The sequence below is a fragment of the Chenopodium quinoa genome, unplaced genomic scaffold (assembly GCF_001683475.1).
Source record: "Chenopodium quinoa cultivar QQ74 unplaced genomic scaffold, ASM168347v1, whole genome shotgun sequence".
NCBI classification, from domain to species: Eukaryota; Viridiplantae; Streptophyta; class Magnoliopsida; order Caryophyllales; family Amaranthaceae; genus Chenopodium; species Chenopodium quinoa.
The window spans coordinates 845,427-915,207 of NW_018744290.1; the positions used below are offsets into that span (position 1 = coordinate 845,427).

General features: G+C 39.1%; 6 protein-coding genes across 10 annotated transcripts; 4 read left to right on the plus strand and 2 right to left on the minus strand.

The window, feature by feature from the left end:
* The first annotated feature begins 11,420 nt into the window (after positions 1-11,420).
* LOC110695107 lies at positions 11,421-12,027 on the plus strand. The gene is made up of 2 exons (XM_021872322.1): positions 11,421-11,605; positions 11,687-12,027. The coding sequence occupies exons 1-2, from the start codon at positions 11,507-11,509 to the stop codon at positions 11,801-11,803; spliced, it is 216 nt and encodes a 71-aa protein (XP_021728014.1). The 5' UTR covers positions 11,421-11,506; the 3' UTR covers positions 11,804-12,027.
* A 214-nt stretch (positions 12,028-12,241) lies between these two features.
* Positions 12,242-22,751, minus strand: LOC110695106 (gamma aminobutyrate transaminase 3, chloroplastic-like). Of its 2 annotated transcripts, XM_021872321.1 has the most exons (20): positions 22,597-22,737; positions 20,920-20,964; positions 20,298-20,407; positions 19,778-19,862; positions 19,537-19,609; positions 19,033-19,130; positions 17,378-17,470; positions 16,589-16,662; positions 16,472-16,510; positions 16,300-16,388; positions 16,134-16,210; positions 15,944-16,018; positions 14,647-14,694; positions 14,442-14,525; positions 14,280-14,367; positions 14,086-14,164; positions 13,150-13,240; positions 12,968-13,046; positions 12,622-12,737; positions 12,242-12,464 (listed from the first exon to the last, which is right to left on the minus strand). In XM_021872321.1, the coding sequence occupies exons 2-20, from the start codon at positions 20,932-20,934 to the stop codon at positions 12,390-12,392; spliced, it is 1,488 nt and encodes a 495-aa protein (XP_021728013.1). In that variant the 5' UTR covers positions 20,935-20,964; positions 22,597-22,737; the 3' UTR covers positions 12,242-12,389. The 2 variants fall into 2 exon arrangements, with proteins under 2 accessions (XP_021728013.1, XP_021728012.1); XM_021872320.1 differs by lacking the exon at positions 20,920-20,964 and having other exon boundaries at positions 22,597-22,751.
* Positions 22,752-23,960: 1,209 nt separating this feature from the next.
* Positions 23,961-31,267, minus strand: LOC110695108 (probable protein S-acyltransferase 19). Its single transcript, XM_021872323.1, has 9 exons — positions 30,905-31,267; positions 29,975-30,088; positions 28,374-28,778; positions 27,663-27,731; positions 27,465-27,536; positions 27,256-27,384; positions 27,057-27,137; positions 26,753-26,959; positions 23,961-25,601 (listed from the first exon to the last, which is right to left on the minus strand). Exons 1-9 carry the CDS (start codon positions 30,947-30,949, stop codon positions 24,534-24,536), a joined length of 2,190 nt encoding a protein of 729 aa, XP_021728015.1. The 5' UTR covers positions 30,950-31,267; the 3' UTR covers positions 23,961-24,533.
* A 1,248-nt stretch (positions 31,268-32,515) lies between these two features.
* Positions 32,516-38,859, plus strand: LOC110695109 (protein FAR-RED ELONGATED HYPOCOTYL 3-like). 3 transcript variants are annotated; one of them, XR_002506026.1, is made up of 9 exons: positions 32,516-32,989; positions 34,660-36,858; positions 36,966-37,022; positions 37,190-37,261; positions 37,344-37,412; positions 37,508-37,573; positions 37,875-37,925; positions 38,013-38,426; positions 38,508-38,859. XR_002506026.1 is itself a non-coding variant. In XM_021872324.1 (8 exons), the coding sequence occupies exons 2-8, from the start codon at positions 34,690-34,692 to the stop codon at positions 38,067-38,069; spliced, it is 2,541 nt and encodes an 846-aa protein (XP_021728016.1). In that variant the 5' UTR covers positions 32,516-32,989; positions 34,660-34,689; the 3' UTR covers positions 38,070-38,859. The 3 variants fall into 3 exon arrangements, 1 of the variants encoding a protein (XP_021728016.1); XR_002506027.1 differs by lacking the exon at positions 32,516-32,989 and adding an exon at positions 33,025-34,549; XM_021872324.1 differs by having other exon boundaries at positions 38,013-38,859.
* A 760-nt stretch (positions 38,860-39,619) lies between these two features.
* LOC110695111 (protein SUPPRESSOR OF FRI 4-like) lies at positions 39,620-47,619 on the plus strand. Of its 2 annotated transcripts, XM_021872326.1 has the most exons (7): positions 39,620-40,100; positions 41,710-41,810; positions 43,662-43,785; positions 45,329-45,744; positions 46,017-46,168; positions 46,277-46,330; positions 47,050-47,619. In XM_021872326.1, the coding sequence occupies exons 1-7, from the start codon at positions 39,907-39,909 to the stop codon at positions 47,119-47,121; spliced, it is 1,113 nt and encodes a 370-aa protein (XP_021728018.1). In that variant the 5' UTR covers positions 39,620-39,906; the 3' UTR covers positions 47,122-47,619. The 2 variants fall into 2 exon arrangements, with proteins under 2 accessions (XP_021728018.1, XP_021728017.1); XM_021872325.1 differs by having other exon boundaries at positions 46,277-47,619.
* Positions 47,620-49,075: 1,456 nt separating this feature from the next.
* Positions 49,076-54,432, plus strand: LOC110695112 (choline-phosphate cytidylyltransferase 2-like). The gene is made up of 8 exons (XM_021872327.1): positions 49,076-49,410; positions 50,188-50,301; positions 50,604-50,699; positions 50,880-50,922; positions 51,031-51,186; positions 51,318-51,386; positions 53,562-53,672; positions 53,764-54,432. The coding sequence occupies exons 1-8, from the start codon at positions 49,274-49,276 to the stop codon at positions 54,064-54,066; spliced, it is 1,029 nt and encodes a 342-aa protein (XP_021728019.1). The 5' UTR covers positions 49,076-49,273; the 3' UTR covers positions 54,067-54,432.
* Positions 54,433-69,781: the final 15,349 nt, after the last annotated feature.

The window sequence follows — 69,781 nt, forward strand, 5'->3', positions numbered from 1 at the left end:
GCTTGGCTACTGCTAGAGCAGAAGAAGAGTGACCGATTGTCAGAGTCGGCCTCTACTTCAAACTTTCAAGACAGTCTGAGAAATACCTCAATGAGGCATACTCAGACGTATCATGAGAGTCAGTCAGGCGGCACCTCCCGTCAGTCCGGCTTTCATAGCGACCAGGCGGTACCAAACTTACCGTTTGTACCGCAACAACAGTATTTTTTACAGCCACCTCCGTTTGGTGGACCTGCAGCAAAAAATGTCCAATCTATGGACTGGCAGCTACGGTTGCTTAGACTTGGTGAACAGCCGTCGGCTTTCTCCAAGGAAATTACTGAAGCCGCTCAGCCGGCCAAAGTGAAAAATGTATTAGTAGGCGCCTATGACGGCACTACTAACCCAGAAGACCATCTTATGGCCTTCACCAACCTGATGTACCTTCAAGGGTTGGATGATCCCACTTGGTGCAAGTGTTTCCCAGCGACTCTCAAAGGAATCGCACAACAATGGTTTGGCAACCTGCCGACTGGTTGTGTAAATAGCTTCAGGACGCTTGCTTACTTATTCACCTCCAACTTCGCCATGAACATCCCTGCAAAGAAGACGACCCTTGATTTAGGAACAATTCAGCAGGGCGAGAAGGAGGGGCTTCGTTCTTACATCAGGCGTTTTAACCTGATGAGAATACAAATTCAAGGGTTACCGGATGAAGTAGCCTATACTGACTTTTTCAGAGGTCTCAAGGACGGGTCGACCTTCAAATTTGATTTGGTCCGAAAGAGGGTGGCGACTCTTCAAGAGGCCTTGATTGAAGCGGAAGCCTATATACAGGCGACTGATCTTTGTACGGTAAAACAGTCGGACGGGAAAAGGTCCGACAAAAGAGAAAGACGACAGAAACAGTCGTCAAACAAAGATGAGAAGAGAAAAGAGGTCTGGGCGGCTGATTCCTCTAAACAGCCGGCCCAGAAAAAGAAAAAAGAATTCAAACCATACTCCCCAAAGTATGCCTTTAACAAGGATAACCAGTTTATCCTAAAAGAAATCAAGGGACGGATCTCAATTGAGAAGCCGGTCCCCATGAAGGGTTCTGCAAACAACCGGAACCAAGAAAAATTATGTGCTTATCATGAAGATGTTGGTCATCACACCAATGACTGCATCAGTCTCATGCGGTATCTGGACCGCCTTGCTGAGCAAGGTGATCTTGACACTTATGTCAAGAAATCTACGGGGAACACTTCCTCAAAAAAGCAATCGGCCAAAAAGAATCAACAGGCCGACAGCTCCGATACAGATGATGTAGTCGTCTACACCATTGCAGGCGGCTTCTCAGGAGGCGGCCCCACTATTAGGGGCAACAAAGACAATATCAGGCGGTTAGATGTAAATTCCGTTCACCAAGAACGACCGTCCAAATATTCATTTCCTGAGATTGTCATCACTGAAGAAGATCTAGGAGGGGTAAGAGGGTCGCATGACGACCCTATCGTTATTGAATGTAAAGTGGCCAACCAGAGAGTTGGCCGAATCCTCATAGATACCGGAAGCTCCTCAGATCTCATCAGTAGCAAATGTCTGTCGAAACTAAAATATCATATTGATTGCATACATTCGGCATCCCACCCTTTAGTAGGGTTTGGAGGAGGAGTCGTCCACCCACTGGGACGAGTGGACTTACCCATCCGCCTGGGCGAAAAAGGGGAAGGACGACACATGGTAGTCCGGTTCCTGGTAGTAGAAGAACTCTCGGCCTACAACATGATTCTGGGACGACCAACCCTGAATAATTCCAAGGCTGTTATAATCCCATCTCTTATGTTGCTCAAGTTTGAGAGGGATAATGGAACAGTCGGGTCCCTAAGGGGAGATCAGAAGATGGCTCGAGAGTGCTATCTCTCGGATGTCAAGCCCACTGTTATGGCCACTGGGTCATGTGGTGGAAAAACAGACCTTGACAATGTCAAGGAGAGTGCGCCTGTTCAAGAAGCAGGCGGCAAGAAGAGAAAGGCATCCCAGACGGGGGCCGCAAGAAAAGACAAAAAATAGCAATCATTGGCAGAGGAGCGGTCGGATGAATTCCGCCCTCAGCCGGCTGGTGAGCATACGGACCTGATCCTAGACGACTCACGTCCTGACCGAACAGTCAAAGTTGGGACGACTGCTCTGAGAGTCCTGGGTGACGACTTTCACAAACTATTGAAAGAATACAAGGACATCTTTGCATTCGAAGTACATGAAATGCCAGGCATTAGTCCTGATCTGGCGGTACATAAACTGGTCGTGGACCCGAAAAAGAAGCCGGTAAGGCAGAAGAAGCGGAACCATGGCGAAGAAAGAAGTCAGGCGGCAGCCGCCGAAGTTAAAAAATTACTTGACGCAGGGTTCATTCGGCAATGTTACTTCCCAGACTGGGTTGCAAATGTGGTGCTTGTTAAAAAGCCGAATGGCACCTGGTGAATGTGTGTAGACTACACAGACTTAAACAAGGCGTGCCCCAAAGACAGTTACCCTCTGCCTAAAATTGATAACCTGGTCGACTCAACAGCCGGCCATGCTTTGATGAGCTTTATGGACGCATACTCTGGTTTCCATCAAATTCCTTTATGGAAGAAAGATCAGGAGAAGACGGCCTTCGTCACTGATCAGGGATTATACTGTTACACGGTCATGCCGTTTGGTCTTAAGAATGCCCCGGCTACCTTCCAGCGAATGATAAACACTGTGTTCTTTGATCAGATTGGGAGAAACGTCGAGGCATACATTAATGATATGATTGTCAAGACTAAACTTCAGAAAGATCATCTGTCGGACCTCCGAGAAACTTTCGCCACACTCAGGCGGCACCATGTCATGCTCAATCCCAAGAAATGTGTCTTTGGAGTTGAGTCTGGGAAATTTCTCGGATTCCTTATCAATCAGAGAGGAATAGAGGCGAACCCTGAGAAGGTGCAGGCGGTCATTGACATGCAGTCGCCTCGTACCATCCGAGAGGTTCAGAAGTTAACAGGTTGTCTGGCGGCCTTGGGAAGATTTCTAAGCCGATCAGGCGACAAATGCTTATACTTTTTCCAGGCAATTAAGAAAAAGGCACGGTTTGAATGGGGGCCGGATGCTGAGGCCGCCTTCCAGAAATTGAAAGTTCACTTGCATTCCTTGCCGAGGCTGGTCAGCCCTTTGCCCAAAGAAGTACTCTACATGTACCTGGCCGTCTCTGATCATGCGTTAAGCGCTGTTCTCCTTGCTGAAAGAGACGGCTGTCAGCTCCCGGTCTACTTTGTCAGTCACGTACTGAAAAATGCCGAGTTGAGGTATCCCTTAGTGGAGAAATTTGGTCTTGCACTCTCCATGGCTGTTAAAAAATTGAAGCCCTACTTTTTGGCACATGCAGTCGTCGTGTATACAGACCAACCTATCAAGCGGCCACTGACCATCATGGAGTCGTCAGGCCGAATGATCAAATGGGCCATAGAAATTCAGAGCCTCGAAGTTACTTTCGAGCCTAGAAAAGCAGTGAAGGGGCAAGCCTTTGCTGACTTTATTGTTGAGATGACTCGTCCTCCTGACTCTCAAGTTCCAGACCAAGTCTGGAAGGTATATGTGGACGGAAGCTCTACTTCAAATGGTTGTGGAGCAGGCGTCATATGTCAGTCGCCAGAGGGCGACAGGTACGAGTATGCTCTACGCTTCAGTTTTCAGGCCTCAAACATTGAGGCAGAATATGAAGCTTTTCTAGCCGGAATCCGCATGTGCAAGGCGGCAGGGGCAAGAAAAATAGACGCCTGTTCCGATTCACAATTGATAGTGAGTCAGTACAATGGCGAATATGAAGCAACCCATCCGGCCATGATCAAGTATTTACAGGCGGTCCGACAAGCAGTCGGCTCCCTTGAGGATTTTCATCTGATCCAAGTGCCGAGATCAGAAAACAACCAGGCGGATGCACTGTCAAAATTAGCATCATCCGCCTCCTCTGATACTCCTCGAACTGTTTTTTGGGAAGTAATGGTTAGGAGAAGCATTGAGGAAGAACCTATTGCAATCCTAGACAGAAGCTCAACCTGGATGGATCCAATCAGGGCATATCTGACAAATGGTACCCTGCCGGATGATCATCAACAGGCGGCAGCACTGAAAAAACGAGCAACCAGTTTTGAAATAATAAAGGGAGAACTTCACAAAAAGGGGTACCTTCAACCCTTCTTAAAGTGTGTTACTCCAGAGAAGGGACGAGAGATACTAGACGATCTTCACTCTGGTTACTGTGCTTCTCATATAGGCGGTAGGACGCTTGCTCAACGGGCAAGGCGGCAGGGCTACTTTTGGCCTACCTTAGAAGCAGATGCGATGGTGATGGTGAAAAAGTGTGACAAGTGCCAAAGGTTTGGCAAATTAATTCACCGTCCGGCTACTGACCTCACTACCATTCATAGCCCACTACCGTTTGCTAAGTGGGGCATGGACATTCTGGGTCCATATACGCCTGCTACAGGCGGAAGGAGGTACATACTTGTTGCCGTCGACTACTTCACTAAATGGGTAGAGGCGGAGGTTGTAAAGGGAATCAAGACGAAGGATGTAATTTCATTCATTTGGAAAAATGTCATCACTCGGTTCGGGGTTCCCATGTCTATGGTTTTTGATAATGGTCCCCAATTTGAGACGCCTGTTCTCAAAAGCTGGTTGGGTGACCAAGGAATTGCACACTACTTTGCATCTGTCGGCCGTCCACAAGCAAACGGCCAGGTAGAAGCCTTTAATAAAATCATCTCAGACGGTCTCAAGAAAAAGATTGAACGAGCAGGCGGCCTATGGGCGAATGAATTACCACATGTTCTCTGGGCCATTAGGACGACTGAAAAAGGGGCGACTGGAGAAACTCCATTCCTCCTAACTTATGGTGCGGAAGCTGTTCTTCCAATAGAACACTACGAGCCGACTCTTCGAGTAATGCTATATGACGAAGAGGCAAACTGGGAAGCCATGCGCATGGCATTAGACTCACTTCCTGAAAGGAGGGGCAATGCTGTCTTGCGCCATGAAATTTACCGCCTGAGAATGGCTAGATCATACAACAAAAGAGTACACAGGCGTCCACTCAAAGTGGGGGACTTTATACTTAGAAAAATGGAAGCAGTTGGTAGGGCTAATGAGTCTGGCAAACTAACTCCCAACTGGGAAGGACCCTACCGAATCTGTGAAGAGGTCAGGGACGGTACCTACCGGCTGGAAACACCAGACGGACAACCGTTGCCTCGAACTTGGAATGTAGATAATCTTAAGAAATATTTCTTTTGAATGATGTAAATAATCAAGGGCTACTTAATAAAAGTTTGCACTTAATATTCAATTTTGTACTAAGAGGGGCACGCCTACTAACAAATAGTCGGCTACTCTCTATGTTTAATTTTTATTCTTACTTAAGAGGGGCATGCCGTCTGTACCTTTACAGTCGGCTACTCTCCATTGAGAATTTTACTCTCTTCAGAGGGGCATGCCGCCTGTACCTTTACAGTCGGCTACTCTCCATTGAATATTTTACTCTTTCAGAGGGGCATGCCGCCTGTACCTTTACAGTCGGCTACTCTCCATCGAGTATTTTACTCACCATAAGGGCATGTCGTCTGGACATATAGTCGGCTACTCTCCATAGAAGAGGGCCGACTGGTTCCAAACACACAGCCACCCCCCTTATACTTAGCTAAAAAAGATTAGGGTCTGGCCGACCCTGTGCCTAACAGGCGGCTACCCTCCTTTTACTTAGCACCTACGTTCACCAAGAACTAACCAAGGCCACAGGTCGAATGATCAGACCAGGCGCCAAGCCAACTGATCAAATCTTCAAAACTAATACGACCTGTCCCAACATCATAGCAGGCATCCGGCGGCATCCCTCCGGATGAAATTCGTCGCAGAGAGCAGCTCCCTTTTGGGTGGAACATTGCTCTATAAACTAATTACACGGCACCTATACGACTGCCCCCAAGGGCAACCACGTAGCCGTTTTTGAGACAAGGATAACTCTATCACTAACCAAACCAGTGGTAGCAGTTGACATCTGAGTCAGATGACCGCCTGTATTACTTGGGATAAATGCAGGGGGTACCTCTTGAGTTAATAGCCAACAAACATTGGCGAATCAAGGGGTCTAGCCGGCCTCCGCCGCCTGGTACCTCTACTTCTCAAGCAAGAGTGACAGAGACTGAGTAACACCAACGTTAACTCATAGTCACTCCCTCAAACTTGGTATGGAACCTAAAAGGTTTGAGTAGACCGCCTGTTTTTTGGCAAACAGGGGCACTCAAACCCCTATTCCTACTAGGTAACCACTCGGGTTAATAGCCAACAAACATTGGCGAATCAAGGGGATCAGCCGGCCTCCGCCGCCTGGTACCTCTACTACTCAATCTAGAGTGTGACGGAGACTAAGTAACTCCTATGTTAACTTATGGTCACCCCCTCAAACTTAGTATGGAGCCTAAAAGGTATGAGTCGTCCGCCTGTTTTTAGAAAACAGAGGCTCTCAACCACTACTCCTGCTAGGTTAACAACTTATGAGTTAAAAGCCAACAAACATTGGCGAATAAAGGGGAACAACCGGTACCCACCGCTTGATACCTCTACTACTTAGTTCCTTGGCAACTAGGCAACAATCATGTTTACTTGGTCAGACCACTTTCCTACTTGGTTAATTTTACAAATGACAGGACCGCCTGCCTAAAGGGGATCCAGTCTTTAAAATGGTTCGAATACCGATTGGATAAATGGCCGAATGATCGTCTATCCTGGAAACCGACAACCAGTCGTCCAGGGGCATAGGCGGCGTGACTAACTATCCGTACCTGTCTGCAACTATCGGCCATGTAAAACAGTCGGTATAGTGAACAATTGGATATCAGAATATTCAATACTTAGAAAAATTTGAAGCAAAACAAAAAATTCATTAAAAAGAAGCCGGTCATTAAAGACCGGCAAAATATTCAGAGCCCCGGCCCCCTGGCCGGGTAAATACAAAACAAACGGCACGCAGGCCGTGGAAAGAATACATAAAGCTTAAGAAGGGGGCAGATCTTCAATATTAGCAGCTGCCGCCTGGTCAGCACTCTTCTTGCTGGACTCGGCTTCAGCTGCATTCTTCTTTGATGCATTACCCCCAAGCGGCACAAGCGCCACTACCGGCTCCTCCTCCTCCAACGCTTCCTCCAACGCCTCTTCCTCAGCAGCCGCCAGGATCTCTTGATTATATGTATCAGATCACTGGCGGTACGTTTTTTCCCATGAGGCAAAGTCGGCATTGGGGAAGAGGCGGCCCCAAGTCATGCGCTGGATTTGAGCAGAGTCTTCCATCATCTCCCGGACTAGCTCTTTCTTTTCTTGCTCGGCCTTTTCCGAGAGCTCCTGAGTAAGACTCTTCTCCTGGGTCACCAGGCGTTCCTTTACGTTGGCCAAGGATTTCTCCAAGGCTTCGTATGAGTACATCTTTAGGCGAAGAGGTTTCACTCGGCCTTGAGATTGGTGATGGTCGCCTCCAGCTCGCCATTCCTCTTCTGGGCCGCCTCTAACTGAGCCCGAATACCGGCGGTAGCCTGCGCCTGATAATAAAGAATATCAATGGTCAGAACTTCATTTTGGGCAATTTGAAACATTGCCTTATCACAGTCAGAGGCGGCCATAGCTTTTGCAGCCTTTACCTCTTTGTTCTTCCGGTCAAGCGGCTTGCGAAGGCCGTTCACTCGGAGCAGGGCCTAAGTAAAAAGGAACAGGCGTCAGTTTCCAAACAAAAAAGAAAACAGGCGTCCTGGAATTCAAATACTCAAAAATATGCCAAGTATACCTCAGCAAGGATCCCTGCAATCCCGTCTAGGTCAAGGGTGCCGACACCCCTGACCGCCTCCCTTTCAGCTGGAGGAACGGCCTTGATCATAGACTTGGCCACCTCGACCAAGTCAGGCTCCTGAGGGCCGGCTGCATCAAGCATAAACAAACGGATTAGACCTAGTAAAAAAGGGAGCAAGTCTAAAATTTACAAGGACAACTTCATACTTCTAGGCGGCCCAACTGGAGTTTTAGAAGAAGTGGTCGGCTGTTTCTCAGTCGCCGCATGTTTCCTGGCAGAACCATGAGAGCTCGCAACAGTCGTCCTCCGGGCCTTGGGGTCCGGCTGTTGGGAAGAAGAAGCTCTTGGAGCGCCCGTCTAAAAAAGAAGAAAAAAGTCAGTATATGCATAAACACAACTCCAAAAAAAAAGGGTGAAAGGTTCGAAGCCCACCAAGGGTGCCCCCTTCTTGGGGGAGTCGGTTGAAGCTTGTTGCATGATGGAGGCCCGCAACATGGCCGCCGCAGTCTTGGAGGCGGTAATTTTGCTCATGGCGTCCGCTGCAAAAACAATTAGCAAAGTTAATACAAGTCATAACAAGAAATGCATGAAACAACATAGTATTCGACAGGCCGGCTACCTCTTGAGCACCGACTGCTGAGGCCACAGGCGGCCAAAAAGTACTCGTCGTAGAGCCATTTGAAGCTCGGGACGCAGTGCAGGGGTACTTGCTCTCGTACCCCTGAAGTAGAGTTCACCTTCGACTCTACTTTGAAGAGTCCTTTATCTAGGATCTCTTTCTTAGCCTTGGGGGGAACAGGCGGCATGCTGCGGCCGCCTGCAAGAAGGGGCGGATTCCTGTTCCACCTGTTGAGGCGCTTGTTCAGCTCTGTGTCTGAACTCTCAACGATGAGGAAGGTGCTCCGCCAGTCCTTCCATTTGTTTGCTTTACCTCTCGTCATGAGGTAGCCCCTGTGGCTCGTCAATTGATACCAGCCGGTACCGCCTGCCTTAGGGGTCCGGCTGAGATAGTTCATGTGGGCGAAAGCCTCGAAGCTCGGCTCCACCCCGTGCAGTTCGCACCCGGCCACATAGCCGAGTACGTTGACCCAGGAGTTCGGGGCTAACTGCCATAACCCCAACTCATACCCATCCAAGATCCGCTGAACAGCCGGATGTAGTGGGAAGCGCAGCCCAGCCTTGATGGCCGCCTCGTAGCAACCAAAGCAGGCGCTATCATAACTGGTACCAGCCGGCCAGACGACTGTGTCTTCTGGATCCGGCACGAACACTAAAAAGCCGGGGCCCATTGTGTGGTTTGCGATAAAGCTCTCCACTTTCTCTTGCATGGCTGTGATCCGGCCCCGAGGTACCGTGCAGTAGTAGGGGGTATTTTGCTCTCGGTAAGAGGCGGATGGCTCCGCCCAATTGTCCCCCTTCTCAACTGCGTGAGAAAGCCTCGCCTCTTGCAGGCGACTGTTTTTCTCTTCTGTGTCCAGAGAAGCATGGCCAGAAGAGCTAGACTCGGAATCGTCCTCTGACGAGTCCGAAGAGGACGACTCCTCCCCTCTCCCGGAGGGGCCCGCCTCCTCTCCTTTAAAAGGAGCAGGAGAGTATGAAGAATTGTCAACTGAGAAATGGGAAGGGGTCACTTTGATTCCTCCCTCAGAACAGCCGGCTTTCAAGCCGCTTTGTTTCACTTCCACATCTGGCGCCTGGTCAGATGTTTCACTAATCGGCACCCTGCGGGAGGAGCCGTCTGAATTTGAGATCCTGGCAGTCTTTTTTGATCTGGCCATCATGCTCTGCATAGACACAGATACAGTCGGACTTTGTATAAAGGGCAAAGATGGGTCCGGAAAAGGGCAGGCGGCACTCCTAGTCCTAGATTCAGCCGTCCCCGATGACCGACTGATCACTAACCTAGGTCGTGTCGTGTGCTTCCGTGGTGCCATTTCAAAAAAAAGAATAAAATAAAGAGAAAATTAAGAGTAAGAGAACCGACGGTTACCTGAACGGGTGACGTTGATGGAGTTCTGAAAATCCTGTGCAGGCGGCTTGTCAGAACAGGCGGTAGGCAGAAAAGGTCCAAATTGTCAGAGCAAGTTCAGGGGTCTGAATGTTCTCTCACAAAGTTCTCAAGTGTGAAAATGACTGAAGTCAACACTCCCTTATATAGGCGAAGTGAGAAGGCGAAGGGTCACTTTCAGAATTCAAAATTTGGGCGGGAAAATCTCTCGGCCTTTCGCCGACTGACACCTGTAGCAGGCCGTCGCCTGTTACAGTGCGACACCTGTCATAGGTAACACGTGACCAGTCACGTGCCACCTGTGAGGGGCAAATGATTAGGGGATTTTGCTCCCACCAATCGGAATGCGCCACGTGGGCCAATCAGGTCCTGCCAAGTGTCCCCCAGTTGGAACTGTCAGGGCTTGCCACGTGGCACACGCTTATTCGTCCACCTTGGACCTATTATGTCATGACACGTGGCATACTCCATGCCTAATGGAGAAACCGGCCACCCAGGCCCAACTTCCGAGGGAAGCCCAATCAGCCCTAGGTTAACCTAAACCTAGGATTAGCACGTTTCCCAAGGTTATAAATACCTCCCTTAATCCTCATTAAGAGAGATTACATGAATTACACAGAGATAACAGCCTGATCACGCTAACAAAGCAGATTACCTACATTAAACACTCTCACCTAGAGAGACCCAATCACTTTAATTTCCGCATTAATTACTCCTTAATCAAGTACTAACTTGACCGTTGGAGGCGGAGCTCCCACCACCAGGAGTCTCCGTTGTTTTGCAGGTACAGGCGTCCGGTTCCAGTCTCGGAATTGTAACTCTCCCGCAGGACATCAGAAAACCCCGAAACACCATTGACTTTAAAAATACCTTTTTATAAAATTATATGCCCCAATGATTTTAAAATATAAAATAAAGTATTTCCAAAATTATTAAATAAATAAATTGGACCTTTAATTTAAAACTAAAACTCTTTAATTTAGTAAATCATCATAAATAATTCATTTCAACTTATTTAAATATTTTAAGAAATACCAATTTAAATTAAAATACGTATAAAAATACAGGGTATTACAGTGAGATACAGAGAGTGCAGCTGAGTGATCATTTGGGTAAGACGGTGTCCTATAGACGTTTTGGGAAGCGTAAGGGTTTTGAGATTCTTTCTGCTTTGAAGGTTAAAAAGTTGGTAAGGGGTGTCCATTGTACTTTTGCTGTGTCCAAGACTTGAGTATGGGTGAGGATAGGCGGATTGAGGATGTTCCTATTGTGAATGAGTTTTTAGATGTCTTTCCGGAGGAAATGTCGGGAATGCCACCCAAAAGGGAAGTTGAGTTTACTATTGACTTAGTTCCGGGAGCTGCACCTATTTCTAAAGCATCTTATAGAATGGCACCAGCTAAGATGAGTGAGCTGAAGGTCCAATTGCAGGAGTTACAAGATAAAGGGTGCATTAGGCCTAGTATGTCTAAAATTTTGGCTTGCTCCGCCCTATTACTCCTACCCTACAAGCCATCGTGCATTGGCAAGTGAGAAATGACAAATAATGGCGCACTAATAAAAACGAAAAAGTCATCACATTATTATATCTTTCAGCTAAAACTAATAAGAGCCACACAAAGAGGGTGAGACTTGAGACTTTGAGAGAGTCCAAAGTGGGAGAGAGAGAAAAAAAGATGGAAGGAATAGGAATGCAAATGGTGGTGCCAGTAGCAGCCATAGTAGCAGTTGCTGCAGTCACCTTTTATGCTGTTAGCTTTGCTGAACTTCGAGAGGTATTAATTTTATCCATCTCTTCAGAGTTTTTTTAGCTAATCACATGAAAAATGTAAAAAATGAGGCAATCTGTTAAACAGAAATCATTCAGAGAATACGAAGACAAGGAAGAGGATAATGGAATGGGATTTCAGTCCTCTATGAGCTCCCGAGAGCGACGTGCCCAAAGAAAAGCGAGCAAGAAATCCAACAATTGAGCTTCATCAACGCTGCTGCTCCTTTACTTAGAGTGGAATTCCCAGAAGCATGTACGATACTCTCTGTTTTAGGCTTTAGCTTTCGCAATCTGATTTACAATATATGCAAATTGTCAACCAGTACGATACCATATTGGTATCAAAACATGATATTTTACAGAGATATGGAGCACAATTTTCGTCGCAGACAACTATCTGCAAATCTGCAATCATCAACACTTATACCTTGCGTACAACCAGCTTGACTGAACTGAGTGATCTGTTATGTTGTCGAGAGGTGTCATGTATTACCGATCTAATATGATTTTACGAAAAAGACGCTTTATAGTAATAAACTAGTCAAATCTTTCATTTCTCCATTAGGGATACTTGTGACTTATACTCTATAAGTTAAAACTTTGAAGCCGGGATTTATAAAACAGTGCACTGGCACAATAATGGTCTGGAAATAATGCATTTATTAATTAAGGCATAGTACGGAGTAATATTCTTACAATGACTATTATGTCATCACAAGGAACCCTTAATTTACATAAGAAAATATGGAAGAACTTCATTTTCGCCATTATCAACCCAGCAAGGATCCTTACTTCTTCTGGGCCTTCAGCTCCTTCACTCTCTCCTCAGTGTCCTTCAGTGCTTTCCCATATTTGGTAATTAACTGATGTGGATCATACAAAGAAAATAATGTCGGTATATATTAAAAATTGCATTCATGAAGTCAAGGAATATACTTCCTAGATAATCAGGCACTGAAATGTCATGCATTGAATTTTTTTTGTTACAAAATTTAAAGTCTCAGTAGAATAGATGTTCACCTCATCAATTTCTCCCTCGGAGATAACTAGTGGAGGGCATATCATAATGTTATCACCGGCCACACGAACTAACATTCCATGCTTCTGGCACTGTGCCCCAAAATATGCACCGATTCCTGACATTTAAAATAATCAGGACTATGAGATGAATAAACAGATCAGATTAAGCATCTGACAAGGCAGATACAATAGTCATCATGCAAGAGAGTTTAAGACCACCGTGCATGAGGTAGTAAGATAAAACTCAAGGAAAGAGGTCATTTCAAGTATAATCAGGGATAGCTGGGGAAAGTAACTAGGAAATTAAAAGAAATGTACAATAAATAATATATAAAAAAAAACTTGCCCCATTCAGGAGGAAATGGATCATTTGGTGACTTGTTGTCCGTGAATTCAGTTCCAAGAATTAAGCCAGTTCCTCTTATCTGTAGGAAAAAATTACATAGTAATGTTAAATGCTGCTAGCAAGCAGCAACAACAAACACAAGCCAGATAAAGACCCAAGAAAAAAATAACACTAAAAGATACCTCCCCAATGATAGGACTGTCAGCATAAGTTCTAATTCCATCTTGAAATTTTGGTGCAAGTTTCCTTACACGCTCAACAATATTTCTTTCCCTGAAAAAAAGATGACATCAGCTGCTACCAATCGTTGACAGACATAACAATCCACAAGTACACAGTAATCATTTCAAGCACCAATAGCTCCAGAATCCAGACTCCAACACGGTGCCAAGCACATACATGTGGTTAAGTGGTTTACTGGTACTTCATGACTGAGAAACTAGAATTAAGGACAACCCAGACCTTCAGTCATCATTCTAAACCTACCTAATGCAAGAGAGTGTAGCGTAGCATGTAGTGCTAAGCTGATAGTGTGAGCAAGTCTAGCATGCTCCACTAATTAAATAGCTCTCTTGGGTACGTCACAAACATTTAGCAGTATGTTCAGCCAAACTGCAAGGTCGGTCTGCAACCAGGTGAGATAGTCACAGGACCAAATACCAACCTGCTTTGCTAGATGTAGTTCCAGTTCTCCAAAGTTTTTTTTCCTATTAGAAAGGCGCATATCAGACTCAGAGAGAATAGAAAATGCAGGGTACACAAGCCATGACCCATTCAAATGACCTTCCACATGAGACTCATACACTTACCCTTACATGGGATTGAAATATAAATTGCTCTACTCTTATTGAGCCAAATGAAATTGAAAGATGTTAACGCTCATCCCTTAGAAGTTTTGGCACAAATCCTACCCTCAATAAGTTGCTACAAGGGGTAAGAAAGATTGTATATTCAGATGTAACGCAGCCTCCAAGCCTCACCTTTCCAAGAGAAAAATAAGAGAGGGGGGTGGGGGGGGGGGGGGGGGGGGTGGGCGTGGGGAGGGGATAAAAAGGAGCAAATTAAGATAATGGACGATTGAAGATTTGTGGGGGAGCGAGGATCCAGGAAGATCATACTTGTACAACTTCAGTGCTTCGAGTGCAACAGCGCAAGAGACCGGGTGCCCAGAATACGTGAATCCATGAGAAAAGGAACCTACAATTTAATTATCAAAACCCTTAATCACTTCTGACAGAGTATTAAAATAAAATGTTTTCATAGAATTGTAATACTACTACTTCGTACGAAGTACATTGCAATAGAAACATACCAAGTTTGCTGCTTTGAGTGTTTATAACTTCTGAGATTTCAGGACTTACTAGAATGGCTCCAATGGGCATGTAAGCTGAAGACAAAGCCTGTAAAAGCAACGGAAATAAACAACCAAGTGCCTAAAGCACAAAGAGACCAAGAGTTTGAACAACATGCCTACCTTAGCCATGGAGACAAGGTCTGGTTTGAGGTTGTATTTATCAGAACCAAACATTTCACCAAGTCTTCCAAATGCACAGATAACCTACAAGATAAAAATAGAGAAGGAGAGGACTTTTGCTTGAATAAGAGAATGAAGTTCAGAAGTGAACAGCACAATAGTAATCTCCTCGACATGTCTAATCAAAAGGGAGGGTTAAATGTACCTCATCTGCAATAAAGAGGATGTCATATTTCTTCAATATCGGTTGAACCTGTGCCAAGTATGATAAAGTCAAAATCTTAAAAACAACATAAAAAATGCATAGCATCGACACCAAGGGTGCATGAGATATAGAAGACCACTTTCTATTACAGAAAGATAAAAAATAAATAAATTAAATTAAAATAAAATAAAATTCTAGTATCCCTAACCATATGTTGTCAATAAATTCTCACTCGCAATGTTTTGCAGATTTAGCTACGGTGCATCACAATCTTGGCATATAAGGGGAACCCATTGTAGTTGAAACATAGCTGGGAACAGTTTGCAGATCCTATAGTCTTTTCTGCCTCCATGTGTAACTTAAATCTATTCAAGGCTTCAAGCGCAACATCTCAAGCTATAATGTTCATACGCATTGTTGATAATTATATTGTGCTATGATTTCATTCAGAAAATCTATTCCTTGAATTTCCTAGGTAAATTTCATGAAACTGTGTGTAATACAATACATACCAAACCCAGGGTCCAAGATTTACCCCTAATTTCCCTAATATCCACCTGCCAATGAAACACTCTAGATTGAACATAAACTTGGGACGTGAAACTTTCACTCACAAAATATAGACTATAATCAAAACTTCCACTAAAGACTCATTTACCATAAATCATTGTTCTTTCCCACCACATATAACCCCTAAGTCCCTAACCCAACATGGCTAAGCTGATGAAGGTAGAGTAATGGGCTGTCGCAGTCAAAAACTTCCTTAACCTCTTTTTGCTGGCTTCACAGCATGCATACGGAGTACAGCAAGAATGTTTGCTCTTCAATTGATGTCAATTACAAGATTACATCCCTTGAGGCCTTTTCTAATGCAATCACTTCATTCACTCCATACAACCCTCTCTTCAAATTTTTAGATGGGGAAAGAAGACCTTCAGCAAAGGCTGATGAGAATTGAAGAACCCAGGTGCAAAGCAGAGGGGGTAGAGAACTGAGAAGAGAGGAGTATGGAGAGGAAAGGTATCAACAGGGGAGAACAGAAAGAGGTGAAGCCGTGGAGGGGGGTAAAGGAGATAAAAAGGGGGAAAAGAGGTGATGGGATCCAAAGGGTTGAGTTGCTGGTGGCTCATCATGACTCAAAATACAGGACAGAGAAGATTGACTTGTAAAATCTCTTTGTTTGTGCACTCTTATTACAGCTTTTACTACCAATACATATAACTTACAATTTACTCATTTAGGAACTTTTTCTTATTTTTTGAAAGGTTAAGGAGCCGATATATGAACTGCAGAATACCTTGTCATAGTATGTTGCCGGGGGAGGAATTACACCTCCTGCTCCCATAACAGGCTCAGCAATAAATGCAGCAATCTGAAGTGGAAAAGCCACAATATATCAAATTTAAATTAATTTACTCTGTTTCAGCTTAAAGATCTTAACAAAGTTTTCTTTGACTTCAAGGAAGTATTAATCGTAGCAGTTATACCGTCTCTGGTCCCTCTTTGAGGATAAGATTTTCTAGATTATTGGCCAACCTGGTAGCAAACTCCTCCTCTGTTTCACCTGTTACAAAAAGTGCATCATGCATAAGTTTAAGAAGAAATATAAAAGAAAGTGAAGATCAATCACAAAACCAAGAAGTCGACCACAACCTGGAAGATGATAGCGCCAATAATGAGGACAATCAGTGTGCAAAACAAATGGAGCTGGCAAATCAAATTGTTGATGCAAGGCAGGAAGTCTGTTCAAAAAAGCATATGGGTAGGTACCGCTGCATTTGACAACACAATTAAACAACTACGTAATATGCAACCGAGATCTTACCCTGATAAGCTAGCAGCTATTAGGGTGGAGCCATGGTATCTGTCAAAAGCAAGGAAACAGTAAGATTGAATTCTTTCAAAATGGAAATAAACTAAACATGGATTAGATGAAAATTACGATTTCGATCGAGCAATAAATTTTTTCTTATCTGGTCTTCCGAGTGCATTGTTGTAATACCAAACCAGCTTAACCTGCAAGCCAAAAAATTTCCTAAATCCCATGTTCAAGTGAAGCCTCATTAACTAAGCATAATCCGCATCTCAAAGAAATAACATTGTTTCAATGTGAGCAAAAAGAAAAGTAGCAGATAGATGTTGCATAGTGTCCTTTCCTTATATTGTCTAAATCGCCTCCTTTCCCTGGTGTCATCCCCATTACTTTCATAATCAGACTTACTGTATTTCCAAGTCGATCATAAAAGAGTAACTCAACCAACCTGACATAGAAGTTACCATGTGCAATTGGATGCTACTCTGTCATGCACATGTCCTGAGTGCAACCCTCTAACAAAGTGAATAAAGGTATGACACAGTTTGCCTGGGAAAACACAAATATAAGGATGCCTTGGCAGTAAGGTGCTTGGTTGATGATTAGTCAGATGTTATACTTTTGGGTATAGTGTTTCAGTATGGAGGTGCACTAAGACAAATCAATGAGGTCTGCTGTATCAACCATGTTTGACAGCTTTTAACACATTCAAGTTTTGCACAGATATGGACAGACTTAGCCACTTGGGTACAACCGTACAACCCAGTTCTCAGTTAGAGCATCCTTAATATTATCACTTGCTTCCATTTTTCTTTGGCTCCATGCGCCCAATATTATATAACTCTTCTCCTTCTAGGTCTTATAAGACATGACATAAACTTCATAATATCAATAGAGACACTCTCACATATAACTTACCTGAGTATCATTGGCTTCTGATCCACTATTTACAAAAAAAGCTTTGGCCATTTTTCTTGCTGTAAACATTTCTACAAGCTCCTCAGCAAGATCCTGCGAATTGATCAAAGAACTACTATAAGCACCTCCTTAATTGCACATTCCTTCTGTACCTTTAGTATACAACAATCAGGGCCAAAGATAAGCAGAGTGGATGCAGGATTTCAAGAACATGCAACTACTAGGACTTCTGCCAAACTTACAAGACACTCAACACAGATAACCTAATGTTTATGAAAAAGGCCTTGGAATCTAAAAAGTATTGAAAGAATTTAAACTAGAACTCTATATATAGAATGCAACAAATAAATAAACAAAAAAATACAACTACAGCAACAACGACCAAAAACAAGTCAATTATTAGGTATGGATTTGTTATAAATGGGAGTTTCTTACATATAGAAAATAAGACAATTGTACTTTATCTGGCAAAAATGGAAAATAAAGATAATAGAAGCTTCAAGAGGCTTATGCTGTCACTAATCTCCAAAGTGTAAAAAATAAGCTAAAGAAAATACTCAATAATATTCATCCTCCTCTCACTAATCTCCTTTTTTTATGGCATTTCTCAGTCCAATTAACCAACTTACTTACTCTTAAGGCTTAATCTGACAACTAAATATGCACAGTCTACACTACTGCTCCCCAATAGGTCAGATTCATTACAGGACTATGGATCTAATCTCCATCTTTCCACTCAATCAAAAGAATTAAGACTTTGGAAAATAAAAGGCCAATAAGTGGTACCAGTTACAAAAAAAGAAAAAGATTATTCGTTATCAATAGGAGTAATTAGAGGCTGGTATCCAATTTAATTTGCAAACAGATAAAATTTTTGTACTTTTCTCAAAAACAAAAATAGCTTCTTTCTTAGGGTTAAATTGAGGTGCAAGCTTGACCATTGAGGAGCTGGGTTTGAAAAGCACCATGTTTTTTCATTACTTCTAGCATAAATTGTAAGATTTGAGATTTAAAAATTAACAGAATATAATCTTCTAAGGTTCCACAAGTTTCTCAGTTTGACATTTGCAGTCAAGCTTAGCTGGAGACTGGGAAACTATATGTTGAATCAAGCTTGAACCTAATGACTCCCAACTATTGGGTTGATTAATTCCCAATCTAATACATGAAAGAACTGCAAAAACCACTATGGGTCTCTCACCCCTTCTGTACACGAACAAATGCCAGATATTATCAAGAATGACGTCCTAGGTCATTCATCAAAATCATCCTCCTTGTAAGCTTCCAGGAGTATAAAATACATGCATCTATTACACTTCGATTTCCTTCAGTATCAATAAATTTTACACTATTATCAAGCCCTAAATCCACCCACCAGCCCTAAAATCTACACAATTTACATTATTTTGGTAGCCAAACAAACATTTACCAACATACATATCTGGGCATCTGGCCTCCAAATCCAACCTCCTCAATCTCAATCCGTGATAATAACAATATAACATTCAGTAAACTTGTACTTATACATCAAATATTAACTTATACAATATGCTAGAGCATTAACTCAATATGTATATCAAAGGATGCTGAGTAATTACTTAAAAGATAACTCAATGAATGTTCTGAATTTAACAAGCTCTGTATGTAGCACTTACTAAAGACACTTTGGTAGTTCGATTCCAAAATGAGTGGTAGAATGGCAACTTATTCAACTGTGATGTTGCAGCAGAAACAAGTCGAGATTCATTTCCTCCTGCATGTTTCAGTCCAGGCACCGCACATGGTCATAGCTTGCAAATTGCGACACAAGCAAAGAATAGAGAAAAGCAGATATATGAACATCTGAATCAAGACATTGAAAGACAAAATTTTCAAAGCTCTGACTGCTTTTTACCATAACTAGTGAAAGGGCTCTTCCACTAGCAGAATCATAATGCAAAGGTTCTTCAAACAGATAGCCAGATAGGGAGTATGCTTGTTTAATACTCTTTAAAAAGTATAAGTTATACAAAAACCAGTTTATTGTTAACTAATTTACAGAAAACCCTAAATGCATATAATTGATTCAAAGATCACAAAATAAGACAAGGAAAAGAACACAGAAATATAAGTCTTAGGAAACAGCAATGAATCTAAGTTGTCTTCATCAAGATCAGTACCTAAGGCTGTGCACCACAGACCAGCAAGAGAATCAAGATATTTGTTGCCTTCAATATCGTACACGTAGCAACCCTGGGAGAAAATAATTGCATGAGCAGGGTACAAAATATATATATATATATATATATATATATATATATATATATATATATATATATATATATATATATAAGATAGCTTTTGATCCTTATTAATTCTCTAGATTATAATATGGTAAATAAATTTATGAAGAAGATATACCTCAGACTTATCTATCACCAATGGATGTGTATCAGTCGATTGACACCCAGCAGTGAAAGGTGCCAGCATATCATGTCCTTTGAAACTAAAATTACAAAAAAAAATATATATATATGAAAACATAAAATTAAATTTAAAAAAAAAAAAAAAAAAAAAAAAAAATTGAATGAATGTCTATTGATGTAGGTTCTAAATTTGACTTGCATTATTTTGATACAAGTCCAGGGTATTCTGTATGAGATGTGAAAATGTGGAAGAAGTACATTTTCAAAGGGACCAATGAAGCCAAAGAAAGATATGATGAAATTTTTTGAAGCAAAGCCTCTTATATATGAAGTTTTAGAGGGTAATTGTGTATAGTAGCAGCAACAGATCCATGAAACTGGCCCACAAGGCCACTAGTAGGAAAAGGCTTAGCTTGGCTGTATTTGTTATATTTGGTTAAATAATCACTCTAACAAAAGAGGCACCATCCTACACTCTATTTGATAAAAATCAGCATAAGTTATACAGTACAAACCTTTTTTTGCTTTCTGTAGTTGAGTCCAGTGATGCATCACTACTGGTATATCTGGCCAGATATAAGGCTCGAGTACCATTATTGACAGCATGCTTCACATTTGAATTCGACTGAAGATACACCATTGCGGAAAACAATAGTCCAGAATATTTCAGATGCATAAAATGAGCAACAGAGTTAATCCACTCAAAGTATAGACTATAATCCCTCCGTCCCACAATATAGTGCTTGTTTCTCATTTTTCATGGGAACTAAGGAGAATGGAGGGAGTAGTGAGATTCCTTAAAAGTGAGTACACATTTTATTTTATTTTTTTAACAAAAAATAAATCAGATATTACTGTGTTTAGAGGCATGTGCTGCTTGTGTTAGCCAGTCAGATTAAAGTAAAGACACTTCGTTAGGATTGCATCCCTTACATTTATTCTCCTTTAGGTTCAATGTTCATGGATTGAAGACAAAAAAGACAGACTTGAACCTTTCATCCCCTCCAACAAATCAAAACAACCATAGCCTCCCCTAAAAAAATAATAATAGTAATAATAATAAAATGAATCACAATAAAACTAAAATAGTTGAACATATCGTAAGGATAAAAAATTTATGCATCATTGCTTGCATACATGGCTTTGGTTCATGGCTTCCACCGCTTAGACTTGCCGGTGCCTCTGCCATTTTTTATGTAAACAATGTAAAGTTGAAAACCTAAACCTTAAAAATCCAAAAAGTTGCACCAGCGTATATTGAACAGAGACGGGGCAAGAAAGAGAAAGTAGATGATAGAGACAGAAATTTATAAGGAGAAAAAAAATTGTATAGTGAGATAAACAGGGTAATTTTCAACAAAATTATGAAGGGTATTGTTCGTATATCATATAAATTGAAGATCAAACAGTTATTTAAAAAAAAAAACAGAAATCTGAATAATATGAAGAAACAGAAGTCTGAATGTCACAGACAGAAAGTGAACTTAGGCACTAAAAGTGAATGCTTCAAGAAATTTTAAGGGGCTTTGATTCACAAGGGTAGTTCATACGCAGGCCTACAAATTTTTTGATGGAAAATGCAATATCTTAGAGGAATTAATAAGAGGGAAAGAAGCGAATTAGGATTCTAAGTAAGAAATATGGGTATGAATATATATAGAGAGAGATAGATAATATAGATTATACAAAGATCTACTAATTAGCAAACATTTTCTCTAGCATTATTGCATGTGCTATAAAATCAAAAAATAGTCCATCAAGTGGACCAAAAAGATAACCAAATCTTCCCCCAAAACGATGTAAGCAATAAGGTTGATACGTCTCCATTAAAAGTCACAAGCTGAACCAGATCATAACCTTTAGACTTATAGCAAACCAAACGAGTTTATATGCTAACAAAGATCCAATTTCAGCGAAATAAGACCAACAATAGACTATTTTCTTCATTAAATCGTTCATTGGTTAAACATCAATATTTCAGAATAGTCATAACTCATAAGCTGATCCTGATCATAACCATCAGACTTATAGCAAACAAAACGAGTTCATTAGGTAACGAAATTCCAATTTTCAGCGAAATAAGATCAGTAGTAAACTACTTTCCGCATTAAATCGTTCATTGGTTAAACAATCAATATTCAGCTCCACATGCTGCACAAAGCAACTCATGCATTGTATATACCTGCTCTGAATAATTCATTATCCACCTATTCAATCAATAACTCAGAATCTCCCAAATTCATCCAACTAGTATGTCCAAATTATAAAAAAAAATTAAAAAAAAAATTAAAAAAAAAAAAAAAAAAAATTGGATTTTCCGGGCATAAACAAAACGTGGGCGGTGAGTTCATCTAATAATTTAATTATATTGGTGATACATTGTTTAATTCTGACACAAAAGAACCTGTTTCGTCAATTTGAATCAATAATGGTCTTATTATTAAAGATCATTTGTGATTAGCTTTATTTTCTCACAAGGTCACAAATTTCCTTGCCCAAACAAGAAATTTCACAAAATTCAAAACCTAAATATAATTGACATCAAAATTCTACCTCAACAAAAATAATTCACAATATCAAAACAGACATGATCTTCTAACATTCATTATCAACAAGGAAAAAAACTGGAAAAATTATGTAGATAGGAACAGTCAATAAAAAATAAATAAAAAACAAGCAGTTGCAAACAAATTCAAAAAAAAAAAAAACATGAAATGAAAACCCAAAATTACGATCATAATAATATCAGAAATTATTGAAAACAGAGAATAATCGACTAACAAATTTATGAATAGGAAAATGAATTTTGAATACCTTGATTGCTTTGAACGTTGATTGAATCAAATGTCTCATTTTCACGGATTTATCTTAAAAGAGAGAAAATTTTTCAAAATATCCAAAAAAAGAGAGAAATGTTGAAGAGTTCAAGTTAGAGTATGGTGTACTTAGAGAATCCAAATTTATTGGGAATGTGCTAATTATATAAATTTAATATTTTATACTATGATTAGGAAATAGTACTATTATATTAGCTCGAAAAACAGTCAATATATCGAATATTAATAGTCAATTTTTAAAGTAAATGAGCTTTCTCAACAAAAAAAATAAAAAAGGGTAAATATGGAATCAATTGATATTGATTATTTAAGAATTGATATGTTACCATATGAAGGAAGCTTGTGTCATCAAACTTGATTCTCCTATTAATGGGTTTTATACCTAGAATCCAATGAGAATCTATCCACTAAAATGGATCATGGGATTTGATTGTCCTAGAATCAAGCATGGATTATCTATTCATGTACACAATACTTGGTACTCCCCTCATTTTTTTTAGTGTCATCTTGATTTTTGTGCCTAATTTATACCTTAGAAACGACTTTGACAAATGTTATGATAAAATAAGGTCATGTACTCATGTGGCCATGTGGGTATGTGTTGAAATCGTGTCAATGTATAGTTTTCGAATATCAACTTTTTTATAATATATATTTACTAATTTAGTCAAAGTTTTGAATTAATGTACGTGCCCAAAAAAATAGACACTTAATAAAACAAGGAGAGTATTATTATACTCTGTATTATGGTGGCTAGATTTATGTGCCGAATGTACATATTTATACGTAATGACGATATGAGATGTATAATTCTTGAATAAAAAAATAAAGTATAGTTTGATCTAGTGAAAAGCTTTGCATCTCACAATCATAAGGTTGTGGGATCAAATTCTACTAGATTCACTTTGGGATGGATAGAACCTAATCCTGCTCGAGTTGACCTAAATTATCAAAGTAAAAGTGTCTCGCCAAGGCGTCAATACGGACTTATTTGTCCAAACAGTGAGCCACTGAGAATATTGTTGTGCAACTTTATAAACAATGCAAAAAAATTAGCTAAATTGAAATTTATTTTATCAAAAAAGAAAATATTATCATCATCACAATTCACAAATCACAACCAATAACAAACCCCGACAAAGATAATCAGCCCTATATTAAGATTATAGGGCACAAATCCTCTTGTCCCATTGTGTGTGTGCGCGTGGGGGAGGGGAAATAATCTTAGGGCCATTTTATTTTTTATTTATTTATTTTTTAATTTCAGCAAAACCTTCACGTATTTCTGTTAAATTTTTATCCATAATCTTAGCAAAGGAATTGGATCAGACAGAAATTGCTGTTACTTAAGCTATCTCTTAAAACTAAAAACTTCTAAATTTGCAAGGAGATGCAGTTGCACTTCATTGCAAAGACAAAGCTCATTCATTGATAATACAAAATTTCATATATTAACACCTTTGAAGTTTTGAATGAATTTGAAGGAAATCATCTACACTTATCAACACAAGATTGGCGGTATTCAGGGAGCTTCCACCACCTAGAAACATAATCGAATATGATACTACCAACCATAACGAACGAGAGGATGGAGCAAGTAGATAAAGAGAGCCTAAGAGATAAAAGTGATCCTTGACCGTGTGAGAAGGGAACCCAGTATTGAAGCTGTCAAGAGAAGCCCACACCTGAGATCATTTAGAATTAGCAATGTCAATGTTGGAATAGATCGAGTTTGTAACTTGGCAGCAGGAAAAGAATGTTTGCGAGTAGTGCAGCTCCACTTTCCAGATTTGAGCATGGTGTGGCCGCATAAAAGCTTCATTAGAATCTCAATTCTGATCTCAAATGCTTTAGCTGGGTCAAAAAATTAGGCCACCTGAAAATACAGCCATCTATGAATATCAAGTCGAACAATTATCTCACACCAGAAGAAGACTCAGGATTCTGTGCAAATCCCCCTGGAACAAAAACAGGAAGCTGGTTTGATGCAGTATCCCTTTTAAATCTTGATTCCCGGGATGTATTTGGGAACAACCGCTCCTGACCCCGCCTGAATATTGAATTATTATCAGTTTTAGCAGCATCTTTTCCAGGAATACTTGGCCCACCAAAGAAAATGCTTTCCCCAGTGTACATCAACTTATCTGATTGCTGGAGTTGAGCTCTTGAGGAAGATGACTCTTCTGGTTGAGCTGCTGGCATTGGCATTGGTCTTCTACTGTAACTGTTAAAATCTACATTAGCTTTTGATGTTGCAATTTGTTGCAAGGATTTGTTTCTAGCATCTGTTGTGGCAGCGACTGATACATATCTCCCAGCTTCTTGGTCCCAAATTACAGATGTCCTTTTGACATCTCTAAGAAGAGCGGTTGATGCTGAGAGCAATAAAGGATCTGTACTACTTTCTTTCTGAAACTTTTTGTCGTCGGGTAGTGATGGAAAACTAGATACTGGATCAACGCCATGGAGGGTTCCCTTAGAAGTAGAAGGCTGAGCTGTGTTCAAACCAGGAATAGAGCCAGCTGCATTGAAATGGTTCAATCCATGAGCTCGTGGAAGAGGACTTAGCGTTACTGATTCATGTACATGACTAGGACTGCTGAAGCTACTCATGCTGTGGGTCCCAGTTTCATATTCATCTCTGCTTCCTTGACTAGGAGCAACAGAATTTCTCATAGAAGAGATTCTAAAGTCGCCTTTAAAATCTTTGTTTGCACCCATATCTGTACTCACACTACTTTGGATGCTTATGTTTTCGCTGGAACTGTAGTCAATAGCTTGCCGATGACGGTCAACTGGTCGCATCACAGATGATGAAGCCCTGGCTTTTGCTGCAGCTTTCATGACTTCATTAGGATCCAACTTGGCAAGCCTTAATGCACTGCGCTTGACTGGCTTTCTAGGTGCCTTGCTTCGTCCTGTTGCATCTGGATCAGTGGTCGATGGGACCATTCCAGGCTGCAAATGAGGGACAACTTCTTCCTGTTACACCACAATTTTATGAGCAAAGTAGAGAGAGACACCACTTTGAATGATCATATATTGACAAATATTGCAGAAAGATGAAACAAAGCACTAGCTTTGGGAAGTTTTATGCATTGGATAATGTGACGTTTGAACAAGTAAAAGTGTAAACTTGATAAGGTAATAACTAGTAATACATGTGGATGTTTATACAACTTTATAAATATCCTAATCTCTCTTTCAAGGTTCCTTTCAAGTAGAAACACCTGGCACGGTGGCACCTATTCAGTAGTTACCAAGTATTGTGTGAGGAATGGGAGCAGGCCAATGGGGTCCGGACCATACAACAATCCTCCCCCAACCCCCTTCCAAGAAAGCTAAGAAACACCACACCACGACCATCACTACCAACAACAATGTCAGATCCTTAATCCCAATAGGATGGGGTCGGCGGCATGAACCAAAGATTCCATCTCCAGTAGGCGTCGACAAATATCCTCCTCCATCTACACATTATCGAGTGCCATAGGCTCAAACCATCACCAACAACAACCAGCAAATTAGGATTCTCCTACTGGCAAGGTCAAAGTTGAGAAAATCTAGGAAACATACTTGCCACAATGCTTCAATATCAGACTATATATTCTTGAGGAAAGATGAGTAAGAAAAAAGCCATGCAAGGTCATAATTTAGTCTGAAGAAAGCAATTTTCCTATTCATAAGAATCATAACTCTATCTGCTCTGGCTGCTGAACAACCATGTATTTATATCATTTCCTTACAATCTAATACAGTTATAGATGACAATTTCAGCTCACAAAAAGTAAACAAGCATTAACTAACAAAATACAATACACATTATTCAGACAATCAGCATAACCAACCAGCTGAGATTCTCATAATACTGAATTTAAATTAAATTGACCCCTAATCATCCTTAAACATGCGATTAAAGATGATGTAATTGATACGCTATCAACACAGTGTTCTTGCAGAATAAAATATAACGTGGCAACTAATTTAAATTTCCAAAGTATTTAAGTTTCGTACACGGTGCCTTGCAGGAGAGTAACACAGGATATACCAAGAAGACATGGTACCTAAACAGGCTATCAATTTAAATAATTGTCATGTGAAGCAAGATCGCCAAACTATATTATAGACAATACCTGATAATCCACAAATACTCTGGGAGGTGTACACGACCAAGCCCCTTTGTACTGGAGGCCTAGAGAACTGCCACCGCTGAAACCAGTTGTTGCAGACCCACTTGGTGAATACAACTCATTTGGTAATTCATCATTGTCAGACGCTGCTCCTGGTGGTGCCTCACTCATAGCCCTCATAGCCACAACATACTCATATGTAGTAAGACCCTAAAGCCACAAGTGCCGCAGCACCAAAATAAGTAACATGTTAAAATCATTCCCATTCTAACCAGCATCACAAGGAAAGAACGTACTTAGGCCCTACCTTTCTCATCAGTATAATGTGGAAAAAGAACAGTTCGCCCAAAGGTATACAAGCTATAATGGAAACTACCGAGAAGAAAGCCTGCATGTAAAATAAATATTTTGATGAGGTTAAAGGAACACAAACCAATCCACATTATATATACAAAGTAAAATATTACATGTTGGTCTACAATGTACCCCCTTTTGGTTCAACATACCACCACTGTTGGAAAGGGGACAGGAGTGAAACCATTCCCAAGTCTGTCAATAATTTCAGCCTCCATACCTCTCCTATTTACAAAGTAACGTACAAACACAGCAATTCCAATTCCTGCTTCAATAACAAGCTGAACTAGCAAACAGCATAGTCAATAAAACAAATTGAAAAATAAAGCACCTTAAAGGAAACATATGCCTTAAAACATACCCAAATAAGACTTGAGGCCATCAGAGAGATGAATGTCATGTAATTCTTCCTTCCCACGCAATTATTGAGCCACTGACATGAATGAGTGATATGCAAAATTGAGCAACCAAGATATAAGTTGAATGTAAATTTTTCGGCTAGAAAAAAGAGGCTAGTGAATGTAAACATTTGACAGTATCAATGACCCAAGAAATATACCCGGCAGTGATGATCAAACCCATCCACACATTTATCACAGCTTCTACAATGCTTGCTGAACTTGCGTACCTGAATGGAGGCCCTAGTTAATAAGGAAAGGCCAAGAGTACACAGTATGGATTGTTCATCAACTCACTACATCAGGAGTTTAAAAATTCACAGTACAACAAACATAGGACATCATAATATACATGCAAGTGTGCAACTACAACCCATAGGACTGGAGTGTTTAATGCCCTTCAAAGCACTTTATTGAGATTTCATTTTCACATGAATCAGATCATTGAATATGCCCGTTATCTAGCTTCCTTTCCAAAAGTTATATAACATATAAAAAAATAGGACCAAAGATTCCTGATCGCAATATCATTTCTGGAAGCAAAGCAACACACTCAAACAACAAGACAGAATTCTAAGTGTTAGATATCATATGATTATATAAGATATTAAACTTAGGATTCTAATTAATGATTACACAAAAGGAATTCAAAACCTGATTACAAACTGGATTTCTTCAATTCCAATAGAATTCAGAAATGCATGAGTTGTGCAGACTATAAAGCACAAAAGTGCTTTAAATTTGTTAGAGACAGGAAAAAAAAAGATAAATAAATAATTGTACAATGGGCCAATACAACTTGTATAAATGCCAAAGTAGTAGCTATATAGACAAATAGAACCAACAAAGCCATGATTTCATAGACATAATACCTCAGCATTGCATAGTGTACAAAATAAAGCATCTTCTCCGTTGCCTTGCTGCTCCTCAACATCCTCCTCTTTACGACAATCTTCATGGACAAACAATAAACAGAAGATTCCTCCAATGCCACCACAAGAAGATCTTTTCTTTCCTTGCTGTACAGGATCACTAGACTTAGGAACTTCCTTTGCTGAACCAATCTTACTCAAGTTGCTTGCCATTGTCGAGCTCCTGGACACTGAATACGGTGAGGAGTGGCCATCTGTACCATTTTCATCAAATCTATTATGTACATCTTTGTTTGGTTCTCCATTGAGATAATTGTTGGGTTGATTATCAAATTTATACATAATTCCTGGGTCCGCAGGATTTATTGCAGTGCACCTCACGTAAAGAATGAAAACAATGAGTGCCTACACATTGACAGATTTAGAAGCATAAGGTGAGCAAAAGGACAGACGTATCATACACATGGCCATACAGAATAGAAGAAACGTAATCAAACAGTAAATTAAGTAAGCTCAAATTACAGATTTATAACAATTAGCGTGCCTTGAATAATAATAAAAATATAAGTAATATCATTCTAAGATCTAAGGAATTAGTTAAAATGTCTCCTGAATCCTAACTTGCGTATGGTCTCATTACAAATTGAAATGTAGGGATTCCTTAAGGAATGGTGGTGTAAGTGCTACTCTTATGCCCAAAAATCATCTGTCAGATATTAAGCCTCGATATCGCACAGTCTGGCTTAATTATCAAGCAATCTAGGCCCATATACCACAAACATATATTTTCTTATTTTACAGAAATGGAAACTGGAAAAGGGAACAAAAACTAAAAATAGGAAAGAGAAAAAATTAGTTCTAACACAAGACTAAAGACCATTGACCAATGGCTAAAAGAAGAAGCCCAAAGGTAATTCTGTAGCTATCACCCCAGGGTTTCTGAACTTCATTTCCCATATCACCATATGAAACAGCACATGTTTATCCCCTAATAGTGAGGTAAGATGGTAACTAGGATGACCTAATGAGTTGTGCCATAGGAAGATACAGATCCCCAACTACATAGCAACAACTTTTCTACCTTAGGAGTCCTGGAACATGGGTTTTAGATTCTAGCATCCTGGTTGGGGAACAAAAGATCTATACTTAATAGTAACTTCAGCACATTACTGCATGCCCTGATCCAGGAGACTCGCCATTAGAGTAGAGTAGGGTCAAACCCATTAAAAGACCTGATGCTTCTACCTCCGAACATCATGGCTTTTCTTATCCAGTAAAGTCAACAACATCAGAGGTTAATATTGTAACTAAATATGGCCAAGGTATCTCCTCTTACCAACAATATACATCCCTTGGAAATATTCTATCAACCTCACTGCAGTGCTCCAAACCAATGACCAGTTCCACCAACATATATTATAGAAAATTTAAATAGTTTCTATAAAACAAGCATCATAAGTTTTAAGTTCCTATGTATTGTTTTCTGACAAAAGCATCAAGAGTTTAAAGATGTACGTAAAGAAGTTGCAGAGCACTATGAGAGGAAAAATGGAAAATTAACATGATAATATAGGACTGCAGAAAAGCTAGAATAAACATACCACTGGAGAATAAATAGCAATCAAAGCATACTCCCATATTCGGCCTCCAAGGAAAGGTGCAAGGAAAGCATAGAATTCAACAACTAGCAAGCAGAATACAGTAATTGCAACAACCTGTACAAAAAAAAGAAAAACCAAATCACTATACAATAGATTATAAAGCACATATACAAGCAGTCTATAAAACATCTTGCATAAAATTCAACTTAGAAAATTCAATGGATAACAAATGCATCTTAATAAACTTTGCCAAGATCAATCCGTCATTCTAATCAATCATATTATCCTGTCTAGAACTAAAGTTCCGTCCCACCTAAGCGTTCGTAGCAACAACGAATACTTTAACTAGTATTAGGCGGGTCATCGCAAATAGCTCAACCATTAGATTAATGATTAGTCACAACCTCTCTATTATTCCTTTTGCGCATTCAATCACTCAAACAACTACTTCTATTTAGTAAGTCATATCCATATTTCCACTTATTTCAAGCTAGCATTCAACAGTCCTCAAGCAGCTAAACAGTCCATATTCACATTTTTCTCGAGATCACCATGTCTACTTGTTTGAGTTAGCACTAGCAGTAGTGCCAGTATTACGCTCGGAGCATCAAAAACAATGATTATCCATGAATTCACAGCTCCACACTACTTAAACATGATCAACGCATCAACAATTTTGTTTAAACAAAAAATAAACAAAATAAGTAACATTCACTACTCTCAGAATTTCAGTATTAAATTATTTGCTAAACAAAGGAAATGCAGACATAATTAAGCACAAAATTCGAGCGAATTCAAGCAGCAACTTCAAAATCAGACAAAATTACATCGAAATTACACAAATAGCTAAAAAATTTAAAATTAAACAAAAATTACAACAACAAAAAAACAGAAGAAAAAAAAAATGGACAAAATTAGAAAAAGACAAACCTGATAAGTATGAGCTGGTAACTGAAATCCATGCTTTCTGACCATAATTGTCAGCTAAAAAACAACTGAATTAGCAGGAAAAACTGAGAAGAAGAAAAATCATAACCCTAGGAGAGAGAAAATGGAGAAGGAAAGCAAAGCTGGCAATAGTAGCCTGGAAAAAGCAATAGTGACAAAAGGATTAGTGGGAAAGTAAACAAGTAAAGTATCAAAAAAAAAAAAGTGATGGGAGTAATAATTTAGAATCGACAGAAAGGCAAATTCAACCAAAATTAATGGTTTTCTCTTGGGTGGAAGGAACTTGTGTTGTAGTTGCATGTGGAAGATGTATATTGGAGGTTGACTCTTTATGGAGATGATGGTAATTTGGTTTGTTTTTGAAGGGTCACCCATGGACCCATGGTCGGTTGACCATTTAATTTTTGGTCCACTAGGAGTCGATGTTGAATTGTTGATTGACTCGTTTCGTTTGGTTGGATGTAAAATGTGTTTTTTTTAAAGATTTATAAAAAAATGTCGTGTTAGGTCATTTACCTTAAAAAAAAATAAAAAAAATAAAAACCTTAGTTCAGTGTAAGGGGCTGTTAAGTTCGCCTTATTTTCACTCATTTCAGGTCAAGTTCAAATAAGTTTTGTTAAGTTTAGATAAGTTCAATTCAGAAAATATAAGTTCTAATAAGAGTTGTCCAAGTTCAAATTACAACTAAAATAAGTTTTAATAAGGTCTAAAAAGTTCATATAAAATCAAATAAGTTTAAATAAGTAAAAATCAGGTGAATATAACACACCCTTAATAATTTCAATTTAGTAAAAACAGTAAGTTCAAACAAGAAATATAGTAGAGAATCGGCAAAAATAATGTGAAATGAACATTGAACAGGGCCTCAGTGTTATATAATATTGGTTGAATGTAAGTAATGATAATGTAGAGGTTTGAAGGCAATTGAGTTATAATAAAAAATTTAAAAACATTTGCTGTTGTATATTTAGATGTATTATTGCGCAATCTTCTTAAGACGAAATTAGCAGTAAAATTGTAAAAATATTAAGTTTAAACAAGTTACAATATGTTACTACAATAAGTTAGAGATAGATATAGTCACATAAGTCATTAAAGGTTAATAAATAACACCCTAATAATGAGTTTGACAAACAAAATTACTGAATCTCACGATAAGTTAATTTTCTATCATTTCTTAGAATGTAACAATTTCGTGTAGGTTTATTTTTAACATAAAATAAAATTTGTGTTTTAATTACTACTTCTTTCATTGCATTGAGGTAAAAAAAAGGTGACAAATAAGCCATTCATTAGTCATATTCAGGTGATGAGACTTTGTGTTGGGTCACTGGTTAAGTTGGGTACATTTGATTACGAATTAGGGTTTTAGTAACGAATTTTTTTCCCGATTTAAGTCTACTGACAATTAATTTACTGTGAGAAAGAAGTATATTCGATCTTGTTACATTTGGTTATGATTACATTAATAGGCTTATTTTAGGCCACGTGTCCATGTCAAGGCATTCGTTTTCATGTTCAAATCGAAGAATCTATTTCACTATGAACTAATTTCAGGTCATCATGTAAAACTTTAATTAAGGTCATATCAATTTTTCTAGATGTAGTTAAAACCATAATAAATCACTTTTACAAAGTATAATTTTTGCTAATTAAATTTGTTATTGAAATAAATCCCATAGTAAAGAAAAGTTCAAAAGAAAGAAGTACTCTTATTTTTTTTTTAAAACCAAAAAAAAAAAGAAAATTAAAAGAGAGAAGACAAGAGGAAAAAAAGCAAAAACACGCGCCATAAAAAATGGCACGTAAGAAGCAAACCGTGGTCACCACCGCAAAAAGAAGGCAAGGTCATCTTCAACAAATACACCGACCACGCGCTAATCATTCATTTCCCTCAAAACTCAGAAAACACACAAATTTTAGAGAGCGTGTTAAGGAAACCCTAAAACCCCAAAAAAAATGCTCTGAAAAAAAAAACTTCGCGAATCATTTTCTCTCTCCACTCGCTCCCTCCCCTCGCGTGACTCCGTTGCAGAAGATCACTACTCACTCTTTAATTTTTTCAGGTACTCTTTTCTTTTTTCTGAGTCTAACTAATACGGAGTTCTACCTTCTTTTTTATTTTCTCTCTCCTCTTTCTCTCTCTTCTTATTGCTGATTAATTACAGCTTAATTGTCTTTCATTTGTTAGATTGTGATTATTAGGATGATTTTGATTTGAGGAATTGTGTTGATTTTTGGATTTTGATTGGTTTGGTTTATGATCAGGATTTAAGGGGAATTGTTGAACTAAGGTTAACCTAATTGTTGAATTTGTTCTTAATTTGATGTTTGTAATGTGTTAATCGTGATTTTGGGGATTGAATTGAAGTTTCGTTAAACTGGAATTACTACTGACTGAACAAACTGATGAACTACGAAATGAGCCAAATGAGCTGGGAGTATGATAGTGTTGGTGTAGACGGGATTCGATTTCAATATTTGGGTATCACCTATCACGAATTTAACCATTAGTTGGCATTCACACGATTAAGTTAGTTGACATTCACATTTATAAAATTTTAGACTAAACTGACAAGTCGTAATCATTTGACATTTCATTGTACGTCCTCTTTGACAAATTGTTATGCTTGTGTTTTACTATTGGATCATCTGAAAATGAAATCGTGTGCACGTTGGAGGTTTTGGTAGGAGAAATTTCGATAGTAGAAATTGTTGTGTAGTGAGAGATGATTGTAATCCGGAAAATGGCTTCGAAGAATCTAACGATGAACATGTATCTGTGTGCAATCTTAATCATGTTGGTGCATCTGTGAGCTTTAATTTGTTTATGGAGTCTTCATGTAATTAGTATGCCATTTTGATTCATGTATGTATGATTTGAACAATGAAATTTGAATGTATGCTCATCTGAATCTGTTTGATTTTATCTATAGTAATGGTGCACTTCTGTCATTTTTTGATCTGAATATGTTTGTTTTTATCTATAGTAATGCAGTGCTTATATCATTTTTTGTAGAAGACTTGCTAATGACAGTCTTTTATGGTGTCTGCTTGATTGATTTTGGCTGAACACCCTCCTTCCCAATGCAATTTCTGGGTAGATTTCTGGCTTTTAACCTTTGATCCGCTGACATGTGTAAGAGAGTCCGAATATGTATGGTGTCTTAGCTATGGTGTTCAGAGGGTATCTAGCTAGTCTTCCCTTCCCACTGCAGCAAATTGTGATAAAATTTTGAATAATTATTTGAACTGTCTTACCAATCTGTTGTGAACTGCAAGCTATCTGTGACCCAGTTAAGCTTTTAGCATATGCTTTCATGCTAACTTAATGCCTTTTGGATACCCTTACAATGTGTTTGGGTGAGAGAATTGAAAGGGAGACAAAAGGGGAGGGAAAGTAATGGATCCATTTTACTATATCTGGATATGAATTGGTGAAGATAGGGGGAGGGAAACAGAGAGAGCCAATAACCTTTTAGTAAACCGAATGTTACAAAGCTCAAAAGATTTGATGACAAAACATAATCTCATTTCTCTGTCACTGTCCCTCACTTCCCCTCACTTCACCTTGATATTTGAATGCACTGTTGGTGTTTGGGGGTCTCCCATCCTTGTTTTTGGAGGTAGGGTTTGATTGGGATTTTTACTCTTTAATTCTCATCTTATTCCTCAACATTCAGCAGTTCAAGTTGTATCCTTTTGGTTTGGCCTCTTACTTATTGATGCATTGCAGGAAGCTTATTGTTGGAAGCAGTTTGGCATCATGGATATAGATCTTAGGCTACCATCTGGGGAAGAAGAAGATCGGCAAGATGAAGATCAAACCACTGATAGTAATATGTTGGACAGAGAAGACAGATTAGATAACAGCGGGGATGCAGAGACTGTTCTAGTTGTTCCAGAGGTGCATGCTGAAGAGGAACTAGCTCTGAATTCTATCACACCAGATCTGGTTGAATATAAGGAAGATGTGAATCTAGAGCCTCTACATGGTATGGAATTTGTATCTCATCAGGAAGCATATGCTTTTTACCAGGAATATGCCAGGTCAATGGGATTTAACACAGCCATTCAAAATAGTCGTCGTTCAAAGACATCAAGAGAGTTCATAGATGCAAAGTTTGCATGTTCTAGATATGGGACCAAAAGGGAGTATGACAAAGGCAATCGGCCCCGTATTCGACAATGTAATAAGCAAGAACCCGAAAGTGCTACTGGCCGTCGATCATGTGGTAAGACGAACTGCAAAGCAAGCATGCACGTAAAAAGGAGGCCAGATGGAAGGTGGGTGATTCATAGTTTTATCAAGGAGCACAACCATGATCTTTTACCTGCTCAAGCGGTCAGTGAGCAAACGAGAAAGATGTACGCTGCTATGGCTCGAAACTACGCCGAATATAAAAATGTGGTTGGGCTAAAAAATGACCCAAAGATCCCCTTTGATAAAAACCGTAATTTGTTACTAGAAGCAGGGGATGCTAAGCTGTTACTTGACTTTTTCACCCAGATGCAAAATGTGAATTCTAACTTCTTTTATGCTGTAGAGCTAAGTGATGATTTGCGATTGAAGAGTTTATTATGGATTGATGCCAAAAGTAGGCATGACTACGTAAATTTTAGCGATGTGGTCTCCTTTGATACGACCTACATTAGAAACAAGTATAAAATGCCTCTTGCTCTTTTTGTTGGGGTCAATCAACACTATCAGTTCATGCTTCTTGGATGTGCTATTGTTTCTGATGAAAGCCCAGCAACATATTCATGGATACTGCAGACTTGGTTGAAGGCAATGGGTGGACAAGCTCCCAAAGTAATCATTACTGATCAAGATGATGCTATTAAATCAGCTGTTTCTGAAAATGTTCCAAATACTCGCCATTGCTTTCATTTGTGGCATATTCTGGGGAAGGTTTCAGAGAATCTTGGTCATATTATTAAGAAGCATGAGAATTTTATGGCAAAGTTTGACAAATGTATTTACAGGTCATGGAGTGATGAAGAATTTGAGAAGAGGTGGGAGAAGCTTGTTGTAAGATTTGAACTTAAGGATGATGAGTGGATTCGCTCACTTTATGATGATCGTAAACTATGGGTTCCAACGTACATGAAGGGTTCCTTTTTAGCTGGCATGTCAGTTGTCCAGCGATCCGAGAGTGTTAATTCTTATTTTGACAAGTATGTACATAAAAAGACTACGGTGTCAGAGTTTATAAAGCAATATGACACCATCATTCAAGACAGGTATGAAGAGGAAGCCAGAGCAGATTCTGATACATTGAATAAACAGCCAGCTTTAAAATCTCCATCTCCGTTTGAGAAGCATATGTCGACTTTATATACACATGCGATGTTCAAGAAATTTCAAGTTGAGGTATTGGGTGCTGTTGCCTGTCATCCTAAGAGAGAAAGACAAGATGAGCTGATCATAACTTTCAAGGTTCAAGATTTTGAAAAGAATCAAGACTTTGTGGTTACATGGAATGAAATGAAATCAGAAGTTTCTTGCATATGCCATTTGTTTGAGTACAAAGGTTTCCTTTGTAGACATGCAATGATTGTTCTCCAAATATGTGGACTTTCCATGATTCCACCTCAATACATATTGAAGCGGTGGACAAAAGATGCCAAAGAGAGGCATTTGATTGGAGAAGTGATGGAACAAGTACCGTCTCGAGTCCAACGGTATAATCACTTGTGTAATCGAGCAATGAAATTAAGTGAAGAAGGGTCATTATCCCAAGAGAGTTACAATCTCGCCCTCCGTGCTCTAGATGAAGCATTTACCAATTGCATTGGTGTGAATGATGCTTGCAAGACACATATGGAAGTTGGAACATCAGCTACTCATGGGCTTCTCAGCATTGAGGATGGCAGTCCTAGCAGAAGTTTTAGCAAGACCACAAAAAAGAAGAATCCAACCAAAAAACGGAAGGTATATTGGAGTATAGTCTTTAGTAGGATGGTATTATTGTATAGTCGTGAGTTGCTTTCTTCTGTTATCCATTTGTCATGCTATGCTGTATTTGTCTTGTGTAACAGATGAACACTGAAGCAGAGGCTATGGCTATTGGGTCACAGGATGGCTTGCAACAAATGGTGTAGTTCTCGCACTTTGTTTCCCTTGCAAGTTATTGATTCAAATATTGAGTGGATAGCCTTCAGTGGTTTTTGCTTGGATGTGATGACATTGAGTAATAAACCATATATGAGGCCTGCCTAAACTTTTTGTAATGTATATTCTAAGTGGTTTCTGGCACTTGCAGGATAAATTAGGCTCCAGACCAGTTACAACTCTTGATGGATTCTATGGCACACAGCCGAGTGTGCAAGGAATGGTAAGAAATGCAATGTTATCAGAACATGTTTCATTCATCTCAGTAGATGGTAAAATTTTGCCTTTGTTCTTGCTTCTTGAAGGTGCAACTGAATTTGATGGCTCCAACACGTGAGAATTACTATGGAAATCCAGCCGCAATTCAAGGACTTGTAAGTTATACATGTACTGTGCAACTATGATTTTCCATTTGCTCTCAAAGCATAACTGTAGAAGTCTTTAATGTTTATTTTTCTCTTCTTTTTAGGGACAATTGAACTCAATAGCACCTAGCCATGAGGGTTACTATGGTCAACAAAGCATGCATGGGCTGGTATGTTTGAAACTGATGCACATTTTATATAGCAACTACTTCAGTACTGCTTGAAATATTGGAATTTCTGGCAGCAATACGTTAATATCATTTTGCTTGAAAGGTTGCTTTGTTGCTGCAAAAGACAGCCTATGATTTAATAAATCTCTGCAGATTTGGCATGTTCTGGGTTCAAATCTAGGTTTACTGATTATTATGCTTGTAAATCGTGGTGGATAATTACATTCCACTACCTGTTCTTTCACTCGGAAATGTTGGATCACTTTTCGAAATTTAATCTTTTAGGCCTTCTGTGTTGCAGGGGCAGATGGATTTTTTCCGGACACCAACTGGTTTCCCATATGGTATTCGGGTTAGTTTACCTGTATGGCATGAGTATCTGAAATTCTGAAGGTAGCTCATATGGACGCTTCATGTATATTTATTTGTTTGTTTGCAGGAAGAGGCCAATGTCAGGCCTGCACAATTGCATGATGATGGCGCTAGACATTCTTAAAAGATGTCCTTTACCCTTTCACCCCCTCAAAATAGCTCATTCTGGAGATTGGATCATGAAGGGACTTGTGGAAAACGTGCATATTTGGAGTTGAAGATTGAAGCTCCTCCTGAAAGCTGTCCCCTAGACAGCAATTTGAAAGATGCACCGAATGCCGTGCCCCTTTCTGGTGTCTGTGAAATCTGAGAGACAATGACGTTGCTTTAGTTTCATGTGAAAGTAGACTTGGGGCTTCGCAATCACTCATGTCATTCTAGGATAAGATTTTAAGTGTACAACCTGTTGTAACTTGTAGTATAATTATTATACATGCAGGTATTTATAATAAGTGTAATTTGCAGCCATTGTGAAAGCAAGGTAAGATTTCATGCTTTTCTATTGGTGCTGTTTCCTTTGTAAAGGCATTTGATCAGGTTGCTTCCATCTGCTATGTTGTAGACTGATCCTGAGGCGTTACAACTCGGATATTCATAATCAGTTGCCCAGGAGTGTGGACGCGTTGTGCTGGAAGGAAGGACAATTGCTAAAAGGTGCCTTTATATTGAAGGATAACTTTACGGGATAATCATCGATCTAGGCAAATACGTAGGCTATCTGATTTCCATCCTTTGGCTATACGAGTATTAAGTGTCTAATTGTACGAAGTCTATATTGGGTCACTCCATTATGGACGTGTTTTAGTCTCACTCTGCGAAGCTTAAATTGCACCAGGCTTGTAGCCCAAACTCACAAATTGTTGCACACGTGTTGTTACTTGACCCTAAATCACCCTTGCTAGGCTTCATACTAAGTCTATCTGTCTATGTTTAGTTTAACTTATTTAAGTTGATATTAGCTTATTTTATAAATAATCAAACTGCACAAGATTAGATTAAATCAAATCTAACGACATCTCATTTGACAATTTTTTTTATCTATAAATAAGGTCAAAGTTAGGTCAAAATCAGATCAAATCGGACTAGATCATGTAAACTGAACGTGAAGAAGAGGAAGAGAAGGTGATTGTGCATTTGCACAGTTTATTTACTACAGAGTACGTATTAATTATTGAAGTAAATGTGTAGTCATAGTCATGACTATTTGTTTAGAAATCATGTAGAAATCATTTCATTACCGGAAATTGTCAATCTTAGAACTTGAAAGAATGAAATATAAGGAACTAAAACGATTGATTTAGTACTACCTCCGTCAATGTGAGTCCTTCCACCCCTTTTGTTTTCCCCACATTCTTACATCTTCGGCATCCTCTTAAATTTTTAAATATGTGCGTTCAAACCTAACAGAAAGATTATTTATAGATGGAAAGAGTATAATCGTAGAAAATTTTTTATAGGGCCATTAATTAATACAAACTTTTTTAGTAAGCATGATTATTTTTTTCTAAATCATTGTTATCCCAGTGACCCCATACATTGTAACCACATTAAAGCGACCCAACCCCACATAACCGATCCGATAAACAAGTAGGGATCCTAAGTACAAGTCGTATAGATCACGAGTTACGTTAGTAATGACAAAACGGGCCGAACATCATAAGTATAAAAGATAGTTCGACTATCTCATCAAATCATAGGAGAAACCCAAAATTCCACCAATAACCGAAGTTTCTTCTCACGCTCTCCTCCTACCTTCCTCCTTCTCCCCCAATTTGAGGTTTTTCTCCAGAAAATTGCTTCATCACAACAAATTCAATCGATTCAATTCAAGTTCTTCTCGAATTTCTCCTCTTATTTAATTTCCAGTTTTCTGCAATTTCATCGATTTGATCCAATTGTAGAAAACAACAAAGAAAAAGAGCGATTTTTTCTGTGTAATTTTTTTTTTTTGAGAAGAATTAATGGGGAAGAAGAAGAAGAGACAAATTGATAAGGTATTCTGCTACTATTGCGACAGAGAATTTGACGATGAGAAGATATTGTTGCAACATCAAAAAGCTAAGCATTTTAAATGCCATGTTTGTAACAAGAAGCTTTCTACTGCTGGTGGTATGGTTATTCATGTTCTTCAAGTTCATAAGGAGAATGTCACCAAGTATATTTTCTCTTTCTTCCTCCATTTTATGTTTATTTTTAATTTAATTTTAATTTTCCTGATATTTTTGCATATTAGGTTTTGACTTTCTTGTTCGTTTTCATCAGATCGTTGTAATTAAATTTCTGTTTCTAGTGTTCTTGTTTCGTGGATTCTACTGGTTTGTGGTATATTTGAATTGGAAATTTAGATTCTGTTTCTACTAGGTTTAATTAGTGTTGTGATACTTGAGGGAAAATTGTTCTATATTTGTTATTTTGAAGGGTTTGGTTTTGATTTGATTAATGGAGCTTGTTTTTAAGGGAATATTGTTGATGTGGTTTTTTTTATTGGTGGTAATTTAGGGGAAAGGGTAATAATTTGTGTATTAGGGTTTATACTTGTATGCTGAAACTTGCGATCTTTACTTGAAAGGGAATATTATGGTCTTTGGAAGCGATTTATGAGGGAATATTATGGTCTTTGGAAGCAATTTGGAACTAATTGGTTTTAGCTATGTTGGCGAAACCAAATAGGTATTCATGGTATGTTGCCAGCACGCTAGATATGGATCAGGGAGTTGGGGAGAGTGTTGGTTTGCCGATAGTGGAGGGGTCAACATCAACTCAGTAGGGCCAAAAACTTGTGAATTTTGTCTATTTGGAAGGTGCTGTTAGATTCTTGTACGTGGTGTTCCTCGAATTCTTGGTAGTGTGGCGGATCGGTCTTGGTTAGACATATATGGTTTCTTTGTAGAAGGTCATAAATTAAGACATGGTGAATTCATAATGTCTTGTGTGATTTTCTAGGGCAATGTATCTCCACCAGCAGATTGTCGTTTTTATGTATTACCTTTTTTCTACCACTTCCATTTAAAAGGGTGATCTTGATTCTTGAGTGTTAATAATTATGAAGAAAGACACAATTTTTGCGTTATACTTTGCTGTGGATGCGTCGTGGACTATTACATCAAGCATCTCATGTTAATACAATTTTACACGTGCATCACTACTCATTCCATTTACGAGGGCCATGTAAAAAGTTTTACCATGAATATCCCACCCCCTATTGTATAAAGCTATGTTACTATAAAGTTTTGGAAAATTCTTCTGAGATGCTCTGATTGGATAAAATAACCTCCTGTAAAATTTACATTCATGGACCATATGGTGGGGGTAATAAATGGTAATGACAATGCTATTGTTTGTAAGTTGGTAAGGAAATTCTTATGGCAATGACAATAGTAATGCTAGCTCACCCCAAGTCTGTTTTTCTTCATCAATATTCATTACTATTTATTATCACTTGAGCGGTGTTGTTGGGTGACAACGAGCATTAGGAGGATACAGCCTGGAAAAGGTTAACTTTCCTTCCCATTACCCGCAATTATTACCACCTCCTCTTTGGGCCGCCAAGGTTTTGAGTTGTTTATGAAGCATCGAGTATAGTGAAGCATCGAGTATAGTGAGTAGTAATTTTTAATTAGCTTATTTACTAAATGCATATATAGTAGCCTAGTTTGGCATTGAGTTAGATGCATATGCAATCTCTGTTCAGCTGCTTTATCTTGAACATATGGGTATCATGTTAAGAACTTTATTTATGATTTCATTTTTTGTAATTTTTGCAGGGTGCCTAATGCAAAACCTGAAAGGGAAGCAACTGATATTGAAATATATGGAATGCAAGGGATCCCACCTGATGTTTTGGCTGCTCATTACGGGGAGCAAGGTAGTATTGTCTTGTATTTTTGCTAGTATTTCCTCAGAAATTTTTTATAGAAACTGCAGCTAGATTGCAAAATATATAAGTTGTAGGATACATAAGGAGTGGTCATAATATTGGAACTTTTTTTTTTATTGTGATTTTTAGCTAATTTTAATGGTGATTTATAAGTGTGATAATTAGAAGGTTCCTTACAATGCTGTTTGATTTATGCAATGATCATCCTGAGGAATTGCAGAATTCTTTGCTTTTATATCGTTTTAAAAACTGGTCAAGGGGGAGGGGGTTGTCCAACTGTAACTCGGTTGATCAAACAGCTCATTTGTGTTTGATTGTATCAGTGGTGAACTTGCAGTAGTGTGACTGTGTGATCTCACTGTTAGATGAAGAGTTGAGTGAGTTGTGCCTAAGAGCTGGAAAAGGGGTTGTCTTTCTTGCCAAGGACTGTCTTTTAATTAAGTAACATAAGAGCAGGATAATTGAAGCTTAAGCAAGTATTACAACACAGAAAGTTCAGTAAAGGTATTGGAGGGTTGGCCATTAAATTAGGATACTTTAATTGTGTTTTTACCCGTAATGGTCAAACACTGTTATATTTGAGGAAAATCTGTGGGAATGTATGGTGAGTGATTATGTGTATTTCTCAAGCTGGCCCACTCAATACTATTATGCATTAAATACAGATTAGTAGAATATCAATACAGCAAAATTATATGCTAAGGAAAGCCAAAGTTATGTACTACACTATTCTCAAATCTCACTGTGACCATAATATTTATTAATATATAGAATTAAATATTGTCATGTACCCACATTTATATTAACATATTACTCCCTCGGTCCCTTTTTGTTTGCACCATGGACCCACTTTTTGTGAGAGCTCTTTCGGTTAAATGGAGCAAACAATAAGGGATAGAGGGAGTAGTTGTTTATAATCTGTTCTTAAAAATTATTAAAGATGCTAATTGTAAAAGTTGTGCATTGGAAAACGTGTAAGTCATAGTTGTTTAACTACAAAAACAGAGGGGGTAACTTGCTTATCACGATCTGGGCCATAACCCTTTTATAGATTTTACTCCCTTTGCTTTTTTATGTGAGACACCAGCTTATAGGAGATGTTTATAGGGTGTATAGGTAAGGTGATTTGTTGGAGAATTATATATTAGATTGTGAGATGAGAGAAATATTAAAATATGTAAGAGTGGTGACCAAATCAGAGATATATAGTTAAAAATAGTAGAATATTTCCAAGATAAGGGAAGTGTCTCACTTAAAAAAAGGAGGTTTAAGGAAAGTGTGTCAGTTAAAAAAAAATGGAGGGAGTATCTATGTAGTGAGTGAATTATTGATTCTTCAGTTTTCTTAGGGATTGAGAGCTGGAATTACTCTTTTCCGATTCTGTTGCTGGAGAAGATTCCTGATGGAGAAAGGCTGTGTATATATGTCAGATAAATCTACTGTAGAAAGAGGGATGGATTGTAAGCTGTAATTTGAGAGATCTGAGCTAGCTTTAAGCCGAACAGTTGAGATTATGATGTGTACCATGTCAATCAAACACTTATATCTATTATTTTATTTCCTGGGGATGAGGGATTCCCTTCACAGGAATGTAAAGCAAAGTTTGGAACATGTAGTGATTAACGTGCCATTTTTTTTTTTTTTTTGAAATAGTAGAATAGAATCAAGGCCTTTTGTTGCTTTATAATTTATTTCTCTGTTTTTTTGTTTTTTTTTATTTATTTATTATTTTTTTTTCCTTTTTTCCGTTTTTGGCAAGCTTGTTAAATGTACTAATATATTGACTTGGTCTGTTATCTGTGCACTTTTAAAAGTATTTTTCTTTGTATTTTCTTGCAGAGGATGATACACCTTCAAAATCTGCAAAAGTTGATATTCCTACTACAAATATTGTTGGTGGTATGATGCCAGGAGCAGTTGGTTTTGCTCCACCTGGAACTTATGGAATGATGCAGCGACCCATGTGTGTATTTTAAACTTCGTTTCTATATTAATTTCATATTACCTTAGTTGATTTTTTTTTAAAAAAAATTTGCTGCCTATGGCATGAATTTGTACCAAATTTTGCTTTCATTTGCCCCAAACAAAAGCGCTGCATTCCCAATCTTTTTAGATAGCTTATTGGCCTTGTTGTATCTGTGGGGGAGGAAAGAAGGTTATTAGGAAGGGAGAGGCAAGTGAAATTTGGGGCATTGATGGGCACCTGAAAAATATTCTGTCTTGTTTGGTGAATATGGTAATGTGGACTTGGCCATACCTGATATAAGTGATGATGAGGTTTGTAGCCCAGTTAAGAGAGAAACACTAAGGATATTGTTGGAGTTCTGTTGCAAGGCTGTCAGTCCTTAACAAGACATCACTGGAAACCAGTGAAATCCACACTGGCTTTGCCTTTTGTAAGTCATCATCAATAGCTGCCTAAGCAGCAGGGAGCTGGTGATGAGGCTTCAGTAGGTTGGAAGGAAATAGAGGGAGAAGGGTAGGGGTTGGTGTAGCCATGTTGGACAGTAGGAGTGAGATCAAGTTTGTTTCCTTTTCTTGGGGGTAAAAGAAGTCAACCTATAAATCCTATATTTGTCCTGAGATGGCCTTTCAGAAGTGTCATGGTCAGTATCAAAACTATATGATAAAAGATTGTTAATAAATGACCTATTGGTTTCTTATCAATCTTTAAGCTAATTCATGTATTATTTTGGAATACAATTCCTCTGCACCAAATTCTGGTCCACCTTGAAATCTTTAGATCTTCAACGTTGTTGGAGTTTAATTGTGATGGAGGGCGTAATAGTTATTGTCAGATGTTTTAGGGACTCTTCTCTATTTTTTTATTACATGTGGCATTAGTCAATTTTTTTACACTCTTGGCTACTATTCCTCCATTTTTGGTTGTTCCACTGACTCACTTTTCACAACACCAACTTTGACCATCAATATCTTTGACTTCCTATTGTATCCTTAAAATTGCATTACTGTTACTAACAAGCTGATGGCCATTGATATCGTTATTTACTTTGTTTTTCTTATTGAAATTTTTGGACAACATTGTATATAATGCATTTTTAAAAATGTGGTCAAAGTTATAAATAATGCAAAAGTTGAAGTTTTGCAATTTTAAAGAAATGGATTTATATCAAATTAAAGTTGATATCTTGAAAATATATTTCGAGACAAATCTAACAACATTTTATATAATACTTTTTTAAAACATTTTTAGTAAATATGGTCAAACTGGATTTGTGAATAGTGCACAAGTTGAAGTGGAGCAATTAATAATAAGAAGGGTTTAAAATTCAAATATCTGGATTCTACCCCCTGCATCCTTACATAAACCTTTGTGCTAGGATCTGAGTTGATGGTGTGATGTCTTAAATTATGTTTTATAGTTTTCCTAGAATTGCCTTTCTTATGCTGATTTTATAGACTTGGCTTCATTTTTCTTCCTAATTTATGCCTTACTGGACATGCTGATTCTAATTTACTTCTATCAATGGAATTGCTGGAGGCAGGTACAACCCAGCTGTTCCAGGACCCCTTGGTTGGCAACTCCCCCGTCCACCGGCATGGTATCCACCGCCTATGGCGATGTCAATGCCTCCTGCAGTTTCGGTACCTCCAGGAGCTTCCGTTCCTCCACAGCAGCCTCTTTTTCCTGTTCAAAGTATCGCCCCACAATTGTCTTCTACTGTAGCTCCTGCGTCTCAACCTCCTTATCCACCTGGTGTCCATTCTTCTCCAGCTCCTATCCCTGTTTCACAGCCTCTATTTCCTGTTGGAGCTACTGCCAACATGCAAAATCAAACTTCAGTAGTTCCTGCTCCAGGACTTCTTCCATCTATGTCCACAGACATGAAAGCTTCTGCAGCCACATATTCTAATGCACCTCCTAATGTGGTAAACAATTACCATTTACCAAATGGTCAAGGTATGTATCCTAGTCTTTCAATACCTTTAGAAGTTTGCTGTATCCAACTCTATGCTTCCTCCAGCAGCAGTGATTTTTTCCACTGTATTTGGGATAGTCATAATAGTAGGGTAGTTTAGCCATGGATGACAGGAAAAACTGTTCGTTGCTTCTTATGCTTGAGATGCTAGATTTCATCAAATGTGAGACTCATTTTAGGTTTGTACTTTGTTTTTATCGGTGAAGTCCTAAAGTAAAATTAAGTTTCTCTTTGCTCATTTTTGTGATTATAGGAGCAGCAATTAATTCACATTCTTATGCATCTGGCCCAAACACTGGTGGTCCGTCAATTGGTCCTCCTCCTGTTATCGCTAATAAAGCTCCAGCAAACCAGCCAGCCGGAAACGAGGTTTACTTGGTGTGGGATGACGAAGCCATGTCAATGGTAGGCTTCTTTTGCTGATTCTGCTCCTTCAACTTTTGTGTCAACTGTTGTTAATTTTCAGAACTTTTATTTTAGAGCACTTTATGACTGGCATGTAAATATGCGCAGGAGGAGAGAAGGGCATCATTGCCAAAGCATCAGGTTCACGACGAAACCAGCCAGGTAAGTTGGAACTACCCTGTTCTTTTCCATGTTCTTCTGAGATTTCAGTCTGGTTTTTTTGATGGTTATCTGGGACTTGATACATCTCTTCCCTATGTATTTGGCATAAAGGTAACACTTTTGTTTTATTGCCATCTTGGTTTATATTTTATGGAGAGACTAAGTGAGGTCAACTGGTCAAGTTTTGAATGTGCTTCTGATTTCAAATACAGTGTGAAATATTGTAACATTTTATTGCCAATAGCTTCGACTTAGCACTATTTCTAAGTGCCATTATCCAGTTTCCACGGAAATTCTGCTGCTTTTGTGGGCATCAAAAAGGTCCAAGTAGGTATTTAAATGTGCTCTACTATTGAATGGTTAGTTTTGTAAAATCTGACAAGCATGTTTGTGAGCGGTTCAAGGTTTCCTGCATCTTGCACCAGCCTTCCACATTAAAAGTGTATGTATTTTGCTGGTTTAAATTTGAATTTGCTACCTGTTAATTATTTTCCCCCATGACATGACTGCGAAATATGGGGTTTTGAGTGGAAGGCGAGCATGCCAACAGGCTTTTGCCATTTGTATCGTTTCTTATTATCTTTTATGACTTTGCAGTGCTTTCCAGGTCAGCTTCTGTCTAAATTTTGGTTATCATTGTATTGTGTAGAAGATTATCCCCCTTTTTAGAAGCTTTTGCTGGCTTGAATTTTAAGTTATTTTTTCTTTTGAATTTTCAGATGAACTCAATAGATGCTGCCATTGATAGAAGAATATCTGAGAGCAGACTCGCAGGTAGAATGGCTTTTTAGGCGTGAATAAAAGAAGCAACTACATTTACCTTCGTACATCATGCAGTGGAGCTTGCTTTTTGAGTGGGATTGAGGTAGCAAGGGGATGGTCTTTCCATTGAACCTGTCGTTTGTTTTTCAGTATAGCACATTCAATACATCTCCAGCACAAAACTGGTCGAATTATCTGAAGTAGATATAAATCGGGTCGGAAATGAAAGCTTTCTTTTGCCGGAATTGTGCCCTAGATTAGCAGGAACACATACTAGATTCTTTAGGCAGAGGATTCATTCAGTGTAATACTATCTGATTATTACAACTAGTCATTTATTTAGTCCACTTGTCTGACAATGACAATTTTCTAGATCAAATGACATTTTTAACCCTCGGCCAGCCTGCTCGATTTAAGGCATCGACTGGAGAACCCTGTCATCTAGAGATTCAGGAGCTGCTGGTCTAATGTAACTGCTGTTATTTTCAGTTTAAAAGAGTAAATTATATTCTTTTGATTGTTTTGTCCCTTGTATTATGTTGAAATGTTTTAAATGTCTTCCTATGTTATAGTGCCGTAATCTTATTTTTTATGTTCGGGTTATGTGTCCAGAATTAAGGTAATCAAAGTGTTTCCTGATTATGCAAATGTTGTTTACTGACAGTATTGGTATGTGTGAAGATCAACAATTGATATATACAGAGTATCTGGTAGTATACAGAGTAACAGAACTGAACAAGCCTGCAGAAATTTATGTTTTGGAGGTTTATCGAGGGTCCCTTGGGTGGGAGTTGAGACTTGTGAGTCTCATCACTCACAGGCTAATATTCGAGACTTAGGTTTTGTTTTTTTCACCTTATTTTAAGAAATTATTGATATTGTATTTATAGTACTCATTATTGTTTAAATATTTTGTCTGACTGTTTCAGAACAGAAAATTTTAGATTGAATCTTATAGTGTAATATTATTTGGTTATTTGCCTAATGTACCTAACGTCTTTATTTTCTTAATAATAAGAATAAATAAAATTTAGATGTTTGGAAAATACAATATTAAATACCGAGATTATCATATTAAATCATATTCAGCCTTGAAAAATTCAACAATATTAGAAGAGTTTAAAAACTCAACCGTATTAGAAGAGTTTAAAAACATTTTAAAAGTAAACAAATTTGAAGGGTGGTCAACGGAGTACTATATTTTCGATTTATTAAGCTTTCTTGCAACATCTTCAAAATTAAACATGCCTATTGGGAAACAAATAGAAATATATATTTGCTTCTATGATGTGTCAATTCAGACAATTGAGTCGAGTTAGGTAAAGTCGGATCAGGTTTAATTCAAGTTTAAGTCATGCTAAATTATAATGTCTATACAAGACAAAATTTAGATCGGATTCTTCCGTATTGGGTTGGCTTAATGTTTGACCCCTCTATCTCTTGCCACCCTTGCATTATTGACAACAATCATAGAATGTTTAGCTCATAAAATATACAAGTATGAAGTGATATGACAATAATTAAACTACATAAATAAGGAGCCTATTCCACCCTTGTCCCTTTATGAATTTGTAACCACACAAATACACAGTGAAATGTCTAATTAATCCCCAATAACATCTTTTGTGCATCAATCTCTAGAATTAACTTATTATGAGATCTAATTAAGATTTAAAAAAGTTTGCCATTTTTTATGTTTTTTTTTTTTTTTTTTGAAATTAACGTTTGCCAACTTTTTTATAATTAAAAAAACTGACATTTAGTCTTTTTAATATTTTTCTTAAATTTACGATATATTTTGTATACTTATCGTATCAGGTTTACCAATATGATTTGTTTTATAAATTATAACAACATCCGATAAATTAACCAGCAAAAATTAGACATTTCGTTAGTCAATTTGACGGGGAAGCCACGTTCAATCAGTAAGACGATCTCACCGCTATAATTCGAAGGCGAAGAGAGACATATAAACCGGATATTCTTTAAAAAAAGAAAAGGGCCCCTCTTTGCGCTTAACGAGGGGTAGAGAAAGAAAACGTAGCACCAGTTTTTGCAATAGAGAGAGAAATATGGCTAATCGAGAGAGATCGATACAACAAGCATAGTATCAATTGTCAAAATCTTTACACCTTCCAAAATTAAATTTCCCAAATCAATTTTTATTCAACAATAAGAATAATGTCAAATTCTTCAAACCCCAAATCTACTTGGTGTGCTGACCCTCCTACTGACCGCCCTGTTCGTGTTTATGCCGACGGAATTTACGATCTCTTTCATTTTGGCCATGCTCGATCCCTTGAGCAAGCCAAAAAATCGTACGATTTTCAACCTTTTCATCTTTTTTATCTTTGAATTTTTCTGGGTATTGTTTGATTTTTTAATTTTTGTAGTTTATTAGTGATTTTTATGTAACATGGTTTTGAATGTGAGATCTTTGTTTGCCAAGTTTGTGGGATTTTGATGCTGTATTGTAGGTAAATCACTGAATTGTAACAAAATGAGGTTAATTTGAATGATGGGTTTTTTCTGGGTATTTTTTTATTATGTTTATTATTTCTTTTTGGCGGTTAAGGAATTGTGTGTTGTATTTGAATATGATTTTGGTTTTCTGGGCATCTTTTATTCTGTTGATTTTAATTTTATCATATGGTAGTTTTTGGTGGGAAATTAATGCTTTTTAGATGTAAGTCATGTAACTTGATTGGATCATTATGAACGAGGTTTCTCTGATGTAGTTTCTTCCTATTGTTTTCTATAGGCGGTTTGTAAATCGTGTACTTGTAAGTGAATTTAATGTATATTTTACATGATTTAGTTAAAGTGTTTATGAATCTATTCATATTTTATGGTTATATATTGCGGCATCATATTTTGATTATATTTTTGTATGGTTTGGTCAAATTAAATGGGGTTTTGCCTCTGCATTCTTTGATTTGTCTGATTATGATTCATATATATGTGGTTTATGATGTGCTCTGGAATTTTGTCTTTGAGTAAATGAATTGTATGATTTGAGTACTTATTGTTTTGCATATTAACCTGGGATACCGTTTTCATTTGAATTTCTTTCTAATTGTGGATGTTCTATATAGATTTCCAAACACATATTTGCTGGTGGGATGCTGCAGTGATGCAATAACCCATAAATACAAGGGGAAAACTGTTATGAATGAAGCTGAGCGCTACGAATCTCTTCGTCATTGCAAGTATGCTTTCTTTCCTCTTTTAAATTATAGTAGGAATACATATTGGTTATTTGGTATAGTCGTATAGATATTCGGCAATTATGGTTATTGGATGCTTATACAAAATGACTTTCACTCTAGTTACAAAGTACTTAGTGTTAAGTTTGAGTCTTATTGTCATGAATTGGTCATATCTCTTGATAACGGATATGTGAAGATTGGTGTCTCTTGGTCAAGTCTTTTTCCATGAGTGTACTCGTGTTCAACTAATTTTTTTTATTGGAAGATCATGTTCTTTTCTCCTTTATGATAATCTTGTGCAGATGGGTTGACGAAGTTATTCCTGATGCACCTTGGGTGGTAGATCAAGAATTTCTTGATGCGCATAAGATTGATTATGTTGCCCATGATGCTCTTCCGTAAGTGTAATATGAACCTTTGTACCTAACATTGGAAACCATGTTTTATAGATGTGTTCTTTTTCTGTAGTCTGCTTCCTGTTGATTTTTTTTTTGACTGGGTTCTTCACTTTTATATCCAATCTATTTTGAATTTTAATGTGTCATTGTAACTAGTTAAATTATCCATGATTCTTACAGTTATGCTGATACCAGTGGATCTTGCAACGATGTCTATGAATTCGTGAGTTTGTTTTAAACGTCTTTAGATTAGCTGGTTTAAAATAAATTTTGCTATATCTTAGCAATAGTTATTGGATTATTTTTGGTTAAGTTAGTTTCTTTGTGGCAGGTCAAACTTGCTGGAAAGTTTAAGGAAACCCAACGGACAGATGGAATTTCTACTTCAGACATCATTATGAGAATTGTTAAAGACTATAATCAATATGTGATGCGTAACTTGGATCGTGGATATACGAGAAAGGAGCTAAATCTTAGCTATGTGAAGGTGTAATTTCTTCCCTTATTAATATTTCCATGTCAAATTATGATGCTTTTGAGGACTTGAGGTGGTTTTGGTGTATGTCACTTAATTTATTCTCCAGTGTTCTCACATGTTTTTATGTTTTGTTGTTACAGGAGAAACGTCTAAGAGTCAATATGAGGTTGAAGAAACTCCATGAAAAAGTCAAGGAGCAGCAAGAAAAGGTAAAGTGGAGGTTAATTTACATTTCATGCTTTATTGCTGCTTTAATCTATTTTTCTTCCTGTATCACTTTGACTTTCTTTCCAATGTAATTTATTCACTTGAACAGAGTTACATTTTAGTGCCTAAACTCAAGCTTACCTGGTGGTTATTATGGTCAGAGCTTCTAAGGAATAGTTCTCTTTTATGCGGAGATGGTTTTCAACTTGTTATTATGCTCAACTAGGTTATAGCTTGTGCCTTGGGGGATGCCTCTATCCTGGCTGACACCCTATTTAACTTTACTGTTTATACGTAATGGTTAATGTGCACCATCTGCCTCTTGCTTATAGAAAAATCACATCTGTAGAAAGCTTAAGATGAGGGAAATTGTGACCAAAGTCAATTCCCTTGATGCCTTGTATGCGTGTTACCTTTTTTCTTGATTGAATAGGATATTTGGGGGACTGAGTGGTTCATCTTCTAGTTCAGAAATATATGTTAATTAAGGAAAATGATGCTTTAAGGAGTTTTAGAATCACCTTTTTTTTTCCCCCTTTATATTTAATTTTCCCACTGCTGATTTGGCATGTATCGAGTGGGTAAAATGAATATGCCGAATGCTACACCGTTTCTTGTTGTCTGATAATATGTTGATAAACCGTGCAACTACATATACTCATATTATTCATATTTGAAATTGGTGTTTGGACTTTGGACACATGGTTTTTATACTTAATCAATTAGATTACGTTAGTTATACTTATAATTTACAAATGGTCAAAGATTGACGTATGAGACGGTCAATTCAGGATAGCAGGACTACGTTGTTTCAGTGTCTTTAAGCATCTGACAATGTTTATATGAGAAGAGTTGATTATAAATACCTTCTAATGTAGATGTACAGAGTATTTTATAAAAGTAATTCACAGTTTTAACTGAAGTTGCCCAAGTATGTATTATGTGCTGTTTTAGAAAAGTGGCACCTAAAACTCCCATGGACATCTTGCCAATCTTGGAGAGAATGATTGGCAAGTTGATTGAGTTAACATGAATATTTTCTTCGGGGAAGAAGAGTGCTAAGATATTTTGGAACTGCTCTTTTGACTTCTGAGAAGGTTGAGGGTTCTGAAGTCTGATCACTTATATAGGTGGTTTTTATTTAATCAAATTTTAGGTAACATGTTCATTAAACTCTCATGGGCATCTTGGATATTTTGATTGGCAAGTTGCAGAGGTTATGTGAACATTTTGGCAGACATTTTCTTACCCAATCCCCACTCACCATCCTACTTTTTTCAACTTAATCTTTACATTAATACCACTTATAACACACTCTCTCCTACTTTCTTACACTTGCCCTACTCTACACTCTTTTCTCCTCCCCTTGTTGGTTTATGTTGCTATAGTAACTGTTGCCTCATTCGGAACGGATGTAGTAATTAATTAACAAGTTAGGAACATGCTTTTTTCTTGAATTTTGAAAGTAGCAGCTAGTGATAATGATGTGATGACTGTTATACAAAGCCCTGAAAATAGAGCTGGCAAAGGGAGCACTCTGTATCAGTTCCAGGAAGTCAATTCATGACTAATTATCTGCTTTTATGGTCATGGTTGGCTTAGGCAATTGAGAATTTTGGTGATACTGGTGTTTGCTGTATAGGGATGTCTTGCTCATAATCTTTAGTTTTTCTGCTTCTCTCTGTATTTCTGACTGTTCTGTTGATTGGGCAAGTTATTGTTATGACCAATTAAAAGATTACTCGACATATTTCAAGTGTCAGTCCTTAGTTGAAGGCATTCAAATCTTGGCAATAGTGTTAGGTTATCATCTATCCTCTGTCTCACCCCTTTTCCTCCTTAAAACTTAGCCCTACTTTTTTCATGGCTTCTGAAATTACCTTTGCATCTACCCTTAATTGTATTAAAATGCCCCTAACTCTTAATAGATATGTGTATAAGGCTACAACAAGCTCTTATAATCGTATGGTTTATGCTGACACAGGTATCAGTCTTAGCCACTCACTGTGTGTTGTATGTGGATGTGGGAATAGTGATTGTTTGACTCGTAATGAATAAGTAGAAAATGCTGAATAGTGATTGTTTCCCATTTTCTTTGGAGCCATTATGGATGTGAGGATAGTGATTGTTTTCACATTTTACCTAGTCTTGTTACCAACAGCATTACTTGTTTGCAGATCCAAACGGTGGCTAAAACCGCTGAAATGACTCGAAATGAATGGGTGGAAAATGCTGATCGCTGGGTAGCTGGATTCCTTGAGATGTTTGAGGAAGGATGTCATAAAATGGTATACATGCTTATATGTGCTTATAAGTAGGAAATTCTACATTTGAAAATAACTGCGATATAATAATCCCTACATTGTTGACATTCATCAGGGAACAGCTATTAGGGACCGAATTCAAGAGAGTTTGATGGGGCAGCAGTCTAGAGGTTTGCTGCCTAATGGAATGCTAGATGATGGAGAAAGTGAAGAATACTTTGACGATGATCCTTACTATGATGATGAAGATGAGTACTATTATGATGAAGATGAGTACTATGATAATGAAGAGGATGAAGAAAAGGAGAAGCAAGACAAGGATACGAACAAACAGGAAAAAATTGATGAGAAAACGAACAAACAGGAAAATACTGATGAGAAAAAGAACGAACCTGAGAAAGTAGAAGAAAAGAATTAGACAGTTGGGAGTTTTGCTTGTCACTATAGGTTGATACGTACTATCAGAGGTGATTTTCAAGGGGTTTATGTAAAGTGTGACAGACATAGTAGCGTGCTTTCCATTGTATTTGTAGCTATTACGGAGATAGTACAGGTTTGCAGGATCCAAGTTGTTGATTAGTTAAAAGATTTACTTGCTACAACACTTACACCCCCTTCGCTTTCTTAGTTTGAAGGACAATGTAAAGATTGAAGAAGATGAACAACAAACCCGAGGTCGGGTTGTTGAATCTTATCATGTTTTGATCTTGTAGGGATGTACTCCTGTACTGTTTATGTGGACTTGAAAGCTTTTGGTATATAGCCTAATTGTTTTATAATTTCAGCTATTAACTTTTGAAAGATGGATTATCTTCAAATATGGTAGATTGATAGTCGTATCTTTATTTTGACGCTGTCAAAAAGGATGATCCCAAGTAAATTATAATTCGTGTAAAGATCGTCCAATCCCATCAAAACTAATCACCCATTAGCTTAAAGATTACTCAAAACATCATTCATACTGTCATTCCAATCTCCATCATCTAAATCAATTTTTCTCTTTGATTGTCATATTGTCTCGAACCCTTTTCAAACTCAATCTTGGTCTTATTCTTATACTTAGTATTTGTTACATTTAAGATAATGAACGTTTATTTTTGTTTCTTGAGAAACTTATATGGAGTAGTACGCATGAAATAATGACTATATTATAGACGAGATTTGATCACTAACTCTTTCGAGCAATAGCAGTTCCAAATACATTATTGATAACTAAATTTTACTGAATCATATTTGTTGGATTTGATATTAATGTTGGTGGACAACTCATTTGTCATAATTGGTCAATGGATAGATTATAGATACACTATGCAAGTACATGGTCTATGGATTATGCTAAAACTTAGAAGAGAATATGACAGGGTAAGAGATTACGTCATCCGCAATAAGAGCATGACGTCATCCATTAAACCGTTGTTTCCTAGAAATAACGGTGAAATTGGGGAGTTCTTTTTTACAGACTTTCTAGAAACGAAGATGAAACCCCGCTCCTTATGCTATACCAACCGACCCCACCTTCCTGCCTCCATTCCTTAAAAAAAAAAAATAACTTAATTTATCTATTTTTGTATTTTTAACCCTGCACTTTCTTACTTTCGAGTAAAAATTGTCAAAGATATATTCATACTACCTTAGCTAATTTGGGTGGTACGATGTATAAAAATTTCACTTCAAATTTAGAACTATACTACAAAAGCATTACTACGGTTATTCAAAAAAAAAAAAAAAAAAAATCCAAAAGCATTACTACAAAGTAGGTTAAACTACAAAATTCTTGCTTGTTAAGATTAAAAATTGTATGACCTGATAATGTATCATCGAGTGTGAATGTGTGATGTATATTTTAATTTTAGATTATTTTAGATGTTTTGAGAATTGTGTGCCAATTTGGCAATTTAGAAAGTGCAAATATTAAGCATAGGAGTAACTTTAACAATAAAAATGTAATGTATGAGAAAATTGTATTATTAGTTGTTGTACACAAATTTACAAAATTCCATCACATGCTAAATTGTACTTTTGTAGTCATCCTTTCCTTTAAAAGTGTTATTTTTACACATCAACACTTAAATTTCTTATTGAGAGGCAAAAACTATGAAACATAAGTTGAAAGAGACATTTTGGGTCATTGTCAAGATCACCTAATATTTCTGACTTTGACCAATTATAGGTGACTCTCCACAAATAAATACACCCCATCATCTACTTCTTTACTTCTCCTAATCTCCTTTCCCAACTTTATTCCTTTCCTTTTGCTAATCTTTTTTTCCCCTCTATTCGAGCAGCATGACTAGCACAAGTGACTGGCTACACTTCCACCAAAGTAACCCCTCGGCCGCCAGCCAAACACCTTACGCCACCGCAACCACCTCCTCCGACCTCTTCTTCCCGGGCCGGGTATCCGATGCCACGATGGTCTCAACCAACACGAGCCCTATCAACAACCCGGCACCTGCGGGCCCGGCCCAACTAGGCCCGACTCAGAGCCGGGTCTCCAAGCCCGCTCGCAAGCGGACACGAGCATCCCGGCGAACCCCAACCACACTCCTCAACACTGATACCTCCAACTTCCGTGCCATGGTGCAACAGTTCACAGGCGGCCCAAGCAGCAACTTCGACATCCCCGGGCCCGGCCCACAAATGTTCGGGAATGGGATGGGCCGTGGTTATGGGCTTCCTAATCCAATGGCCCAATTACAACAACAACAAGGACTAAACCCACTACAATACTCCATTTCATCTAACAACAACAATAGTAACATTATGTTCATGCAAAGAATGGGAGAAAATTATACAACACATGATCACGTTAACATGAACGTGGGATTAACCGGAACCGGAACCGGTGGCGGATCATCGTCGAGCGAGAACCGAAGCATGGACAGTTTCCATTTTTAACATTAGGATCAGATTAACACAAAGCATGATCAAGCTAAGTGTAGAAGCAATTGAGGAAAGTGTTGTGAGGTGAGGTTGGTGTAGTATTGGTGAGCTGACTTTTTGGAAAAAAAATCATGGAAGAATCTTAGAAACATACTAATATTGACTAGTATACTATACTGCTACTATACTAGGGAGTTGTTAATTTTTTATCTTCCTTTTATGTACAGTTATTTCACTTTTTTTTTTTTCTTTTAATTATCTCTTGATATTCTTCATCCTTTTTTTCCCTTCCCTATGAGGTTTTGTTAAGGGGATGGATTTGCATTTACAAGGTTTGCATAGGTCAATCAAATGGCTAATTAAAAAAGCCTTTTTCTTGTTTTTTTGGGTTATTGCCCAAGTTTGTACTCACCTTGCTTTCCTATATGTAATATGTAATCCTTTGTTTCTTCTTCATGTTTTGCTATATGTTTCATTCATACGTGTTTTGTATGAGTGCGTAGAATTTATGTTTCATTAGTTCAGTTCAATCACAATATAGCTGGATATATACAATAATTTTCGGATATAACTTTGGGTTGTGACGTGTGGCCACTTGTTTTGCATTGGGATGTCCGATCTTACCCAGGCCACTACCTATGTGTTGAGCACTTAAATTACAGTCTTTCAAAGGGCGCCCTTGGCCTACATGTCCATCTTTCCATGTTTACAAGGATTTCTAACTAAATTTGGGAACTAGGAAGTCACATCCCACAATTTGGCACACACAACATTGTGTTATGCTATGCCATGCCATGCCATGCTATTCTATCTTTGTGTCTGATCATGCCATGCCTCGGGCCAGCTTGTCCTAGCAGCCTAGCATCGCCGTCTTCATCCACAACCCAATCAAGAGGCTGAGAATGGGAAGATCAGATGTTATGGTCATCAAATTTTGGATAGCATTAGTTCAGTGTATGAATGATAGAATTATATGACTTGTATTGATCGTATATGATCCGTTCAACAAAAAACATTACTGATTTATATTAATCTACGGTTCTTGAAATTATGACATCATGCATGATCTTGTGTTGTTCAGCAGTCTTAGATTCCTTATTAACAACAATATATGTAGTACACAAAATCAAGTCTATTTTTGCGTCTAGTTTAGGCGACCTTACATTGGATGGTGTATGTATTTCCTTACAGTGTTGATCACTACTGCAATGTTGATCTCTCCAAATTTGGATCAAAATAAGTTGAACATAAAAGTCACTATACAAATAAAATGACACCTCTGTCTTATCATTAATTTATATCGTCACATAATTTGGTTGCAGAAGAAGGGAAACAATCACGTAAAATAGATGTGTTACGGTTAGAAACCGTCTCATATTAGAATTTGCCAATACATTTTTACTTTTCGTTTAGATCGAATTAAAGACCTTTCAAAGGCAAATAGCTCCAAATGAAAGCCTAATCAAGGAGACTAATCAAGTTTTAGGGTTTAATTTAAAGAGGGCACTATAAATTAGAAAGTTCAAACTTAATTATTACATTCAAGTATTTCAACAATAATAGAAGGGTGTTTACGTTGAAGGTTTGGTGGCCTAACTACTAACTATAGTACCAGTTGCTATAACCTTATAAGCTAGTCTATAAAAATAATAATATTATATTCACTACTCAATATTTTTTTTTTAATAAAATTGAATATTAATATTATACAAAAACAAAAATGAAGGAGTCACTTTTGTTGACGATTCTCCAAATCGTCAATGAAACAATTATGTGCACTCCAATTTAATTTATTTTTTTTTTTTTATTATTTTTTTTTTTTTGAAGAACACGTCCTATATATTACCTTTCATAACTTTCACATTTGTGGCAAGAACGCAAGGGTAAAATTAGATATGTCACATAATTATGTACGAGTTCACTCGGCTAATTAAGTAAATAATTACTCCATGGCAAGCAATCCACGATTCCACGCCATGCATGCATTTAGCCACTAGCTATTCCTTAATGTGTTGAAGAATTGAATTTTCAAAGATAGCTATAGAATTGAAAACTATACCATATTGTGTAATCATATATATGGAAGACTAATGTAACACATATTAATTATCCATTAAATAAATTTTACTTAAAAAAATCTGTTTCGGATGAAAATAATAGGACCTTCAGCAGACCCTTTTCAAGGGAGAAGACTGATCTCGGTCCAAGTAGTGACAGGGCTGAGGATTTCCTGCACAGCAAGCACACGTAAACTAAGCCTCGAGGGTGGTTGCTGAGGAAGGCCCCTCCGATGCTAAAGTCAGTTCAGTGTATTGAGAGTAAATGCTATGCAAGAGGATTAATTGCTTGAGGTTGATTGTGAATGAATAATAAACGAGGCAATTGATGGCTTTTATACCTTTGCTCAATAGAGGAGGATTGGTCCCTTGAAGTCAGATGGGCTTGCCATGCTGACTGGGCTTGATTGACTTTAGCATGCTTTGGAGAGTTGAACCTTGGTTTTGGGCTTTTGTAATTAAATCATTTGGGCCGACCCAATTAGGTTAACTGAATTGGACCCAAACAACTTGCCCTCCAGACCCGATTCGGAAGGATGACGGGTCGGGTTTTGACTTGCAAAATGGAGGCAAACAAATGATTGTAATTTGAATTTTGGAATCTGGACAGTTAATGATGTTGTAACTGTCATTAAGGAGAATAATTAGGGAAGATAGAAGGTTTAGTGGGTAGTTAACTTAGGAACGTGTTTAACGGTTGTGTTTAAGTGGGATTTAGTGGGGTTTTTAGCGGTTTTAGACTCTTGGAATTCTTGATTCCTGCAAGATTATATAAACCGTCCTCACCCTCTTTTTCCGACACATTTCGCAAACACATGACTTGAGATTCGCTAACACCCCTGCAAACGACATTTCCTTTTCTCCCTTGTTCTCTACAATTCCGAGCTTTAGACTAAAATCCGTTGTTTCGAGCAAATAGATCGGCAGATTCCGAGTCGGATAAAGGTAATTATTCCCGAAACTTGTTCGGATTTTTTTGCTTTTCAAAACTTTCCCCTTTTCTCCACTTCTCGATTTTCGCACAAAAAATGGCTCGAGAATGAGGAAAAAGGCCTACAGTGGCTGAAGAGGAGGAAGTTCCACAACTGGGTGCTCAACGCAACCAACCTCTTGGGCAGATTCCCCCTCTTAGCAACCGGACCTCACTTCCAAGGAGAGAAGATAGGGTTTCTTTTGGGGAAACCCCCCATTGCTGCGATTCCACTGACTTCGGTGCCCTACCGTGGTTGGGAGGAGGCAAGCACCTCCACCAGTGGCTCAGCGCATGGGCCTCGACGCCTTCCCTCTGGGGCCGAGGAATAGTATAACCCGCCCGAGAATTATGGGCTAATGAATGTTGCTCCCTATGACTGGTGGGTCAATGGGAATGCCCTCTATCACTTTGCCGAGCAAATCGAAATATTCTACGACATAATGGAGAAAGACGGGTATTGGTGTCAAATGCCCGTAGCCGAGGATAGAATCCATAGGCCCCCACCTGGTTACATCGGCGTGTACACCAGGCAACTCCAATTCGGACTCAGATTTCCTCTGCATCCATTCATCGTCCAGGTGCTAAATGGGTACAACATTTCCTTGTGCCAGCTAACCCCGGTCAGCATTAGAAGAGTCGTGACATTCTTATGGGCCTGCCTCTTGTACGGATTTGAGCCGAGCGTTCATATGTTTCGGAAGTTACATAAGCTGATGCCGAATCAGCAATTTGATGAGCACCTGACCCCGGGTTCTTGACCACTTGGCCGAATGACACCTCGGACAAAGATTGGAGGGGCCAGTGGATATGGATTCGGGCTCCTGCCGAGGAGGATCACCCTAATTACTATGGAGGGCCGAGGCATATGAGAATGCCAGATCCGAAGATGAAGGTCATCGGCCCAGATGATTTTACAGCCGAAGAGAAGGAGTTGTTGACTCTCTTCGGCAAAAAGAGGAACCCGGGGGCGCTGGTTGAATGGCCTTTGTGCCAGAGACTTGGCTACCCTGTTATCATTATATCTTCAAGGAGAAGATATTAGCTGCTGCGGCCTCAGCCGAAAATACCAGAAAGGTAATAAGCTCGGTTGGGCCGAAGGCCTTTGCTTTCTTTTTTATTTTCCTTTTTGCTTTTATTTGCTTCTACTTCATGTAGAATAACCTGTTTCTTTCGGTTTTTCAGAGCTACACGAAGGGAATTGCGGCCTTGAGTACAACAGACTTGGGATTAACGCTGATCGACAAGTGACGAGGAACGCCCCAACTATAATTGATCCATCGGCTAGGGCTCCTGCACTTCGGCCGTCAACGCTTGAGATAGTCAAGCCAGCTGAGTATTCACTTCAAAAGCCTTGGTTCTTGAAAAGGGACCCATTTTTCTTACTGGGTCCAGAAGAACAAGTTTTTGTTGTTACTGCTAGCGTACGGGTTGGAGTCTTTGCCAGAGACCCCGAGCAAAGTGCTGAGCCGCAAACTTCTGTGGCCGAACCCAACGTGCTCAGTGCTGAAGACGAGCTACTGCTGAAGACCTCAGTGAGCCTTAGCCTTTTTTCTATTTCCTTTTATTTCACGCTTTGCTCCTTTTACTTAGATTTTTCAACTTGTGAAATTTTTCTAAGTACTAAGCTTCAGCTGCCTTGCTCCTTTTACTTAGGTTTTTCAACTTGTGAAATTTTTCTAAGTACTAAGCTTCGGCTTATTGTTGTTGTTGTTTTTTTTTTTTTACTTTTTTTTTTAAATGATACTGATGTTGCCTTTTGCCCCCCTGTCTTTTCTGCTGCAGTTTGACGAAGAAGAAGAAGAAGACAAGAGAGAACCTAACAAAGAATTATCATCTTCTTCAGACGAATCTTTGGCTGACGAAATGGCCGGAACAAGAAGAAGGAGAGCTGTAGTAAACCCGGGACAGTTCCCGGTTGCTGAGGCCCCGACCAAGAGACCTTGGCTGGATGAGGACCAGGCTAAGGTGGCCAAAGTGAAAACTCCTCCTCCCGAAAATCGGGAGGAAGAAGTTCAGCAAAGGACTCCTCCTATTCCATCTCAATCTCCTCGGCACGTGGCTGAACCTTTCGCTGCTGAGGTTCAAAAAGAGGCAAATGCGCTGATAGTGTAGGCCGAGGATGACGATGTTCTAATTCTGGATGGGAGGCCAGAACATTTTAAGGAGGCCGATGAAAGAGTTGAATCCCAAGAACTTTGACGTTCCATCAACCTTTGCTGGGAACTCTTTTCGGACCTTCCAATCTTCGGATATGGGGTATGAGTCCAGCCCACTTTTGCTTGTTCCAGAAGTTGTTTGGAACAACATGCTCTCTCACCGAAACTCGGTTGTCGAGTTCTTTTGTGACTTGTCTGGCCTGTCCTAGTTAGAGAGAGCAAAGATCTAGTCATTTCGAGCCGCTGCTGGAGTGGCCGAACCTTTTGTAAGGGTGCCAGACCCTTTTGCTGAGAATCACAAACTGCTAATGCAGGTAGCTTTTCCTACTCAAACTTTTCTATTTAAGTGATTTTGTTTCCTTTTCATTAAGCTCGCTTTCTCAAATTTTGCTAAGTCCTTTTCCTCAGCTAACTTGTCTTCGAACCTTGTAGGCCATTCATAACCACGTCATGGCTACGGGTTTGAACGAGGAGCTGAAGAATAAAGTCGAGGAGGTTGATCACCGAGCTCGGCTAGTTGAACTTAAGAGCAAAAAGGCAGAGGAGGAATCTGCAACGAGCCAGTCTCGGATGAATGAGATGGCGGCTAGTTTATGAAACTTCTGCCGAGAGATCGAACATACCATATTTCCCTAGATCGAAGAAGGCCAAGCCCTTATCCAGGAATATGGGGTTGTTGATGTTCCGAGCTTCAAGGCTCGGATAGAGGAAAAAACGCAACAGGAGGCAGAAGTTCGGCAAATGATGGCCTATGAATTCAGAGCAAAGCAGGCTAATCTTGAGGCTAAGGTTCAGCATCTCAGCGATCACTTAAAGGCTAAGGACTCTGATCTTGATGCTGTCAAGACCGAGCTGAAAGGAGTTTAGAGCCAACTTGAGGTTCAGACGGATGAGGCTGCAAAGGCTAAGGCAGATCTTGCAAATGCCTAGAACTTGATGAAGGTCCGAATTTACACCTAAGATCAGTATGATTAGGGTTTTGGAAACGGCTTCAAAGTTGCTCGGCGTCTTGCCTTCCATGCTGACCTAAGCATCAACTGGGACTTGGTCGAGGAATGGTTAATGGATCTCAACCATCCCAACATGCTGACTGCTCATGAAGCCGAGGTTGCCTGCCTTGCTCGTCTGGCCGAGAAAGAGGCCCAAGAGGAAGAAGAAGAGGCTGAACTGAAAGAGAAAGACAATGCTCAGCCTGCTTCATCCTCTGTTGCTGCTGAGACTTCCAAGGCTCCCAGCTCTGATTCGGCCAACGCCAAAGCATAGGAACTCGGGCAGTCATCTGTAGAATCTTGCAGGTCAACATGCTCTTGAATGATATTAATGTCGCATCTGCTTTTTTGCCTCTCTTTTGCTTCAGCTTGCCATGAATGTACAAACTTATTTTTGCTTTTCTTAAGTATTTGTACTAGATTCGGCAGCTGTATTTTCCGCTTGTGGGCGGCTGCCGATTTAGGATATCTTTTTGTACCTGACATTGAAATCCTCATTTAAATGATATTGAAGTATTTCTCAGCTTTTCTTCTTCCACTGCCTATTTTTCTGATTCCTTTACTTAGCTATCTCTTTGAACATGTTCAAAATTTTTCTAAGTGTTGAATCTCGGCTTGGAGATATTTTTGGCTGAGAACTTCTTTATTTGCTGTGAGTGCACTATTTTGCTTTCATTCCTTTTGCCTCGCTCCTTCTACTTAGATTTTTCAACTTGTGAAATTTTTCCAAGTGCTAAGCTTCGGCCTGGAACTGGCTAGCTGAGTGTCTCTTGCCCCCCTTAGAAATTTGAAGATGAGATCTTCAGGTTTTTGAGGTGACTGCTTCGACTGTTTTGGTGCAGCCAAGGATTTTGCCTTTAGAGTTTCTGCTCATTTTTCTTTTCTCTTCTATTTTGTTTTTTAAGGATATGATTTCGTTGTTCAAAAGTCTCCGACTCCAAGAACAATATATCTTGATCCTTATAATTCATCCGAGGGAACGATTATCTGAAACACGATGCCGGGGCAATGATCTATCCGAAGTACAACGCTTCATTAGGCAATACTTCGGAAGTGCAATCATCACCCGGAAATGATTCATCCGAAGTACAATGCTTCATTAGGAAATACTCCGGGGCTTTATCAGCTCCTATTTTTTAGGCAATGTTTCGAATGCGCCTATGACCTCTTTGCCTAGAGGAACTGATTCATTTGAAGTACAAGGCCTCATTAGGCAATACTTCGGGGGTTTATCATTTATCCTCGTCTTGGAAGGTTTTACGGCTTGCCGAAGTACAAGGCCTCTTTAGGCAATACTTCGGGCAGCACCGAACGAAAACCTTAAATTTTTCAAAAACCATTGAAGACAGAAAAAATAGAAATCTGCTGATTTTGAATAAGTGGTGGCTCAAAGGTCTTTCATTAATAATGAAGATGTAATTACATAGATTGTTCTTCCCCGAAGGGCTTTACACATGGTATTTCTTAAGTACATCAGCGTTTTTCAACTCAGTACCATCCAACTGCTGAAGTAGGTATGTCCCTGCTTGAAGCTCATCATATATTTCATAAGGTCCCTCCCAAGTAGCTGAGAGTTTCCCATGGATGCGGCCTTTTTGCACAGCAGCAGCATTCCGAAGAACAAGATCCCCAATTTTGAGAAGTCTTGCGTGGATTCTTTGGTTGTAAAATTTGCTGATTCTCTGCTTGTATGCAGCCATTTTGTCTCGAGCTGGATCTCTAATCTCATCTAAGAAGTCAAGGGACTCTTTCATGAGTTGTTCATTTTCTTCGGCTGAGAAGAGATTCACTCAGAAACTTTCTGAGCCAATTTCCACTGGAAGAACAGCTTTGGATCCATACACCAATTCAAAAGGTGAATGTCCCGTTGCCTCTTTTTCTGTTGTCTGAAGTGACCAAAGAGTTCCTGGAAGTTCCTCTATCCACTAGGACTTTTGATCTTCAACTCTCTTCTTGAGAGCGTTGAGGATTTGTTTATTTGCAGCTTCGGCTTGACCATTACTCTGCGGATGACAGACTGCAAAGTATGCCAATTTAATGTCGAACTGATCTGTGTACCGCTTCAGCGGCAGATTATCAAATTGCCTCCCATGATCGAAGACAAAAACCTTCGGAATCCCGAAGCGAGTAATAATGTTTTGCTGGATAAATTTTCTGACTGTCTGCTCTGTAATGTTCGAAGCTACTTCGGCTTCGACCCATTTGCTGAAATAGTCTATGCCGACTATCAGCCATCTCTTTTGGTATGGAGCATCGGGAAATGGTCCCAAAATGTCCAGTCCCCATTGAGCAAATGGAAGAGGATTAAGGATTGGCTGAAAATCTCACGATGGCCGATGGATGACTGGTGCGAACTTTTGACATTTTTCGCATTTTCTGACCAGCTCCTTAGCATCTGCGATCATGGTTGGCCAATAATACCCATCCCTTAGTGCTTTATGGGCTAAGGCTCTTCCCCCTATGTGGTTTCATCAGATACTGAGATGAATTTCTCGAAAGATATAATCAGCATCTGTTGGACCCACGCACTTCAAGAGTGGGGCTGAAAAGGACTTTTTCAGGAGCTCCCCTCTGAAGACGATGAACCTTGAGCTGATTCTCTTCATCTTAGAGGCTAAGTTCCTGTCTTCGTGAATTTCTCCCCGAAGTTTGTAAGCTAGGATGGGGTCCATCCAGCTCAGTTCGCGTGTGACGCAACAAACCTCCGGTTCTTGGTCCACATTTCTTTCTCGGCGCACTTCCACATATACGGATCGGTTCAGCTCAGTTAGAGTTGAACTTTCAAGTTTGGAGAGTGCGTCGGCTTGTGCGTTCTGACCCCTTGGGATCAGCTTGACTTCAAAGGTTCTCAGCTTCGCAATGACAGTTTTAATCATTGCGAGGTAAGCAATCATTGAGGGCTCTTTGGCCTCGTATTCACCTCGGATCTGAGGGCTCTTTGGCTCTTTGGCCTCTTTAGACAGACATGTTCGGCTTCCAATGCTATGCACAGCTCTAAACCAGCGATTGCTGCTTCATATTCAGCTTCGTTGTTTGAATCCTTGAATGAGAATTTCAGTGCATATTCAAAGGATTTTCCTTCGGGAGAGGTTATGATGATCCCTGCCCCCGAACTGTTCACGGTGGAGGATCCATCCGTGAAAACGGTCCAGATTTTCTTTTCCTCGTCAAGTGTCTCTTGATAAGAACACTCGGCCAGGAAATCTGCTAAGGCTTGCGCCTTTATAGCTGCCCTCGGCTGGTAGCTGACACTGAACTCAGTGAGATCGAAGGCCCACTTTGCTTGTCTACCAGATTTTTTTACCTTACCGAGAACTTTCTCCAGCGGTTGATCAGTTAAGCCCACTATTTGATGGCAATCAAAGTAGGGCCTCAACTTCCAAGCAGCTACCACTACTGTGTATGCAACTTTTTCAAGTAGGGGTAGCGTTTCTCGGCATCTGTCAGAGTATGGCTGACAAAATAGATCGGTTGCTGAATTTTTTCTTCTTCCCTTAGCAACACCGCGCTTATAGTGGCTGGGCTAACTGCCACATATAAGTTCAAGGCTTCTCCTTCAGCTGGTCTTGCCAGTGTTGGGAGGTGAGCTAGGTGCTCACGGAGTTGCTGAAAGGCCTCTTTTTGCTCGTCTTCCCAGATGAGCTCTTTTGATTTTGGGAGTTTAAGCGCTTTGAAGAAAGGCAACCCCTGTCCGAGGCTCTAGAGATGAACCTAGAAAGTGAGAAGCTGAACGTCCCTCTTTGTTTTTGGCTCGGGAAGATCCAGAGCTGCTTGAACTTTGGCGGGATTGGCATCAATCCCCTTTTTGCTGACCATGAAGCCTAGGAACTTGCCTGACTTCACGCAGAAGACACATTTCTTCAGATTCAGCTTCATTTGATACTTTCTAAGGGTGGCAAAGGTTTCGGCCAGGTCCGCAACATGGTCTTTATCCTCTTTTCTTTTGACAATAGAATCATCCACATAGACCTCCATGTTAAGGCCTTTTTGCTCGGCAAACACCTGATCAACCAGCCTTTGATAAGTTGCCCCCGCATTTTTCAATCCGAAGGGCATCATTTTATAGTTGTACACCCCTGCGCTTGTAACGAAGGCCTTTTTTGCGCGGTCGTTGGGGTGCATGAAGATCTGATGGTACCCCTAGAATGCGTCCATAAAACTAAGCAGAGCATGCCCACTCGTCAAGTCGACTAATTGATCGATCCTCGGCAAGGGATAAAAATCCTTTGGGCAGGCCCTATTCAGATCTGTGAAGTCCACGCACATTCTCCAGATGCCATTTGCCTTCTTAACCATCACCACATTAGCCAACCATTCTGGATACTGACAAGGCTCAATAAAGCCTGTATCTAGATCAGCTGCGATGTCCTGGTTCTTTTGAGCGGAGTAATTCCGCTTCTTTTGCTTAACTGGACGACATGTTGGGTCGACATTAAGCTTATGAGAGATGAGCTTCGGATCAATCCCGGGCATTTCTGCTGCCGAGAACGCGAACACATCTTTGTTGTCCCGAAGGAGTTGAATTAGTTCAACACGAACATTTGGATCAAGTCCCAGTCTAATGCTGACACATCTTTCAGAATTCTCTTCGGTCAACTCTATTGACTCAGTCTAATTGTCCAGCTCCATGGCTTGGGCGCTAGAATCTTCTTGCTCAGGCTTGCTGTCAATATCAGCAGGCTTCCCAGACTTTAGCTGATACTTTGAGTCTTTCGGCTCAGATGAGGAATCAGCCTTTTCCATCCCCAAAGATTTTTCTTTTGCTGGGGCTCCTTGGGTCGAAGTACTTAAGCTTTTAGGATTTTTTGCGCAACGGTCCTTTTCTTTTTCTTCCTCATCATCCTGGTCGTCGCGGCAACCTTTGGATAGTTTGAGGTGGTTGCATCTTCGGGCCACCTTTTGGCTGCCCTTTATTTTTTCGGAGTATCCCTCGTCCGAAACATATATCATTGTTTGGTGGTACATTGAGACGACTCCTTGGATGTCGTGAATGAGGGGTCTCCCACGATCACGTTGTACACAGATGGGACATCCACGACCAAAAATTCGGCCACGGTGTTTCTGTGCTGCTCGGCCTTTGTCGATGGTGACAGGAAGAAGAATCTTCCCATCGGGATATGATGAAGAGCCGTTGAATCCGGATACCGGGTAGGGTACTAGAGTCAGGTGCTTGGCCTCCAATTTTAGCTGGTCGAATGCTCCTCGAAAGAGGATATTCGCCACGCTACCACCGTCGACGAGAGATCGCCAGACGTTGTGATTTGCAATGCCCGTCACAATTATTAACGGGTCTTCATGGGGGTATACCACCCCTTGGCAGTCTTCGGCTGCGAACAGAATGTTCGACATCGGAGACTGAGGCGCTCAGATGTCTGCGTGATTCACTTGATGGGTCAAGCCCCTCAAGTGATGTTTCACTGCATTCCGAGAAGTTCCCCCGGAAATGATAAGGATATCAAGAGTTTCTTTGTCTTGTGATTTGTCCTTTTTTCGAGAGAAATCAAGTTCTTGCCGAGGATCCTTTTCGGCTTTTTTCTCTTCGCGACGCTCTGCGAGGTACTTTTTCAAGTAGCCCTTCTGAACTAAATCCTCGATCTGATCTTTCAGCTGAAAGCAGTCCTCGGTGCGATGTCCAGTGGATTCATGGAACTCGCACCATCGGTCCTTGCCCTTTTGCTGATGCCACGGTGGGAGTGGCCTTGGTTTTTTGAACCTCCCCTCCACTACTAGAAAACAGTCAATCAACGACGGAAATAATCCATCGGAAAACCCTGAAATTCCGTCGGGAATGCCCATTTCGACAGAATTCCGTCAGAAAGCGTTGTCGGAAGACCCTTTGTAGGTATTTTGCGATATTCCGTCGGAAAGGTCGATTCCGACGGAATTTCCGACGGATTTTGTTCTGTCGGCGCTTTTGTTGAATTTCAATGTAAATCCGTCGTAAGGTTCTGACGGAATTTTCCGTCGGAGTGGGGTATTTTCCGACGGAAAATTCCGTCGGTGGAGTAGATGTTCTGACGGAATATTCCGTCGGAAAAAAAAAAAATAAAATAAAATAAAAAGCCCCACCCCACCCCCACCACCAGCCCACCCCCTGCCCCCCTACCCTCAACCTCAGACCACCACCCACAATACCCCCACCACCAGCCCACCCCCTACCCCCTTACCCCTACCCAGCCCCACCACCACCAGCCCACCCCAGCCCACCACCAGCCCCCTACCCTCCTAACTTACCTAGATCCCCACCCCCCACCCACACCCAAACCACCCCTCCTGTCCAGACCACCCACACCCAGCCCTACCCTCACGCACACCCACCCACACCCAGCCCCACCCTCACGCACTCCCTGCCAGCCCCAACACTCCCACCACTACAACTGTTCACCAAAAAAAAATCGAAAACAAAATATGCAGTAAACCCGTAGAAAATCGAAAAAAATACGAAATTTAAAGCAAAAAAATCAAAAAATACAACACAAACCAGTATATTTGCTAATTTAATTAGAATTTCATAAAAAAATTAAAAAAAACGATAATTATACATTAATAATTACAGAAAATATAATTAACATTACAAATACATAAAAAACTAAGTAGATCTACAATCTAACATAAATTAAAACTAGATCTATAAATTAAATGCCTTGAGAGTGGATGACGATGGTTGTAATGTCGATGTTGTTGGTTGACGGTGGTTGACGGTTGTTGGTTGAGTCGTTGTTGTTGGTTGAAGACTTGAAGCCAACCGGAAAATGAAAAACAAAAATGAAAAATACAGAGAAAGAAATGAGGAAAGAGAAGAGAGAGAAAGAGGAGAGGAGAAAGTGAAATCAGGAAACGAGGAAAGAGGAAGGAGGAAAGAGAAAGGAGGAAAGGAGGAGGAAAGAGAAATGAGGAGAGGCGCACTAGAGGGAGAAAGGAGGAGGAAAGAGAAATGAGGAAAGATAAAGAAGGAGAGGCGCACTAGAGGAAAAATCCGGATTTTAGGGTTTTTTTTGTTTTTTTTTTAAATTATAAATGTTTGGTTTTTTTTTAATTAATCACAACTTCCGACGGTTTCCCTCGGAAATCACAA

What these genes read in the sequence shown, in the direction of transcription:
- LOC110695106 (XM_021872320.1), bottom strand. Translation starts at nt 22,635, where the DNA reads ATGAGACATTTGATTCAATCAACGTTCAAAGCAATCAAG. An exon ending in CGGCAACATACTATGACAAG is followed by an intron (nt 14,695 to 15,943) that starts GTATTCTGCAGT and finishes TACTTGGCACAG; the next exon opens with GTTCAACCGATATTGAAGAA. An exon ending in TCCATTTCCTCCTGAATGGG is followed by an intron (nt 12,738 to 12,967) that starts GCAAGTTTTTTT and finishes TTTAAATGTCAG; the next exon opens with GAATCGGTGCATATTTTGGG.
- LOC110695107 (XM_021872322.1), top strand. Translation starts at nt 11,507, where the DNA reads ATGGAAGGAATAGGAATGCAAATGGTGGTGCCAGTAGCAGCCATAGTA. An exon ending in GCTTTGCTGAACTTCGAGAG is followed by an intron (nt 11,606 to 11,686) that starts GTATTAATTTTA and finishes TCTGTTAAACAG; the next exon opens with AAATCATTCAGAGAATACGA.
- LOC110695109 (XM_021872324.1), top strand. Translation starts at nt 34,690, where the DNA reads ATGGATATAGATCTTAGGCTACCATCTGGGGAAGAAGAAGATCGGCAA. An exon ending in AGCCGAGTGTGCAAGGAATG is followed by an intron (nt 37,262 to 37,343) that starts GTAAGAAATGCA and finishes TGCTTCTTGAAG; the next exon opens with GTGCAACTGAATTTGATGGC. An exon ending in AACAAAGCATGCATGGGCTG is followed by an intron (nt 37,574 to 37,874) that starts GTATGTTTGAAA and finishes TCTGTGTTGCAG; the next exon opens with GGGCAGATGGATTTTTTCCG.
- LOC110695108 (XM_021872323.1), bottom strand. Translation starts at nt 30,949, where the DNA reads ATGGTCAGAAAGCATGGATTTCAGTTACCAGCTCATACTTATCAG. An exon ending in TTGCTATTTATTCTCCAGTG is followed by an intron (nt 28,779 to 29,974) that starts GTATGTTTATTC and finishes GTCAATGTGTAG; the next exon opens with GCACTCATTGTTTTCATTCT. An exon ending in ACATTATACTGATGAGAAAG is followed by an intron (nt 26,960 to 27,056) that starts GTAGGGCCTAAG and finishes TTGTGGCTTTAG; the next exon opens with GGTCTTACTACATATGAGTA.
- LOC110695112 (XM_021872327.1), top strand. Translation starts at nt 49,274, where the DNA reads ATGTCAAATTCTTCAAACCCCAAATCTACTTGGTGTGCTGACCCTCCT. An exon ending in CTTGAGCAAGCCAAAAAATC is followed by an intron (nt 49,411 to 50,187) that starts GTACGATTTTCA and finishes TGTTCTATATAG; the next exon opens with ATTTCCAAACACATATTTGC. An exon ending in GTTGCCCATGATGCTCTTCC is followed by an intron (nt 50,700 to 50,879) that starts GTAAGTGTAATA and finishes TGATTCTTACAG; the next exon opens with TTATGCTGATACCAGTGGAT.
- LOC110695111 (XM_021872325.1), top strand. Translation starts at nt 39,907, where the DNA reads ATGGGGAAGAAGAAGAAGAGACAAATTGATAAGGTATTCTGCTACTAT. An exon ending in GGAATGATGCAGCGACCCAT is followed by an intron (nt 43,786 to 45,328) that starts GTGTGTATTTTA and finishes TGCTGGAGGCAG; the next exon opens with GTACAACCCAGCTGTTCCAG. An exon ending in ATGACGAAGCCATGTCAATG is followed by an intron (nt 46,169 to 46,276) that starts GTAGGCTTCTTT and finishes AAATATGCGCAG; the next exon opens with GAGGAGAGAAGGGCATCATT.